Below are 71,711 nucleotides of genomic sequence, written 5' to 3'. Positions count from 1 at the left end.
AGGAATGATGATTTCTCTGCTCTGGAGACTTCGGTTCCTCTGCTCTGGAGACCAGAACACCTAGAAAACGCCAAATTCATCCAAAATTCTCCAAAACTGCATTCTTCTATCTCGAAAGCCTAAATCTCCTGCAAAGCATAAAATACACCATAAACGCACCAATTTCCACAAGATTATCTTAAAACATGCACATACAAACCCTTAAAAATAGAGTAAATTAAGCATAAATCAGGTAGTTGTCCAAAAATGGAAAGAAAGAAAGATGAACTTATTTGGGGGACGTCCCAAAAAAGAAAAAATGAAACTTATTTCAGGGACGGAGGGAGTATAACTTACTTTATATTTTAGATCGTCCCATTAAAGATGACTCATTTCAATAAAATGTACTCCCTCCGTTCACGAAAAGTATGACACTTTTGCCATTTTGGGTGTCTACGAAAAGTACAACACTTTCCATTTTAAGACATGATTCCACTACTCTTTCTTATCTTTTATCTTTACAAACACCATTTATTTACAAAAAAAACCATCATTAATTCAATCTCAACCACTCATTTCAAATTTGGGTGGGACCATTTCTCCACTACATAAAAATCACCACCAATTTTCTTAAAACTTGTGCCCACCAAAAGTGTCATACTTTTGGTGGACGGAGGGAGTAATATTTAACTCTTAAAAAGTTGTAGGCCTTATAACTTTTATTCAATTTAATTATACTTTCTCGTTAATCTTTGTGTCGAAAATGAGTGAGTCATATTTAGTAGGACATAAGAAATATAGTGTTTCGAGAAGTTAACTGAAAGGGTTAATTGTCTATCAATACACGAACTATACCTAAAATTTGGTTTTTAACCAAATCTATTTTTTTGGTCAAAAAATACATAAACTTTTAAGTTTTTGAAATTTGACCTGACTTCAAAAGTTCGTTGGCCAATAACCTGATTATCTGATTTTTGATGTGCAATTCAAAGATACTGTTGGAAACATCTCAATGATAGCTTTATAATGATACCTATATTATTGAGTTTTTGGTCACCAGAATAGTCGAAAAATAGAAAAAATGCAGGGTTTCATAACATCATGTTCATGTCAATTTTCGATCACTTACAATGATCAAAACCCAAAAATATAAGTATTATTAGAAAGACAATGTCAAGAGCATTCTAACGGTACATCCGGATTGTCCATCGAACTTCAAACAATCAAGTTATTAACCAACAAACTTTGAGCTCAGGCCAAATTCCAAAAAATTAAAAGTTCATGTATTTTTTGACCAAAAAAATAAATTTGGTTAAAAACCAAAATTTGTTTATAGTTCGTGTATTTATAGGTAATTAATCCTAACTGAAATAATGATTTCTAGGTAAATAGTTTGTGTATTGTGAGGGTTATAATTGAAAGAATAACATTTAACGTTCAAGAAAAGTTCTCAAGGGCGTTCAGCAACCAGTGTATCTTTTGTGTCGCGGGATCGAGGATCTTGATTGGTTGAGATTGCTTCACGAATTTTTCATGTTCCTTACTTCAGTATTCACATTGTGAAAGGAATTGTGTCATTCATGAGCCTTTTCTATGGTGAGAGCATCTTCGAGTAATGCTTGAGCTGTTTTAGCTTTGTGATAGACTTAATTTGCAGTACTTATCAACCAACTTCTTCAAACTCTTTTTCTTATTTATGTTGATTTTATCGCCAAGTTCGATATTGTACTTCAGTTCGGAGTTATCTTCCTTGAGCTCTTTAATTTTCTCAGCATGACAAGCTTTTAGCTTGATGAAGCCTATTCGTTAGACAACTTATCTCATGCTGGGCTTTTTTAAGAATATCGAGCATCTTGTCTTTTGCATCACTGATTTGCTCGATTATCCCTTTTCAGGGGATGTTACCCCTGAATCAGCATTCTATTAATAAATAATAATAGTTTTAGATAATTCGAAAATTTGATTACTGCAGGTTACCTCTGGTTCATATAGCATGTGATCAAGATCAGTGAAGCTCCTGTCTTGATTGTTATTTCGTTCATGATTGGCTCTTGTGGCAAGAAAGAGGTTGCCTTCATCATCTGTGGGATGATTTTTATAGATCTTGAGCTTTGATTCCATCATTTCAAGTCATTTGACCATGATATAGTAAATCTCAGTCGGTGTATCAGCAGGTTCCTTGGACGACAGCTTGTCCATGATGCTTCGGTTTAGCAAAACTGTCGGAAATCCTCCAAGTTTTCTTCTTCAGCAATCAATTTGAAAATTGAAAGAATTAATCAGTGTATCTATCTTTCAAATGAAGGAGATCGACTTTATTTCCTGCAAGGTAAGGGTGAGTTTACAATAACAATTTTATGCACTTTTAAACTATTTTTGACGAAAATTTTGAACTCAAAATTTTAAAGCACAAGGCACAACCTAAGTCCATAAACACAGAAAATATTTTCTGAACTCGGTTCAAGTAAACCTAATATACATCAACATAAACTTTTTGAGAATCTCTACATTGATATCCAAATTGCTATCAGAAATCTAAAGTGATTTTCTGATAATAGTTCAACAAGAAAACAAAAGACCAGGTTTTCAGAAGCATAGGTCTGTATAACAACCTGCTCTGATATCAATTGTTGGTCCCGAAGTGAGTATGAACTAGTGTATGAGCGAGGGGAGAGTACACCAATAAACAACTTTTGCTCGTATTCTCGTTTAATCAGAGTATTGAACAACTTTCTGATTATGAGTCAGCAAGTGAAAGATATTCCAACTGACTGATAGGTACCTTACTGATGCATCAAGTAAGTGAGTTGTCAGCTGTCAGACAAAGGCCAAGATTCCTGTTCAATCAAACATGCAGAATTCAGTGGACAACGAGATTCGCTAAAGTGAAAATATTTTGTGTAAACTTCATAGCATTGACCTGAGTCCAACTAATATGGTTTTGAAAAACAGTTTGTGATGCATGAGGTCAGCTTGCTAAAAGATTTAACAAATATAACAAGACTGAGCCTAGTACAGATTATAAAAACACAATCAGTTTTCTTTTGCTTTGGTTTGAACACAGTGAGTAAAGCAAGGTAAGTTCACAAACAACAAAGCACGAAAAAAAAACATAAGGTACAATACACAAACATTTTAACGTGGTTCGAAGAAACTTCTCCGACATCCACGATCCTGACACCCAGGGTAATCCCTTAACCTTGACTTAGCAATTTTCGTAGTTGCATTCTCGTTAGCAATTTTCACGGTTGCAATCTCGTACTTGGCAATTTTTGCGGTTGTGATCTCTTTGGCAATTTACGCGCTTGCAATACCATACTTGGTAACTTACGCTATTGCAATCTTGTTGCTTTGCCTACTTTCAAACTTCTCACTTGAAACTTACTCGTCAACTTCTCTATACTTCTTCACTTCGTCTTTACAACTTTGTGAGAGGTTACAAAGGGAAAATGGGGTTTCCAACTAAGTGCACACACTATTACAATGAAGAACAGTTTGTAAGGATCAGCGTGTTCCATTCTAGGCTTTGGATGTTTACATTGAAAACACCTAATTTAGGAACTACAAATGTATTCACAAGTTATGAACTTGAAATTTACAAAGAAACTCTAGTTCATATTCATGATAGTTGCTTGTTTCTAAGGCCATGTTTGGTATATCAGAATAGATATGGCTAGATATATTACGTCTGGCTACGTTTCGTGGATTAAAAGAGATTACTACCCATTTTTTGTGTTTGATACATTAGTTAGTCACATAAAATTCTGGTTTGGTAGGCAATAATAAACATCAGATAAGTAGATAAAATAACACATTTGCCCCTTTATTAATTGATTTGGACCAGCGTACCCTCTTGCTTAACCCACGCATATACGAGAAAATTATTTATATCAGCGATTCATTCTTGCACCAAAAACTAGGGCTTCATAGTTCAGATCGTCTTTGCTGGTGAATGAGCATATTTGCGAAGAATTGAGAGTGTTGGATCATGAGTTCTGCGACTCAAGGTGGGTTATCTTTTAAATTCCAGAAACTGTCGTAGATTATGCTTGGATTGGTGATTGATTCTTATGGCTTTCCTGACAATGAAACTCGTTTCGCCGATTAGAAATCATTATGTGTTGCTGTATGTTATTTGTGACCAATGAATATTGATGTCCAAAACCCCACGCCGCAAATGCAGTAATGTTCTCCATTTTAATTCTCGAGTATTATATGTTGAATGCGTGAAATCTATAAGTTTTTTTTTTTATTTTTGTAAAAGTTGACTGCGGCATTCATGTGATTTGTTGGATTGATTGCATAACTTGTGGAATATGTGTTTGGGAACTTCTTATTTTTTGGAATGGTTTTTGAGAACTCCTTACGAGCAGTGTAATCCGTTCAATATTATAGAATAATTGTTTTGAAACTTCAAAAGAAATATAAATTTGACCCATTATGAAGAAGGTAAAATCGAACATAAAAAAAAACAAAGTATATGTAGCATGAATTAGATAATTCACAACCTTATCAATTCCTATGTCACAACAACAACTCGATAGATATGAATCTTCAATAAAAAATTCTATGTAATCGAAAGTGCAATGCGGTGCAGACTAAAATTTTTTATATGAACCGAAACAAATTCGCTTTCTATTGAAAAACAGGATTCACATTTAATTCATGTCCATAGGCATTTAAATGTTCGGAAGATTTATACGCTTTAGGGGCTGACTTTTCTTCGAGCTTGTTGACCTTAGTGCTGACGTGGCGTGTGTGAGTCTGAGCACGATTCAGTTGTTGTCCTTCAATCAGTTGCTTAGATTAAATTGATGCTTACATCAGCTTAGTGTTGAGAGCAGCAAAGTCTTCGTGCTTTGTGGCTGGGCACGAACTACGATTAGCTCAGCTGCATTGTTGACCCTTCTGGCTGGAATTTTTCCTTTAGCCTGGGACTCCAGCTGGATCTTCTACTGGGATCTTGTCTCAACTTGATCCTTAGTTGGTGTCTAGCAGCAGCCTTGGACTTCTTCAGTAAATTACAACAACTTAGAATACTTGTGATATTCTTAAGCTATGTTTTGGTCATAAACAACGTTCCATCATTGGGCTTTGACATTCCATCAAAACATTGAATTCTCCCAACAACTCATAAGTTATGTCTCAAACTTCAAGTACGAAAAGTTGTTAACTGATGTATCCCCCATACATCATAATATACTTGATGAGACCAATAGAACTTATTTTTGAATTATTGTAGAAGCTATAGATAATTATTATGGCATAATTGTCATATTTAATTCATTTAGAATTTATTATAGGAGAAAAACATATGGTTCTAGGTTTGAATCCATTAACCCTTTGAATCTTATGGGTCTGGACCTGGATCTCATTTTTTTAGATCTAGTGAATCTAGACCGCATCCAACTAAAAAAAATTGAATCTAGGGGAGGGAGGGGGTGTTGGGTCCCGGAGGGTCGCTGAACAGGTGTATGGGGAAAGGGGGAAATACACTTGTAGGCTATTTTTCGAAAATCTTTTGATGTTAACTGAAATAATATCAACTGATACTGAAAGAGTTTGACAGAGAAGAGCAGTTAAACAATTTCAGTTAAACAACAGAACTTTGACTGATATCCAAAAAGGGACTTCAGTCAGGTTTTGAAACAGATGAGTGTTATGAATCTTACTGATTATCCAAAGATTTATCAGTTAGACTAATAACACTGGCAGCAGAAAAACGTAAACTTAAGAAATAGCCTTTGTGATTAGCACGTTGTCAGGAGTTTGGTTTCACTTTGCAATTAATCAGTTTCAGTTAAAAAGAAGTTTGTGCACAAATAACAAAGTAAAACTGAAAGAGAAAAACAACAAAGGATTTTTACGTGGTTCGGAACAAGTTCGTACATCCACGGTCAGTTAAACACACTGACAATCACTCTGGGCTTGTGCTTACGGGTGCACAGCAAACCTTAGACTGAAAACACAATTTCCAGTACCAACACTCTGGGTTGGATTTATCGCTCACTCTTAGCACGCTAAGACACAAGTGCCTTTTCTAGCGGGTGGCTAAAATCTCTTGGAGTCAGAACACTGGTCTGAACTCCTTATAACTCAAACTCTCAATTCGGTCAGTTGAAAAAATGTTAGAAAACTTGCCAACTAGATTACAAAGAACAAGTTCTCTGCAATCAGTTATACCTAGGCTTTGGATATACAATATTTGCCTAAGTTCTAAGAGAATGTATGTAATCAGCAGTGACTGATTTTTTACTTTGTGATTCTCTTCTTCCATTCAAACTTTGGAATGGCTTTGAATGTTGAGTGACGAATTCGGCAGCGTTTCAGCTTATGTAGTTGAATCGGTGAAGATTGAAGTGATCCTCGAGCTCTATTTACAGGAGACGTCTTGAATAGATCCGTTGGGTGAAATGGTCTTGAAGAATTCTTCCGTTAGAGAGTAATTTCAACTTGGATTGAGGCTTCAATTTTCGAGGTTCCTTTATTTGGTGAGAACGGCTACTTTGAGAGCAGGAGATACGACGTCTCTGAAAAGGTAATCACCAAAAAAAGGGTCTCTGCAGAGAAAGGACGATCCTTGAAATCTCTGCATTTAATGTGGTTGTACTTCTGAAGTGTGTGGCTTCCTTTAAGCTTTGGAGCTTCACTCCGAGAAAGAATGTTTAACTGATACTTGACTTTAGTATCAGTCCGCTGAATCCCGTGGCTCGCATTAAGTAATCAGTCGTAACTGATTCTTGGACTGGTTAGTCAAATATCAGTATTTGACTCTACCTTAAATCGTCAACAGTCGGCAACTTCAGTCTTCAGTCCTCCGGCTTCAGTCTTCAGTCTTCAGAACAGCAACTAAACTAGAGAAAAGAACTCTAACACTTGAGTTCGAACAATTCTAGTCTATTACAAGGAAGGCCTACTGATTTTGGTATCATCAAAATAAGGAATAGGATATTTCATTAATTTTCCAACATTGTGAAATATCCAATTAGCTCATTCTTCAGGAGTTATCTTCAAAAAACCATCTTTTTTTATTTGGTGTCAAGCAAGTCAAAAGCTTTGATATGAATACCTTCATCCAAATTTAAGATCTTTTTGATAGCATCTGAAGTATTATAAGCTCTCTCTATCTTTCTCTTTTCTCTAGTATGTTATAAACTCCTTCAAAAGTGGTTGTTACTTTCTTAATTTCTTCCATAATGCCATTTTGAGGAATATTTTCAGTGGAGCTAGAATTTGCATCATATTGAGCTCTACTTCTTTTGTCTTGGCTTCTTATTTGATTGGGGACCTCAGACACTTCAGGGGATCCTAAACGGATTGTGGAATCAAATGGTAGATCATTTTGGGTTTTTCCTACAAACATCTCATTTTCAGCATCATAACTGAAATCTTCTATGCGTGCATCTCTATTTTCACCATCTCCTAATGTCCTTGCATCAATTTCACTACCCAACCGAATAGAGCTTTTTACCCTATAGCAACACCATTTCCTACAACGATTTCCAAATCCTCATAATCAAGACATCCCCATAACGCAAGTTCGCATCTTTTGAGTGAGCCTAGCAAAAAGAAAGAAAATTTTGATTTTTTAAAACTATTGTTTCACTAAATCCTCAAAATAAAATATTTTTATAATATTTAATATAGGGTTAAGGTGTAAATGCACCCCTGAATGAAAGAGGCCCTTAGAGCATATACCCCCCATTCTCGACCTTGGATCAAATACCATCCCCACAGTCCAAAAAAAGATGCAATTAAACCTGAGCCTCCAACAACTGTTAAGCGTCCGTTATAGGCATGGGTTTAATTGCACCATTTTTTTTGGACTATGAGGAGGTATTTGATCCAAGGTTGAGAATGGGAGGTATACGCTCTAGGGACCTCTACTTCAGGGAAGCATTTGCACCTTAACCATTTTTTTTTTCTAGAATGGGACCCACCTATATGTTTTTACTATTAGCTTCTCCACCGGAATTCAACAACTTAATCGTATGAGGAATCACGCCGAAAAATTTATTGTGGTACTAATAAACCACACTCGAATTTTTAAGTAAGAACTATCCGTGCGGGATTTAGCCAATCATTTCATTCATAGACAAATTCAAATGCTGAAGGCTCAACAAATTCGCGAAGCTCTGTGGCAGCGCGCCGATGACATTCGCCTCCGTCATCCAGAGACACTCAAGCTTCATCAAATTCCTGAATTTGGTGGTATTTCCGCCGGCGAGAGGTAGTCATTGTAAGCTGTTGCTCATGAGATTCGATAATTTGGAAATCTCCTTAGGGTAACTTCCGTTGAATAAATTTATGTGAAAATTCAGAGTGATCAGCTCATCCAATTCGCCGATGGTGGAAGGGATATCTCCGGTGAAGTTGTTGCCGCTGAGATTGAGGTATCGCAGCTATTTTAGCTGGCTGAATTCCACCAGAATTTCCCTTCGAACAGATTCTGCGATAGGTCTAGATACCAAAGATTTGAGCAATTCAAAATTGTTTTTGGAAAATCTTTGAATAAATTATTGTGGGAAAGATCGAAAATAGTTAGATTTCGGAGGAAGGAGATGGATTCTAAAACGCTGCCATTGAGATCATAGCCAATGAGGATAATCCGGTGACGGCACCGCCGTAGGACTGGATTTTTGGCCAGTCGCAGGGAGATGAGTTGGAGAAGCTGATAGTGAAGACATATAGATGGGCCCATTCTAGAATTTAAAAAAAAATAAAGCTAACGGACGCTTAACGGCGTTAGAGGCCTGGGTTTAATTGCACCCTTTTTTTGGACTATGGGGTATTATTTGATCCAATGTCGAGAATGAGGGGGGGTATACGCTCCGATGCCTCTACTTCTGGGGTGCATCTGCACCTTAACCCAATAATATAATATAATGTTAAGGAAGTTACCACTAGATACTCATCCCATACTTCATCTGGAGATGTAAACCTTATGGTAGTATAGTCATATCCAAAACTAGAGCTAAATCGCAATAGGTTTGAATAAGATAACCAACGATTTTTAAACCATTTCAACTGGCTTTGGTAATTGTTGTAAGTCTTATTACACCCAAGGCTTAAGTTAAGAACATGAAGTATTCTTTATTCTAACTATTGTCAAGTCATCGCTGAGCCGCAGCATCAACCATGAGTTCTAACGGTAAGACATTTTGAATCAAAGCTTGCTTGATCTAATGGCTTCAGATTTTCTTTTGGAAATGGCACAACCCTCCTCTCTCGAGTGCCCATGTCTTTGCCACCTACACCGCTAGGTTATCGCCGGAACTGTGCTTCGACCGGCCGAATATTCTGGCCGGCACCATGGTTTCTTTCTCTCCCATAAATTTTTCGCTGATCGATCCCAGCTCTACACCGAAACAACCGACGTCTGGCCATGTCCGTGATTCCCTCGTTCTGCCTTTCGCTGGCGATTCCCTTGCCGCCAATCTCAGCCCGGTCATGGAGGGGCTCTTTTTTCCCGAAATCACTGCTCTTGGCTACCAACCGCTGGCGGCTAGGGTTTCTATAGTTGAGTCGCATGTTAGGGTTCCGCCATCTCTTTCTTCGTCCGATCGACAACCATCCGACCATGGCAGCATCGCCGTCAGGAGTGTTGCCGGCTTATCCCTGTCGTTGAATTCTTCTCAGCCGCTGCCTGCGTCTGATCTACACGGATATGAGGGTGCTAAGGTTTCAACGACTTACGCTGCTCTAGGCGAACTTCAGCCTGCCGCTTTCGCCGGCGACCTCGAACTTATGCGCTGCCACCTTGTGGTTCAGACGGACCTCCTCCGTAGACCATTGTTGCTAATGGATTTGGGGGGGGGTGGTTCTGCATGATGATCAGCCCCATACCAAGTCGGTTGGCGTTTTGTTCCTAGAAACGACAGTCCTTTCGCCGTTTGGTTCCACTATACATGGACCTTCTCCACCTCGGTCTAACGCCAAATCTTTTGCGGCCACTCTCAAATCAAAGGTGGGCCGACCCGCTGACATTTCGGCGCATGATTTTGTTGTTCTCAAGCCTACGATTGAGGAGGATAGACCGTGTCTCATTCTTTCGACTATTTTTCATCAAAGGCAGGTCCGTGATTTCCAACATGCCATACATGGCCATCTTTTTCTTTCCAAAGGTGACACCCCGAGGTTTGCGGCTGACCTCCATAGTGAACTCTACAGCTTATGGAAACCTTCATTGCCTTGGGAGGTTATTCCACTTGGCAAAGGCTATTTCACTTTAAAGTTCTCCTCTTATGAGGATTATATGATTGCGTTTTCTAAGGCTTCCTAGCGCCTGCACACTGGAATTCTCCATCTCCAAGCTTGGGTCCCTAAATTCAGTCTTAATAAGGTCGTGTCTACTATGGCTCAGGTTTGGCTTTGTAGTTTCAATCTTCCGCATGATTATTGGCATCCTGAGGTTCTTACTGGCATTGCCCGACATGTTGGTACGCCAATTATTATTGATGGTTGTTCTGCTGAGCCTCTGTTGGTTATTTCACTAGGGTTCTTATTGATATGAATGTTGCTGCTGCGCCTCCTGAGTTTTTGGATGTTAAATGTGGTGATGATGTTTTTGAGATTGAATTTAGCTATCAGAATGTTAAGAACATATGCCAATCTTGGCTTCAACAATGATGCACGAACAAGAAATTCAAAACCTATCAATCTATGAACTCAAGAGTTTACGTGGTTCGACAATTGTCTACGTCCACGGCAGAGTCACTTTCTATTAGATTGAATCACTCGAAGAAGTTTACAAGAACACTCAGCGAAGATGAACAAAAGTAAAAACAATCCTCTCCAGATCTTTCCTCTCACAAATGAACTCTTCTCTCCAGTGTATTCTCCTAATTCGAAATCACATCAAAACCTTATACAAAACTCTCTAAACATATTTAATGGTGAACGAATTTAAGTCTGTTATAACGGCTCTATCTTCACTTTGCAAACTGCTCCCCAAACAAAATGTGTTTTGCTCATAAGTCCTTCATGCACACGTGGAAATACTACACCATATTACAACAATCTCCACCTTGGTGTAAATTTCCAACACCAGAATCAAACTAACAGATCAAGTTCCTTTGCAAACTTGCCCCATTACAGGGCCACAACAAACTTCAGTTGAAAAACCTCACACTTACTAACTCTAAGCAATACTTAAACTTAGAGCTAGGCAGTGATTTGGTTAACATATCTGCTGCATTCTCAGCTGTGGAAACCTTGACAACTTTAACTTCACCTTTGTTTACAATATCCTTCACGAAATGATATCTAACATCTATATGCTTTGACCTTTCGTGAAAAACCTGGTGTTTCACAAGGTGAATGGCGCTCTGACTATCACAGTTAACTTCCACAACAGCTTGCTCAACTCCCAATTCAGACAACATTCCCTTCAACCATAGGGCTTCCTTGACAGTTTCTGTCAAGGCCATGTATTCAGCTTCAGTGGTAGATAAAGCTACCACTAGTTGCAACAATGATCTCCAACAAATAGTAGATCCATAGAGAGTAAATATGTATCCGGTTTGAGACTTCCTTGTGTCCAAATTAGCTGCAAAATCAGAGTCCACATATCTCTTCAATGGCTTCTCTTCACACTGATCCTTTTTCTTGAACAAAATACCACAATCTGCTGCTCCCTTGAGATATCTAAACATCCACTTCACAGCCTCCCAGTGATATTTGCCCGGATTTGCCATATATCTGCTTATGACACTCATGCCATGAGACAAATCTGGTCTTGTGCAAACCATAGCATACATCATGCTACCCACAGCATTAGCATAATGAACATTCTGCATTTCTCTTATTTCCTGTTCACTTTGTGGCATCTGATCTTTTTCCAACTTCAAATGTTGACCAATTGGTATGGAGACTGCCTTTGATTCATGCATTCTGAACTTCTTGAGAACTTTCATCAGGTAATCTGTTTGCAATAACCACAGTTCTCCCTTCTTCCTGTTTCTTATAATGTCCATACCAAGTATTCTTCTAGCATTCTCCATCATTTTCATCTCAAATCTGGATTGAAGTTCCTTCTTGATCAGATTGATTTCCTCCTGTGAATTGCTAGCAATCAACATGTCATCCACATATAAAAGTAAGTATGAGATAACAGCATCCTTATTCCTTTTAACATACACACAGTTGTCATGTAGAGATTTTCCATATCCTATCTCCAACATCTCTGCATCGAACCTCTTATACCATTGTCTGGAACTCTGTCTTAATCCATATAGAGATTTCTTTAAAAGACAGACTTTATCAGAATCTCCATGAGCTATGAAACCCTCCGGCTGTGTCATGTAAATGGTCTCATCTAGGTTTCCATGTAGGAAAGCCGTTTTAACATCCAACTGTTCCAAAATCATATCATTCTGAACCACCAGTGACAGCAAGATTCTTATGGAGCAATGCTTTACAACAGGTGAAAAATTTTCATTGAAATCCACTCCCTCCTTTTGAGTAAAGCCCCTTGCAACCAATCTTGCTTTAAACCTAACTTGTTCCTGTTCTCCAACCATTTCCACCTTCCTCTTAAAGATCCATTTACAACTAACAAGTTTTTGATTCTTGAGTTTGTCCACCAGAATCCATGTTTCATTTCTCTGTAATGATTCCAATTCCTCAATCATGGCCTGTATCCAATGTTCCCTATCATTACTTTCAATAGCTTCTTTGTAGCTATTTGGCTCATGATATTCAGTATCTTCTGCAACTGACAAAGCATATGCTAAGAGATCAGTTTGACTATACCTTGCAGGGGGGTGTATCTCCCTTCCAGTCCTGTCTCTTGCCAACATGTAGTGCCTTTGATCATCTCCCTGATCATCTTCTTCAGATGATGCTCCACATTCACTAAAATACTGAAGATCTTCCTGATTATCTGACTTCCTCATGTTGGTATGCTCCACCTCAAATTCAGTATTCTCATGGCTTTGCATTTGATTCTTCCTCTGAGTTTCTTTACCAGCTGCTATGAATGGCATAACATCCTCTTTAAAAGTTACATCTCTACTTATTAGGATCTTTCGCATGCCTTCTTCATTACACCACAGCCTATATCCCTTTGTTCCTTCCTCATAGCCCATTAAGATGCATTTTAATGCTCTAGCCTCCAGTTTGTCTTGTTTGTAGTGCATATAGGCTAAGCACCCAAAAACCTTTAACTTTGAGTAACTAGGGCAGTGTCCACTCCACACCTGCTCTGGAATTTTAAAATCAATAGCTGAGCTGGGACATCTGTTTATCAGTTTTGCTGCTGTTGTAACAGCCTCTCCCCAAAACTTCTTAGGGGCTCCTGAACTCAATAACATGCATCTGACTCGTTCCAATAGAGTTCTATTCATACGCTCTATTACACCATTTTGCTGAGGTGTCCCTGGCACTGTTTTATGCCTCTCAATGCCCCTTTCTTTACAAAAGTCACTGAATTCCTTTGAAAGGAATTCTAGTCCATTGTCAGTGCGCAAACACTTAAGTGTGGTACCCTTTTGAACTTCCACCATCTTACACCATTCTTTGAATTTTGATAGTGCATCACTTTTGTTTTTGATGATGTATACCCACACCTTTCTTGAGCTATCATCCATTATAGATAGGAAGTATCTGCCCCCTCCTAAACTATCAACTATGGCTGGTCCCCATAAATCAGCATAAGCATAATCCAATGGTGCCTTTGACAGATGTTGTCCTGTTCCAAACGGTTGCCTTTTGCTTTTTCCCAGAATGCAATGCTCACAGGCACCCTCTTTCAATCTGCCAGTGCATCCTATAATTTGTTGCTTAGCTAACTCATTTAAGGCCCTCTCTCCAGCATGGCCCAATCTCTTGTGCCATGTGATATATTCTTCTTTCACCACAGCTTCACATTCACCAATGAGTGTTTCTGCTTCAAGGTAGTATAGGCTGGATCTTCTAATGCCTTTCATTATTACTGCCATATCCTTCATAACATATAGCTCTCCAATTTCTGATTTCCAGCTAAAACCCTTCGATTCTAAAGTTCCCAGAGATATTAAATTCCTTTTAAGCTTAGGAATATACCTCACATTTGATAGGAGCTTCACAGAACCATCGTGCAATCTGAGCTTTATAACTCCAATTCCCTTCACAGGACATACTTCATTGTTTCCAAGCATAACTGAACCTGCATTTTGGAGCTTTAATTCTGAAAACCATTCCTTAATTGGGCACATATGGAAACTGCAACCCGAATCCAATATCCAATGTTGATCAATCTTCTTTTCAACAATATTGAGGGCTTCTGCTGTATCATATTCTTCAGCTGAGCTAGTGGCATTAGTGCTGGGGTTTTTATCAGATTGTTGTTTCTTCTTGAAAGAGTAACAATCCTTCTTTAAATGCACCGGTTTCTTACAGAAATGACACTTGCGAGTCTCCTTATTTTCTGCCTCTTTCTCCTTTTCTTTTCCCTTCTTCTTCCAATCTGCAGATCCTTTCTTTTCCTTGCCTTTCTTGAACTTCTTGATGTTTAGAGCTTCACTTCCAGATTCGTGCTTTCCCTCATTTGCCTTCTGCAACTCTTTAGCCCTCAAAGCATTTTGAACCTCCTCCAAAGTGATAGAGTTTTCTCTCCCAAATAACATAGCATCCTTGAGGTGTTCAAAACTTTTAGGCAATGCATTTAGCAACAGGATCGCTTTATCTTCATCATCGATTTTAACATCAATGTTCTCCAAATCATCAATCGATTTATTGAATTCATCTAGCTGATCTTCAATTCCTTTATCTTCAAGAAACTTATATGAATATAATCTTTGCTTTATATATAAGCGATTAGCCAAAGATTTTACCATATACAACGAATCCAACTTCTTCCAAACCGCAGCGGCAGTCTGCTCTCTCGCGATTTCTCGAAGAACTTTGTCAGCAAGGCAGAGGATTATGGCGCTATGCGCTTTCTGCATCTTGTCATCCCTCTCAGCTTTCTTGATATCTTCTGGAAAACCTTCTTCTCATTCGAGCGCTCCAGCTAATCCCTGCTGAACTAGCATCGCCCGCATTTTGATTTTCCATAGGGCGAAGTCGTTTTTCCCATTGAATTTCTCCGCGTCGAATTTCAGTGAACTCATCGTCGTCGTGAGTTCGATTCCGGCAGACGGCGCCAATCTGTTAAGAACAGATGCCAATCTTGGCTTCAGCAATGATGCACAAACAATAAATTCAATACCTATCAATCTATGAACTCAAGAGTTTACGTGGTTCGACAATTGTCTACGTCCACGGCAGAGTCACTTTCTATTAGATTGAATCACTCGAAGAAGTTTACAAGAACACTCAGCGAAGATGAACAAAAGTAAAAACAATCCTCTCCAGATCCTTCCTCTCACAAATGAACTCTTCTCTCCAGTGTATTCTCCTAATTCGAAATCACATCAAAACCTTATACAAAACTCTCTAAACATATTTATACAGAGTAAGTAAAGAAAAGAGAATAATGAGCTGCAATAATGGTGAACGAATTTGAGTCTGTTATAACGGCTATATCTTCACTTTGCAAACTGCTCCCCAAACAAAATGTGTTTTGCTCATAAGTCATTCATGCACACGTGGAAATACTACACCATATTACAACACAGAATATCCCATATTTCTGTTGGATTTGTTCTGCGGTTGGTCATGCTCCTGACGATTGCAGAAAAATCATACTGATATGGAACCTTCTTCTCCGGTCGCCGATCAGGGCAAGCAGAATCACAAAAGGAAGAATGGAGGGGGGGCAGGAAGCCTAGGGGCCGCTCGATTGTTTGGCGTGAAATTCTCCCCAAAAATTTTGTTGATGTCGTGCACCTTGACACTAGCATTACCAAAGACACTACCGAGGAGGGGGAGCCCAAATTCCCTAATAGTTTGCATTCGGCTCCGGTTGGTGGCGCTGTGACTTCTAATCCCTTCGCCATTCTGGCGACTGAGGGAGAGGATAGGGATATTGTCACGCCACGTTCTCCGTTATCTACTCATGTCGCCGCGGGTGCTTTGCATCAGGTCCCGCAATCGGCGGCTGCTTCTGAGTCGAGTCGACATGAGTCATCGGATGGGACGCCCCCTTCGGCGATTGATCATCCAGCTTCAGACTTGGCTTCTAATGTGCCTGGTATGTAGATTGATAACGAGGTTGTTTTCATTCTGATTCACTGTAGCAGACATGATATAGCTTTGAATGTGATGCCAGGAAATGCGGTGATTGATGATCCTTCTATAACTCGCGGCCGAAGGCATCCGAAGGGCGCTACCAAGAAGGGGATGGTTTATGATTCCTCTATAAAGCACTGGCTCCGGCATATGATCAAGAATGGTATGTCTTGGGATATGAGTAAGATCCAAAAAGCAACGGGTCTTGCTGCTGGGGTTGTTTTGCAGGGCGCAGTTCTTGACACTTCGTTGCCGGTGGAGTTTTTGAATAAAGTACAACAGGCTCAGGCTGGAGGGGCGATTCTGCAAAATTCTGTGATTCATTCTTCTTCCGACGCAGTTCGATCTATGTCGACTGTGGTTTCTAAAATATTGGACGATATGTTGGACGACGAAGATTCTTTGGACGAGGATGACCCTCTAAATATTTCCTCATAGTCTTGGTTTTGTTTGTTTTTTGGTTACCCGTGGTTTCTTGCTGGTGTTTTTCGTCTGATTTTGTTTTGCCTTTAGATGGATCCTTTGCGACCCAGCCCTTATGCGTCTGTGCTCTCATGGGTTTATAGGCCCTGTTTCTTTCTTTTTTCCTTTTTTTAATAAAATTTCTATTTCAGTTAACAGTAAGTCGCTTTGTTCCTTAGTCCATTGCTCATAAGATGCTTTCTTTTTGATATCTTGTTGTGAATCTCCAATAATAATTTTACTATAGCAAACACCTTAGTAGTAAGATTTTACTACATAATAATAAACTTAAAAAAAAAGAAAAAAAAAGTGGTATTCGGGCATATAAGCAATGGATGTGAGAAATCCCGACAATCTTAATAATTTATCTTGCTTCAGTCTAGAAACCTCATATAACTCTAGTCGGCTTTTCTATATAGGGTTAAGGTGCAGATGCACCCCTGAAGTATAGGACCCTAGAGCGTATACCCCCTCATTCTCGACCTTGGATCAAATACCTCCCTATAGTCCCGAAAAAGGGTGCAATTAAACCCAGACCTTTAATGTCGTTAAGCGTCCTTAACTTTAATTTTTTAATTCTGGAATGGGGCCCACCCATATGTCTTCACCATCAGCTTCTCCAGCTCATCTCCCTGCGACTGGCCAGAAATCCAGTGCTGCGGCGACGCTGTCACCGGAATCATGCTCAGTGGCTACGATCTCAACGGCATCGTTCCAGAATCCATCTCCTTCCTCTGGAATCTAACCATTCTCGACCTTTCCCACAATAATTTATTAGAAGATTTTCCAAAAAAAAAATTGAATTGCTCAAATCTTTGGTATCTAGTCCTGTCGCGAAATCTGTTCGAAGGGAAAATTTAGCTGAAACAGTTTCGATACCTCGACCTCAGCGGTAACAACTTCGCCGGAGATATCCTTCCCGCCATCAGTGAATTGGACGAGCTGATCACTCTGAATCTTCACATCATGAATTTATTCAACGGTAGTTACCGCAAGGAGATTTCCAAATTATCGAATCTCGTGAGTCAACGGCTAGCTTACAATGACTACCTCTCGCCGGTGAAAATACTGCTGAAATTGGGAATTTGACGAAGCTGGAGTATCTCTGGATGACGAGGAGAATGTGATCGGCGCGCAGAGCTTCGCGAATCTGTCGAGCCTTCAGCATTTGAATTTGTCTGTGATTGAAATGAGAGGAGAAATCCCACGCGGATTGTTCTTGCTCAAGAATTTAAGTGTGGTTTACTTGTACCACAACAAATTTTCCAGCATGATTCCTCAGACGATCGAGTCGTTGAATTCCGGTGGAAAAGCTACTGATAACGACATATAGCTGGGCTCCATTCCAGAATTTAAAAAAAAAAAGAAAAAGAAAAAAAGGTTAAGGTGCAGATGCACCCCTGAAGTAGAGGTCCCTAGAGTGTATACCCCCCTCCCCCCATTCTCGACCTTGGATCAAATACATCCCCATAGTCCAAAAAAAGGGTACAATTAAACCCAGGCCTCTAACGGCCGCTTAGCGTCCGTTAGAGGCCTGAGTTTAAATGCATCTTTTTTTTTGGACTATGGGGATGTATTTGATCTAAGATCGAGAATGGGGGGTATAAGTTCTAGGGACCTCTACTTCAGGGGTGCATCTGCTCCTTAACCCTTCTATATATTATACGCGATCATAATACATCCAAGAGAAGAAATAAAAAAAATCAAGAGAAAAAAAAAATGGAAAATAGTTAAAAATTTTCACATACCTGGTATCTATTTCTTGTTCACGTCCGATGGAGAGAGAAAGACAGAATATATCAAAATCTCTTACGTAGAGGTGAGATTTCCGGAGGGGCTTTGTATTTATATTATGGCATTAAGAATCCTATAAAGTCCATGATATATTTAAATTCTACAAATTTTCAATATCACCATGTTTCGATGGATATTTAAGAGTCATAATTGAATATCAACAGATTTTTAAAGATTTTTTAAAGGGTTAAGGTACAGATCCACCCCTAAAGTGGAGGCCCCTAGGGCGTATACCTCTCATCCCCAATTCTCGACCTTGGCCAAAATACACCCCCAGAGTCAATAAAAAGGGTGGATTTAAACCCAGCAAGAAAACGGCCGTTTCTCGCCGTTTACTTGTATTTTTTTTAGTACTGAGTGGGACCCACCACCTACCACTTACGCGAGTTAGCATCAAGTCCGATCCAAACCTTCTCTACGTTTACGACCACACTTTCAATGGATTCAATGTGTCCTTGTCCAAAGATAAAAGTGAAATCACTAAAGAAGTCCCAGGATTCGTGTCGGTTTACGCGGACACTACCTACACTCCCGACTTCCTGTCCCTCAACACAGCTTCTGGGCTATGTCTGCCTCTAAGTATGGTAAGGATGTCATCATCAAAATGATCGACATCGAAATCTAGCAGGAGAGCCCGAGCTTCAAGGACCACGGTATAACTCTGGTTCCCGCAAGGTAGAAGGGAAGTTGCATCGGCGGTGAAGAATTAAATTCATCGTTATGCAACAGGAAAATCATCGGAGCCAGATACTTCAATGAAGGCCAGAGAGTAGGGGACTCCACTACTCCATTGCCCAACACTGCAAGGGACGATGATGGTCACGACAGCCACGTCTCCTCCATTGCCACCGGAAACTTCGTAGACGACGCTTCCTTCTTCGGCTACGCCCCTGGGACTACGAGAGGGGTGGCCCTGCGTACTAGGCTGGCCGTCTAGAAGGGCCCTCTGGGGCGGAGGCGGCGGCATCTCGTCTGATATACTAGCGGCGATAGATCAGGCTGTGGCTGATGGGGTCGATATACTCTCGATTTCTTTGGGTGTTCAACAAATTAATCTGTATGTAAGCCATCTCTCAATAGCTAGCTTCGGAGCCAGGAAGAAAGGAATCGTGGTGTGTGTATGTCGGCCGAAAATCGCGGGCCGAGTGTTACGACGATAAGATCAAGAATTCCGTGTAAATGGTAGGTGGTGGGTCCCACTCGGGAATAATAAAAAAAATTAAGTAAACGGCGAGAAACAGTCGTTTTCTCACTGGGTTTAAATGCACCTTTTGTATGGACTATGGGATTGTATTTGGACCAAGGTCAAGAATGGGGGGTATACGCTCTAGGAGCCTCCACTTCAGGGGTGGATTTGCACCTTAACCCTTTTTTAAAATGTGAATTGGATAACTGTGGACTTTTGAAAAAAAAAATTAAAAATCTTAATTGGATAGACCACCCTAAATTTTGGCATAGCAAGATTTGGTTCATTACCATCCCTAATGACAGCCACATCTATTCTGAATTGGGTAGTAAAAAATATGAATTTAGTACTATCTGATTTTTATTTTATTTTAAACCTAAACTTGGGATGAATGTATTAGAGCATGCAAAACCCAAAGCTTCTTAAGGGACTGTCTTAAGTGGTCCCCACTTCTAGAGAGTCTCTACTCCACATTGGGAGCTCTTAAATCAGATTCTCTACTTCTCATTTCTATTTTCTTTTTTTTAAATTAAATGCATTGTAGATTAAATTAAAAATTGAATTTAACAATAAAAATTTCATTAAAATTAAATTACAACCTTACATTAATTTAAAAAATTATATTAATTAAAATAAAATAAAATTACAGTAAACAGAAAATTATAAATTCCATCGCCTTTTTAAAATTTTTGGAACCAAATTGTTGTGAAAAGTTAATGTAGTCGAGTACATTCTCGACCTAACTCATCATTTGGGAGTCAACAAGGTCGCGTTGTGCTTGGTAGAAACTTTTTCATGGAATTTACTCTATCCATGGTCTTGACGTATTTTTCATTTTCCCTTTCACCGACGACTCGACTTGTTTCCCCTTCCCCTTATCTTGCTTGGCTGCCTTTTGGCCTATATGCGTCGTCGTGCTGCTCGGGTCAGTGGATGTCGTCGTGTACCCCATCGGACTCCTTCAAATGCTTCAAAAATTGGACTTCGTCGTCGGTAGTTGCGAATCTTTGAAATTCGTTGAGAATACGCCAAGCCTCGGGATATCTGAATTGGCCCCCCAGTTCGGTTTGGTAAATTTCTTCAGCCGCTTGAGTGATTTGGTCATCAGTCATGCCGCTCCCCTAATTTCATTGGCATTTTTCGTAGATGGCCTCCCAAACCTCAACGTTCTTTTGGACACACTGGAAGTGCGATTTGATTTGCTTGTTGTCACGTGGAATAGTGTTGGGAGGTCGTTCATCATTGTATTTCTTCGTGATTTATCCCCAATACACGAGGGCCTTTTGATAAGCTCCATTGATGGCGTTGAGAGTCGCCTCGGCCCACAGTTGGAAAATAAGCTCGGTCTCCGCTGGCGTGTAGCTGCTGCATTGCTTGATCGTCTTTGGAAGGGCAGGTATTTCGGCCACTTCATCATCTTGAACAAATTGATTTTTGTTCAAATTGATATCCTAAAGCGTTGGATTCTTGAGAAATGGCGAAAATGCACCAGGAGAATAATTTGAGATCCCCGGCGACAGCACTTGATTTGGTTGGTTTCCATTTACGGTCCATTTTTTTAGATGTAAAAAATATGAAGTATGGTATAAAAATATAAAGAATAATAGAAGATGAAGAGAGAAATAATAGAATTATAGTGTATAATGAATAAGGTGTATATAGAAAAATTGAAAATAAAGAAAATTAAAAAATAAATGTTCAAGATGACCGTTTGATGAGCTAACGACTCTTATATATCAAATTATATTAAATTAAAAAAATGGAAAAAAGCATCAAATTAAGAATTGTTAATTGAATTTTAGATTTTTTTTTAATTGGTGCACGCATGGGGCCAACGCGCCTTCTCTCTCCTCTCCGCACCTGGAATAAGATTCAGTGTACCATATTTTATGTCACACTTTGTGTCCCACTTTCAATTTTATTTATTTTCTTATATATTTTTTCTTCAATTTCAACTTTATATGCTTTAGTTTAATTTTGTGATTATTAACTAGGGTTTATTCCATCAATTTATGGTATATAATTATTTTTTATAATTTAATTTCACTTTTATTAGTTAATAATAGGTTAATAAATTCAAAGTCATGTATATACTTTTTAAAAATTTTAATTTTTTTAAATAAAAATTAAATATAATTCATAGTATCATAATAAATTTTATTTTTATAATTTTTTTTTAAAATAAAAAATATAAGAATGGGACACAGTGTCACACATAAAATTGTGGGACACTGGATCTCATCCCCACCGCACCCAACTCGAGCTCCCCCCTCACGCGACAGTGCATGGGGCCTCACGCCGGCCAGTCGAACCCCAGTGTGCATGCTTTTAACTAAATAAATTTTAAATAGCACTCACATTTTATGATTTCTTTTCTATATAAATTTTATTTTACTAATTTCTAAAAAACTTGTGATTCAGCCACATTTTACAACTAAGGTTGTCACAAAACAATATCGAGAAACAACATGAAAGATTGCACAACAAAGAATTCGAGAAGACAAATTGAAGACTAGGGCAAACCACTTTACAAAAGTAGCTACAAACATCGTACATACAAAGAAACAAACTTATTCATATCTATAACACACACACACACACACTCGTCTTACTCTTCTTTCTCCGACTCAAACACTTAATCAAACATATAAAAATAACAAACAAACATGTTTTTCTTTGTTTATCCTGTTAATTATCACAAACAGTAATATAATTAATTAAGGAATCCCGATTATGGGGATAAATGGGACGTAATAGCTAGATGGTGCTAGGCCCCACTCTCTTGGCAAAGGCACATCGACAGTCTTGGAAGAAGCAAATCCCATGTCTTTGCCACCACACCTCCCCTTTGCAGGGCATGATTTGTAGAAGGTGAGAGGTGTGGAGGTAGTGAAATGGCCTGCACCCTTTTCCTTGGCATTAGCAATTTTGACGACGGAATCCTTTCCCGAGATGTATAACTGCTGGGGCCCGCCCATGATCTTCGCCATGCAGTTGGAGGGAGCCGCCGCCGCCGCCGCGTCGCCGTCTGATGGAAGCGCCGTCGTGAAGCTGCCGTCTTCTTCGGTGTAGGCCATGGCCAGCTTCTTCACTTTGTCACATTTCACCAAAACTTGAAGTCCTAATTAAGAAAAGGGAAATTAACAACGTTAGTTAACACAATTTGGTGTGTGTGTGTGTGTGTTTATGATATATGTTAACGTTTTAAAGGCCGTCTTTGTGTATGCACTTTTTTGGATAATGATAGGAATTACGACTAATATGCCTCATGATCGAGACTTATGCTTATAATGAATTTTCAACCACTCTCAACTTTACCACTTCTCTAAAAAAAAGAAGAAAAAAAAAGACAATCCATTCACAAGTGAAGCATATAAACTAAGTAAAATAGAAAAAATATTAAAATAAACCTGAGAGATCAGAGCCTCGAGGGCAGTCGAGGCAATTGACCGATCCCTCGAGGACTTGGCTCGTGTAGAGCTCATGTTCCGCGTTCACGAGAGCCAAAACGAGGACGGATGCCAGTAGAAAAACTTGAGTTATGATCGCCATTTGAATAAGTGAACAAGTTTTGTATAATGAGAAAACATGAGAGCAAATGGGTTGATATAAATATTGCAAGAGATTATTGAAAGCACAGTAAATGAAGGGCCCAAGTGCATGAGTAGGTTGTTGGTATCAATAAAGATGTGTACAATACAATGAGTCATACCCTTTTCTCCAATTTATTGTAGCATCACAATTTTCAAGTTTCCTGTGCATATCATGTGTTGCTGTTGCCTTTTCTTTCTCACAACCAACGCCTTCAATTTGTCTTCAATTACACTTATTTTTTCATACTCATACAAGGTGAAATTAGAATTTTATCTCTAATCTCGAATTGAATCTTAATATGATTGAAGCCAGCCGGTTTGATCTTTAAAAAATTGAAATTGCTTGCCTCCAGGCTCCAATCAATCATTATTAATATTAATTTCATATGTATATTTTATGAGGTTACTTATTTGAAAAAATATGTGTATTTTCGTCGATATTTATACGCATGTTCTAAACAGCTTGATTTAAAATTCGGCGTAAGCCTTCAATGTTTCGTATTGTAAAGTTTATTTAATATATGTGAGCTGGTAATGTGTACATATATGACATTATTATTATGTGATCTTATCTAATATTGGCTGGTTTTTGATGAGTTTTAATTCATATTGCACTATTCCAACATGACGTTATTTGAATCCAACAGGTTACAAAGCCATGGAACAAGAAAACGTTATATTGATTACTCACTTTTATTGGGTTTTAATGAATATTTATCTCAATTTTTATTATTTGCAGTACTGTTTGAACAACAAAAAATTTATTTTGCAGTATTGTCCTATTTGTATTTATTACCAACCGTAACTACTTGTAGTTGTAAGTGCATGCGCAGCGCACACGGTTCGCTTGGCTTCCAGCGAGCTGGCTGCCGTTGCCGGACCCAAGGGCAAGGGCTTGAGGCCCAATTCTTTCCTTCGTGTTAAGTTTTTATACATGGCGCGTCCTATATTTTAAAAAAGGGTTAATTGCATCAAAATACCTGACCTTTTCCCAAAATTTGGTTTTTTGACAAAAATTTTAATCGTAGCAAAAAATTTAGCTACGTTTCAATTTATTGCAATGTCCGTCCCGCGTATTATTTCCGGCCAAATCCATTCATTTCCGGCCAATTTATTTTAGCTACGTTTCAATTTATTGCAATGGATTTGAGACGACAATGTTTCATTACCCGGCACGACATGCCACCTAAGCTTTACGGAGGTCCACCTCAGCATGGATTTGGCCGAAAATATACGCGGGACGGACATTGCAATAAATTGAAACGTAGCTAAAATTTTTGCTACAATTAAAAAGTTTGTCAAAAAACTAAATTTTGGAAAAAGATCAGGTATTTTGATGCAATTAACTCTTTAAAAAAATAGAAAATTTGGATTTTAATGCTACAACTGCTATTATACTGTTTTTCCATTAGTTTCTTTTTTTAAAAAAATTTATATTACAATATACATTCCCTTCATTTCTTCTTCTTTTTCATTATTCTGCAACTTCTTTATTTCATTTACCTGTTGAAAAAATGGATAGTGATTTGTAAATTGATGGAACAACCAACCAAATTCGTTGAGAATCCCAATTTTTTCTCCGATGGGCATTTCGTCATTCTCTCAAGAATCCAACTCCTTCAACGCGGCGGATCTTGAGATATCAACTTAAACGACATTCAAGAAGATGAAGTAGCGGACGTTCCTTCTCAGGAAAAATATCAAACCAATAATAGGGGTCCATTTAAATAATTCGGGGTGTTGCGTGTTCTCCGCGAATCTCAACTATTTGCATCCACTGGTGACGTCGACATGAAAAATATCAAACCAATAATAGGGGTCCATTTTGAAATTTAACATGACCTTTGTTTTTAGCCTACAAATATACGAACTTAGAATTTTTTCTGATTTTTGACGTCGACATGAAAAAACTCTATTTATTGTTGAGGTGGAGGCCGAAATACATGACGTGAACTACCAAATATGCACTTGAATAGAGTAATTTGATTCATTATTTTGATTAGAGAGTGAATTACATGGTATATCGGCCTTCACGTTAATAGTAAATTAGAATTTTTTCTTGTCGATGTCAAAAATCAGAAAAAATGCTAAGTTCGTGTATTTGTAGACTAAAAATAAAAGTCATGTTAAATTTGAGAAAATATAAAAAGTTCGTGTATTTACAGGCTAATAACCCTATTTTTTTACATTTATTTGAATTAATAATTAATTATTTGGGTTCATTAATTCAAAGTTAGGGTATATAATTTTATAAAAATTTCAATTTTTAGTGATAAATATTAATTAGAATTTATAATATAATAATATATTTTATTTTTATAAAAAATAATTATAAAATAAATAAATTAATAATGGTACACGATGGTATACACAAAATAGTGGGACAGAGCCTGTAGCGGATGTTGAAAAGTGAAACCACACATGGACCCACACAAGTCGACAAATCACAATATATCAAGCAAAAACCAAATCTTTTCCATATTAAATTCAAATCTGATTCGTCTTCAGTCATTTTCGATGCTTCACTAAATTAAACATATAAAATGCAACATAGTTACCTATTTTATTAGGCGTACTTAATGTGCCGAAATTAGCAGTAACTCAATATAGCAACCAAAAACAAGAAAAAGGATATAAATTTTTCGCGTAAGAATTGTAGTCTATTTGGTTAAATTGATAAATTAATATGATGATCCAATTTTTTTTTTTTTAAGTAAAATGAAATTCTCATTTCTTTAATCGTTCTTCCTTCTACCACGGTGTCTTCTAGAGAGATGCAGGGGTTCGGGTTCTCCTCCTCCTACCCCAGACAGCTTCGAGGTTCCCATCGATCGATGATCGATTACAAAAAGTGCCGATGGTACTTAAAAATAAGTGACAATACAGTTTAGATGAATTTTCAAGCTTAAAAAATAACAAAATAGAAAGAAATTAAAGATTTGCAGGAATTAAAGTTCTAATTGTGAAAAGAGAAACATAAAAAGAAAACGAATAATATCATTTCATTTATTGTTATGGGCAATACTTGATACTTTTCATAATCCTTTTGATAACTGATTTTATATTCCTAAGATTATGTCGTCTCTCGCTGCCAAATCCTCTATAGTGTACATTGACAAATGAGACCATAGATTTTCTTTTTTCTTTAATTGTGGTCACAATTCAAGATTTCTTCAAAATATTTAAATTTACTGCATAAATTAATTGACAATCAAGCCGATTACATATCTTCATCCATACCAATAGTGCTTCAACACAAGTCAAAAGAAGGTGAGCGATCGATTGAAATTGAAATTGACACATAGTATATCGAAAAGTAAGAGTCGAGAGCAAAAATTAAATGACAAACTAAAATTGAAACATAATACCTCGAACGGTAAGAGTCGGGATTATAAATTATTTAATTTAGTGATTATCGATCTAAAAGTGGATGACAGACACCAAAACATAGTACTTCATCCGTCCCACGAATCTTGATATGTATTTTTTTTTGCCGTCCCAAGAATCTTGACACATTTCCAAATAAGGTAATAATTATTATCTCTCTCTCTCCTACTTTATCATTTTTATTACATTCTCTCTCCTATTTTATCACTTTTATACTTTATTAATTACACATTTAAAACACTAATCAACAACTCCTTAATTCTCGTGTCGAAATCAAACGTGTCAAGATTAATGAAACAGAAGGAGTAATACACTATTCCAAGTTTTAGACCGTCACCTAAATTCCGTACCTCATTGATTTCTACAATTCAAATTATCAAAAGTAGAAGAAAGTAGCATCAATCGATGAAAATTAAAGTCAACCTAATAAACCCAACGCCCACACCCTATCCATTACGCCACATTATTAGTTTTTCTACAATTTGGCGCCTTTTTTTTTGCCTTTGTCTTCGTAACCTTTTTTTTAACTAGTACAAAGGGCTTGTATTCGCACCTAAAAAAAATTATTTTAATAAATAATTTTGGGATAATTGCATAGAATATCACCAACTTTGAAGAAAATTCATATTCCCCATCATCTTTAAAAAATCCACAAAATATCAAATACTTTCAAGGTTGTCCATTCTCCCCACATTCATCTTCATGATAATTATAAATCTACCCAACATTCAGACAAATTATAAAAAAGACCCCCACATCAACTAAGCATCAACAAGGACACCCAACATGCTACCTTTCAAGGCAAAATTATCCAAAATTATAATGCAATTAAAAAGGGTCCAACATGCTTCCGTAACACTTCAAAATAATTCAAAACATAAATCAACAGTATACCTTTCGACGAATGGTCACCTTCAGGATTCAGTTCACGTCGCGTTTTACGGACCTTCTGCCCTCCAGGCACTCGTCCAACCACGCACTCGCAAGAGATGGTTGCAACCTTCCTCCTTCACTGTGTTTCGTCGTCAAATATTTTTGTTGATAAATGAAAAGAAAATATTTTTACTCAACCGGAATATTGGGCAAAACAAAACCTTAAAAGAGGAATTATAATATACTTAATTTATTTCATAATAATCTCCTTAAGGGAGGAGACTAACTTGTTTAGCTACTAATTGGTAGCTAATACTTGTATACATAAAATAAAAAGAAACTAAAACTAGAATTAAAAAACTTTGAAAAACAAGATTTAAAAAAATTACAAAGATAATTATCTAGAGAGAGAGTGTTGTGTGAAATGGTTGTGAATTTTTCGATGATCTCTTCTCTCCAGAGCTCGGGTTTATATAGAGGTTTGAGTCCCTCTATAATTGCTCGGTAGTTGGCCTTGGATTCTTTCTTCGTGGCCAGCTAACTTGGATGGTGACAGCCACCTACTTTTGTCGGCCATTATTGCCGACACGAGTTAGTGCCTTTACATAGAGTTGAACCTTCCTTTATCCTTTTGTGATAATGGTTGGTGAGGTCCAGCTACTTTTCCCTCCACTCAGCCTTGCTTTCGGTGAGTGGTGCTTTTCTGGTCCCATACTCCATTGTCCAGCTGATAATGTTGTGAGGGGCCAGCAACTTTTCCACCTTCATTTGTCTTCTTTTGATGAGTGGAACTCCTGTAGAATTACCCACTTTGGTCAGTGGGCAGTTGTTCTGCATTATTATCCACCCACTTTCGTCGTTTCTCCTTTAGTGGGTGGTCCTCCTGTCTTGAGTCACATGACTCCCTTTTCTTTGTCGGGCATCTCACTTTTTTGGTGCCCGAGGTAGTCGTCCATGTAGAGTTTTGTGCTCCTCATACTCGTCAGACCGAAATTTCTTCTTGTTAGGCTTTGGAAAAAAGCCTTTGCCAAACTCCGGTTCCTTCTGCGTCGGACACTCCGTGCAGATATGATCTACCCAATGGCCTAAATGAGCCATGTTACAGAACTTGTGACGGATTTCTTTGCTTCCAGAGAGTCTGCCTTTTTTCTTCGAAAGCCTTCTCTGCGAAGTTCGTGGTTTTTCCTGTCATAGAATTTAACAAGAAAGATCCAAGTCCTGCATTATGCGAGAACTTGAATTGGTACTTTACTTTGTCCATCTCCGTGAGACAGACCCATAGTCCCCATGCACGTCTTGTGGAGATTTGATCCTCCGTAAAAGTGGTGACAATGGAGATCTGGTGATCTGGTGCCTTAATTCTGTTTAAGGCCTCCGTGTCGGGTCTCCGAAGCTTGATGAAATGGAAAGCTTCATGATTCCCTTTGCCTGCTGGTTCTGGAGCTGCACTGAGAAAGTATAACTTCAGGACGTCTCCCCTATTAAGAGACGGATTGTTTGACCAAGCATCATAGACCGTTTCTTGGATCCACCTTGGTGAACCCTTGATCTCGCTAAATGCTGGCAATATGGTATAAACTGAGGCTAATGCCCCAAATTCATACCACTCCTTGACCTCCTGAGGATTGGCTCTGGTGGTCATCCATATACGAGGATATTTTCCTCTGACATCAACCCGACAATAATTCGGATTAAATCCCTTTCTGGTATTAAGTTTCTCCCACCTGGATTGGTACATCTGCCAAATAGGAGAAATTTCAATAATGTTAGTATCAATCTTAGATTTGCCCGTCAATGGCCTAAGACTGATCTCTCCCTCTTTTTCCCCAGAGGTGGAGGGTTGACATGTTGGTTCGGGCGGTGAAGCCTTAGCAACATCTTCTTCTTGAGGATCCGGTTTTGACACCTTAGCCTCAGAACTTGTGGTAGGGGTATTTGAATCCCCTGCTACAGGTAATCCGGCCTGTACGGTAATGCCTGCTTCGATCATGGGAGCCATGATCCCGCGCAGGAGCGGCTTGTGGGTTGCCTCATTAAGACTTAACATCTTCTTGAGACATTCTCGTATACGGTTGGACACTTTGGATTCATCATCCGTTTGTATCCTTCCTGCTTGTTTGGCATGGAGTAAGCACTCTTGCCATTCTTGTTGTAGCATCTCCAGGTCGTCCAGGAGCTGCCTCTGGTTTTCCATGATGGTGTCAACCTCAGTTGGCTCCATCCCTTGTTAAGAAATCTGCAAGAACGTTTTCATCATATTTCAAAATGACAATATTAAAATCATAATATTGGCACTCTGCTTGCCATCTTAGTAATCTAGCCTTTTCAGGCTTAGATTCTATTTTCTTGGTTAAGAAAGCTTTGACATTAGTGTTATCAACTTTCAAAGTGAATTTCTTTGCGAGTAGAAACATCAGCCATTTTTTAAATGCCTTTTCTAACTGCATAGAATTCTTTCTCGTTAATGTGCCATCGCACAGCTTCGTTGTCGGAAAAGAGACCGCTACAGTATCTGCAAGGTTCTTCTCCATACGGGGTGATCTTTGTGAGCACGACCGCCCACCAGAAATCACTCGCGTCAATGTAGAGGACCAAGTCATCCTCGTCTTGTGGTATTGAAAGTTTTGGGAGATTTTTGCAAATTTCCTTCAACTTTTTCATACCCTCTCGATGCTCCTCTTTCCATATGAATGGAACATCCTTCTTCAGCTGTGAACTGAAGACTTTTCTGTGTTCTGCAAGGTTCTTGATAAACATCCCTGCAAAATTAACAACTCCGAGAAAGCTTTGGAGCTGCTTCTTTTCCTTGAGATCCTCCGGGAAATTCTGGACTTTTTCCACAATATGATCTTGTAGAATTATTCCAGATTCATCGATCTCAATCCCCAGAAACTCCATCTTCTGGGTAGCTACGATTGCCTTCTTTTCAGACAGCACTAGTCCTTCTTGTTGACAAACATCTGCGAAGATCTCCAGATGCCTGACATGTTCATGAATGTTCTTTGATGCAATAAGAATATCATCAATATAGACAAACATGAATGAAGAATAATCCTTGAAGAGATTATCCATCTTCCTTTGAAATATCTGAGGCGCGTTGGCTAACCCCATTGGCATGACATTCCAGACATAATGTCCTTGTGGAGTTGAGAAGGCTGTGAACTTCTTACTCCCTTCCTCCATGCGAATCTGGTAAAATCCTGATTTGCAATCGAACTTTGAGAATACCTTTGCACTTCTGATGCAGTTGATAAGGTGTTCTCTGCTTGGGATAAAATACCCGTCAAACTCAAGAATATCATTAATTTCTTTGTAATTAATGACCAATCTTGGCTTTCCTCGCTTGATCTCCCCATGATTTCTCACTAGAAATCCAGGACTGCTGTAAGGCGAGTTCCCTGGTTCGATCAGCTTCAAATCAAGGTGTTCCTTGATTATACTCCTCATATCCTATTAATCTTGAGTGTTCATCAGGATAGGTCTGAATCTTACGAACTCATGCTCCTTTCCAGTTTTTACTTTCAAGGTAGCTTTGGGCTGGTTCTTGTCCCACCATGCCAAAGGATTCTCGTGGTAACACTTTTGGATTCTCCTTTTGACGTCGGCTATGGACACTTGTTCTTCTTCCTTGATATCTTTGTGTGATATCAGGGAGACTTTGAGGATTTGAGTTTCTTCCTTAGAGAGATCTGGGAATCCCTCGATTCTGCATTTGAGTAGAACATCTCTGAATCTCCGTTGATCCTTCATTTGTGGTCTCCGGAGTCTGCCATCATCACCACGCTTGCTGCGGAATTTTAATGGCATCGAGCGATTAAAAGCTCCTTCGAGCCTTTGCATAATGATCTTGTGATCACAATTCATTGTGAACACCAGCCTCCTGGCTTCATTGTCCTGAGTATATCGCTTGAAGTTTTGCAGAAAATTATTGCCGAATAATATATCTGCTCCGGTATCATGGAAATATATCGGTGGAGTTTTGACCTTGTACCAAGGTGTTTGACATGCACCGCCGATCAATATTTCCGTCTGTTTTACTCCATTTGATAGGAGCAAAATCTTTTTGGAGAAATCCCTTCCCGCAATTCGAGGCAGTTCTTCTTCAACTTCTGCTGGAAAGACTCCTCGTTTTGCTGTACAGATTCCTGCTCCTGAATCCACATATGCAGCAAAATATTCTGCTTTAAATTTCTCGTATAACATCCCTACAGAGATGTATATCGAAAATGGACTTGTCATTGGATCATCAATCTTTTGCGTCCGATTGTGATCTCCATTCCACCTGCTTTCCATGACCATGGCTGATATTTGTCAAGGAAATCACGTCCTAAAATCAGGACGTCAGCTTCTTGTCCGGCTTGTCCTTCGACTTGGATTTCAAAGCCTCCGACCTCCAGAATTCCGATATATCGGTTACTTTCTGGATTTGCCAAGTAATACAACGTGTCCCAAGGAAACTGATTTTTCCTTTCGGTTGTATCAAATCTCGCGGAAACCCTTCTCCATCCTTCAGGACATTTGAGTTTTACCCTCATGTCTGGAACTGGTGCTTCCTGAATCGCCCTTCTCTCATAGGAATGAGAGAAACTTCTGGTTATAGGCCTTGAAGTTAGCCTATTTCCTTGGAATGATAGCCTTGGTGCTCCCAATCTGAGACTCTGATTGTGGTTTAGCACCTGCTTGTCTCCTACTTCGATATCGATTTCCCTGATTTGGGGAATCTCTACTCGGTTTGGATTGACCGCCTTGGCTACTTCTTTGAATATTTCTGGAACCTCAATAAATTCTTTTCCCAGAAATAACTCTGTGTGATGGGAATTTGATAGGGCATATGATACTTGATATGTCAGCGAGTATGGCCTATTTCCTCCCGTCATAAGATCCTTCCTCTTGTAATCCTGATAAAGTGTCAGGGCTCGGCTGAAGGATGAATCCTGTAGATTATAAGCGATTTGCGGGTAGAGCTCGGTTATAAACTTCTTGGCATAGAGATTGCCTGAGAAAGCTCCAAGAACTAAATCTTTGGCATCCCTAATCCTTTTGTCGCAGAGTGCAACATCAATCGGTTGATCTGTCCCGGGTGAGAGGGCAGATTTGATTACCAACTGAATTGCTCCAATATGAATCCATTTCATCGTACTAGCGACTTCTGGCTTCATTCTTTTGAGATCCCGCCGAATATCTTCGGCTGGAACAAGTTGGATCTCCACCTGGTTGCTTGTTATCTCGATTGGAAGCGCCAATTCTCGACTGGTAACGCCGAAATAAACATGATGCCTCCTTTTGAATGGACTCAAGCTAGATAAAACTTGATTCATTCTTCCACTAGAAAACCCTTGGTAAGTTTGTACCTCCTCGGTTTCCTTCTTGAGTTTTTTCACGAGCTTTTTCACAACCTCTTCTTGTGGAATCAGAAAATGGCTGGTAAATCCTTTCTGATCCTCTGTCTGAGTGTGGAAAACCTCGTTCTCTTCTTTAGTCTGACTTGACCCCGGTTGATCCATTGGTCCAATCTGAATCTGAATCTTCAGAGCTAAAGACTTCTTCTTGTTCGTATATACTCTCGTCAGAGGATATATCTTCGAACTGATATACGGGTATCAATTCCTGATGGTAGAGAGCATCTTCGATATCCGGTGTGGATTCGAATCTCCTCATCCCCTCATTTTTAGGGCAATTGGTAGAAATATGCCCCTTTGCACCACACGTCCAGCAGTTGCAATCCTTGAAACTTTCATTTGTTTTGGCTTGGGTACGCCTGAAAGTTTTTCTTGTCGGGATTCGCTTTTGGGATGAAAACCGGCTCCTCGATGGTCCGCTCCTTTGGCCTGATTTGTAGGAGCGTGCCTTCTGTCTTGTCCACATAGTTCTTGGCTTCCAAGAACTCCTCCTTGATCTTTTTTCATAGGGTTGGTACCTATGTTTCTTTCTGTTCTTCCGTGGATACAGCAACTCGGCTCCAATCTCTGTTGGAAGATCGATGTTGTCGCACATCAATGGAGATTTCTTGTTGAGTCTCCTCAATTTCTTGAGATTCCTCTGATCTGCTACCTTCTGGCACTATTCGGACAGCTTCCTGTGGACATATGACATCCTCCTTGACCATTTTTGGCGAGCGTGGGTATGCATATGTTATAATTAGGGTAATTTGATAAAAAGTTCCAAAAGTGGGGTTGTTGTGCAATTTATTTTGTGATGGGGTCACTTTTACATTTTCAAGAAAAACAGGGGTATAATTTAAAATAGTCAAGAATAAAAACATGGGCAAATTGAACAAAAAACAAAGTATTTGATATAATTTGGATTTTTAGAAGTTCATGGGGAAAATGGATTTTGGACATAGTTGGTGATATTATACGCAATTATCCCAATAATTTTTTATAAGTATAAAATTATGGTTCATTTGATGCGTAACATCTATTATTTTAATATATTTTTAATTAGTTATTGGATAATTTTTTAAAAGTGTAATGTTATAAAACTCATAAAATTGAAAAAAAAAATGATCTAAATTTAGTATAAAAAATTAATAAAAATGTTTAGTAATCCTTTGTTTTTTAATTCTAAATGATTAAATTTACATAAAAAAGAATAATAACTTATGTGGATGAAGAGTCCTAATAGATACTACAACTTAAATAAATATTAAAATATAAAGCATAAATTATACTATTTTTAGATTTATTATATGTATTGAATTACACAATTGACCTTAAATTAAGTACATATGAGGGAGATAATAGGCAAATCAATTTTTATAAAGGAAGACTCTTTTATAATAGGTATAGATTATTCGGAGCTGGATGCAAAAAAAAAAAATCTTGATTGGAGCAACATTTTTAAAATATCAAATTTGAGATTTTGATAAGACAATTTCCTTACATTTCAATTTGGTAATGGAGCTTTCACAACGCGTAACACAAAATACTCATGATTTTATTAGAATTTAAAAAAAAAGCTCCAAAGCCCCTGCGGCCAGAGACGGAGCCAGGGGGGCTAGAGCCCCCTCTCAAATTTTGAGTTTTTTTTTTAATTTTAAAATATATATAGATATATGTTTATACTTATTATAAAATAATTTTGTTTTATAAAAGAGTATTTAGTTATTATATTATCTCATATATATACTTAATTTAAGGATAATTCCGTTATTTAAAACTATATAATCTATGAAATATTGTTTGTTATTATTACTATTATACTTGTCTTTTGATAAAAAATGTCTAATATGTATGAAATGCTAAAAAAAATTATAATGTATTGAAACTAATTTGTAATATATAGAAAATATATAATCTATGAACATGTTGTTTGTTATTATTATTATTATGCTTGCCTTTTAATAAAAAATGTCTTAAATATACAGAATGTCCAAAAAAAGTTTTGTGGTATATTGAAACTATATAATCTATGAAAATATTGTTCGTTATTATTAGTATTATGCTCATATTTTAATAAAAAAAAATACCTTAAATATACAGAATGCCCAAAAAAAAAATTCTTGGGGGCGGTACCCCGAACTTAATTCCTGGCTCCGTCCCTGCCTGCGGCACACTTTTTTATTTGGCCTTTAAAGTTTTCACATCGGTGGTGACTTATCGCCGACTCGAATTGATTTGGGTGATGAGCCACCCGATGCAAACTGGGGGACTCAGCTCGCGGCCCATCGCATGTTTAAGGCGTGTCCGTGTAACACACACGCTAATTTTTTTTATTTTTTTTAAAGGAAAATACATACCTAAAAGATGGAGAAGATGGTGGAACGGCTTTTGAAGAGAGATAAATTAGGACTTTGAAGAAAGAGAAACTAATGGGCTTTTATTGATTTAATTTTCAATATAGGCAAATTCAAAAAAAATCAATTTAGGCTTTTAAAAATTAGTTTGGGTTTTTGCTAAACTTTAAAATAATTCATTTGATTTTAATTATTTTAATTTTCAATTTTCTTAATTACTTTAATTTTAATAATTTAAATTAATGCAATTTAAATTCAAGTAATTGTGTTATTTCAATTTGTGCCATTTAAATTAAATAAAATGTCTAAAATTAAAACTAATTCATATGAGTCTGGCCCTTGACTCATAAGTGATCCAAGGGCATGAATGAGTCAGTAACTTACTCAACCAATGTGGATGCCCTTATCTATAAGATGCGATTACTTTACATAATTGATAAAATCCACGATTGAGTATTTTTATCCTCAATATTAGAATTTCTTCAATCTCATCATTTCAATTAAATATGAATCAAGCAAAACTATCTTAAATGATATAAATAATCAAAAGTCTTGAGATATCCAAATTTCAATTCATCTAATTAAACAAGGGTTTAGCCTTATTATTTTTTATCTATCAAAGCTAATCATTCAAATTAAACGTCCCCTAACAATATAAGCGTCTTCAATTTCAAAATATTAATATAGATAAGCATCAAATTACTCACTACAAACTAGAATAAATACTTTTTTAACTCGATAATAATTCTCGCGATCAACCTTGGCATATTAGATTCGATTCATTCACGTAACTACCTTGCAGAAGACTCGTTTAATAGTGTGTACGTGCGTTAGTCTAATGATAAAGTGATTAATATTGAGATCAAAAGTCTTAAATTTGAATTCACTGTTGCACAAATTTTAGAAATTTATCTCTTCGAATCCACTTGATGGCATTAAAGAGAGTATCTGGTAAAACATATAATGTGTAAAAAATATGGACCATGAGATTTCCAACAACCTAGATGGTTCAAGAGTAAATGTTTCATCAGAGATCCTTCAAAATCCAGTATGGCATTAAATTTTGTGGTAGTTGGCCAACCTATTTTATCTTCAAAGACAACATTCATTTCATCTTATTGTCTTAGCCACGAGAAGGGGGAAAAAAAGGGCAAGTAACAGTACAACATAATTCGATATAGAAATTAAATCCGTGTGAGAAATGAATGTCATTTCCTACACATGAATGTTTGCAACATAGTACTTGCATCATCTCAAAACAGGAAGGGTGTCATTATTTGTCTCATAATAATTCTCTGTATTAAACCTCCTATTGTACAATACACTCACTGTCTCGGAAACTTAGTGTGGGGTGCATTCCACACGGTCCATTTTCAAACACGAACGCGACACGAACCTGATCAGCAATGAGGAGAAAAGTGATATTGATACAAAGTTCAATACTTACCTGCATTTTCTGACGGAGGGAAAGCGTCACGTCACGTCACGTCCAGAAAGGATGTCTCTAGTTCATACTGGAGCAATTTAAATGCCAATAATCTTTGATATATGTTGCCTTCAAGCTTGCAAACTAAATTTAAGGGCCAGTTTTTATAGCTGAAACTTCTATCTTGATAATTGGTGCTTCCAAACTCACCAAAATTAGCTTTTTCTAATACTACATCTTTAAAGTAAATGGGATCAACAGAATGAAAGTTAATTTTACGTTCAGTTAAAAAAAAGTCTAGTGTGTTAAAAATAGACCTATTGTGCTCTGTTGAGTGAAGGGGCAACCTGAAATAGTGAAGTTCCAGCACCAGTCAAATTTTCAGCTTCAATCAGGTAAGAGTTGTAGATGACCATTTTTAAACAAACCAACACTACCTCTACTTATTATGAAAGAAAGCATGATAGGGTGTGCGTGTGTTCGCCAAGCGGTAAAGGGGTAATGCCTAAGGCTAAAGGTCTTAAGTTCGAGTTCTCTGTGGCGCGGCCTTTAAATTTTTTTATTTAATTATGTTAATTTATCGAAAAAGAAAAGAAAAGAAAGAAATCATGATTGTAATTTGTAAGTGAGCAGTAAAAATCAAGATTAGGGCCGCCTCCTGCTAAGACAGTGATTCAAATCAAACATACCAAGCCACATTGAAAACCCTGATTTGGATAAGATCTTAACAGTGATCAAATCAAACATACCAAGCCACATTGAAAACCCTGATTTGGACAAGATCTTGCAATACATTTATTGCGATTTAAACTCAAACCAAAGATTATGGCTCCTTTAATACTAGATGTTAACAGGTAAATCGTACAGGGAGTAGCAAGCAAAGATACAATTCCCAGCCTAACAATGAGAAAGACTTGTCAGTTAAGTACGAAGAGTCAAAGATCTGTCATATTGTACCATTCAAGAACATTTGTCAAGCAAAAGACTTACCACGTAACCAATATATCTCAAGTTTTAGTTATTGGATTGATTTTTTTTTTTTTAAATTAAAAGGTCGTGCCAAAGGGGACTTGAACCCAAGACCTTTGACCTTAGGCATTAACCCCTTACCGTTTGGTCAACACACGCACACTTAGTTATTGGATTGATAATATACCAACAGGAACAAGTCTTCCAAGATATGAGATATCTGATATCAATCAGCAAGTTCTAAGAAGTCAGTGTTGTTCTGCTAACTTTATACAGATTATCCTTTTAAGACTGTTGAGAGATCTGATAAATCTGTCTCATTGATATCCAATAAAAGCCAAGACAGCAGCATGTCAGGTATGGTTACTTACTTTTTAATGAAAAAAAAAAAGAAAAAGATTGCTGATCAGGCCAATTTGGTATTTTTAAGCTCAAGGCAAAAGTATAGGCATCATCAGTAGCAAAAATCTTATCCTTTCCTTGATGCTGTCGCCTGTGGGTACTAGTGGACAAGTTGCCTTGTATTAAAAAACAAAACAAAAACGCATATATAACCCGGATATAACTAACCGCAACTAGTCCACAAAGTGGCTACTGATATCACCAACTTCTTAACGCAAATTAAGACAGGTCTATTATTCTGGTTGCCTACCTAATAAATCATCAATGAATTGGCATTATCTCTACAGACTACAGTGTTTACAGATTAGACAACCAGATCTGTTGCACTTCTTCTCCTAATTGTATAGACAAGAAAGTTATTAGTTATTACCAGAAATGGTTAAAAAACATGTTCCAAGGCATGCATTAGAACAAATAGATAATGAAATATGGTAGAAGAGTTCATGATGGCAAAACACCACTTCTGCAGAGTTTCTGCTCAAGCAAGCATGACTAGAGTTGCACCTGCAGCTCGATAAGAATGACAAACTGTTTCAAAGCAGAATCAGTCCAACAGAAACCCATGCTCTGACATAAATACATTGTTCAGCCATTTGGCATCCAAACTAGACACATGAAGAGGGTGGGTGCCCTTAAAAAATACCGACACCATCAGAATTTTTCTCTTTTAGTTTGACAGATAATCAAGATTGTAGAACGCCTCAAACCTTAGCAAGGCCGAGTAATGCATGGCCAGTCACTTACTAATCTCAGGCAAAATCAACTTCTCCTATAGGCACATAACAGCAGAACAGAACTGGGAAAATTTAATCTAATAATCAATTGAAACAACCTTATCTCTTGATCAAATAAAGAAGTTTCAAATGAATTAATTCTGTTTCAAGCAAAACATGCAGCGATTCAATAAGTAAACATATAGCTGACTGCAGATTTCATCCTAAGCATTATCTGTTTCGAACAAGAAAAACAAGAACACCCTGCAAGCATCTCATGTGGCTGATAAGACAGTATAGTACAAGAATTAAATTAACAAAAACATCATTTCCCCACAAGAACGGATATATAAACCTAAAACGATATGTGGATAACCGACTAATTGGCTATCAGTTCTATGATGGTTATGTACAATTAAGCCCTAATTATATAAAATGGAATCACATTATGTGGTCATCCAGTCTCAACTAAGACCTATCTGTATGTAAACGCATGAACCAATCAATCAATGAAACCAGTCTTTCGCCAAATAGCGTTGCGCACCTGCCGGAGATCCCTCCCTTTCAAGGTCCGTCCAGCCCCCTCCAGCACCGAGCACGCAAGCAACGGCGACTGCCTAGAATCCACCACCTCGTGCGGCGGCAACCTCACTCCATCATCCTCCTCCTGCTCTCCTTCAGAAACGGCGTCGTCCTGCTCCATCGCCCTCCTCCGCAGCGCCCGCGGCATCACCGGAATGTTCACCGGCGCCGATTGATGGTAAACCCGCACCCTATCTGCTCGCGGCCGCGGCGGCCGCGGAATCAGCATCCGAGACGACGAGAGAGGCGTGGCGGGAGAGGCCGAGGCCGACGAGGAGGAGGAGATTGACGCTGCGATTGAGGCCTTGTGGTTGAACACGGGCTGGATGCCGTGTTCGGATCCGGATCGGCTCCCGATGCTGCCGTTCAGAGCCGCCAGGATGCCGTAGTGATTGCGGTGGTCGCTACGGACGGCGGAGGCGGTGGAATTGAGATTCCGGTGAGTTGGCGGAGGAGGCGAGGAACAGCCCGACGGAGTGCTGAAGATGTCGTCTTCGGAGAGCTCGATAGGCGGTGCGGTGGAGGGGGATTGAGGCTGCAGCACCCCGAGGAATCTCTCAGCGGGCTTGTGGTGGTGCTGGCGGCGGAAACGTGTGGCGGCCGCGGCGCCGCCAATTTGCTCCATTGCAGCGGTTGGGGAATTGGGTAATTTGTGCGGGAGTGGGGGGCAGGCAAGTGTAATTATGCTCCCGTGAGGGAGGAATCTGGTGTGTCAGAGCTCACGAGAATGTTCCGTACGGGCGGTATTTATTGGCCGGCAGGCCGGGTCCGGGTAAAGTCAAGGAAATGAATAATTCTATGAGCTATATTTGGTGAAGTTTTTCCTTTTTCTTTTCGTTTGATGAATAATGTCACATTGTAATTTGTGGAATTATGTTAAACTAACTTACTTTGTAAATTAAGGTACTCAAAGTATTCACATTCTAAAATTATTATGCTACATATTCTTTTTTTTCATATTTTATTAACAATCAATTTATGCAGTCATATTGTGCTATTCATAAATTAATTAAAGGGTTAAGGTACAAATGCATCTCTAAACAAGACACCCCTAGAACGTATTTCTCATCATTCTCGATGTTGGCCCAAATAAATCCCCAGAGTCAATAAAAAGGGTACACTTAAACCTAGCAAGTTAACGGCCGTCTAACGTCGTTAACTTAATTTTTTTTTAAAATTTTCTCGTGGAGCCCACCTTTTAAGCAACAGTCGCTGCCTTCTTCCGATTCCCGTCGCCGCCGCGTTCGGTGCCACGCCAGAGAATGATTGTGACGTTTCCAGACATCACGCTTCCTCGCCGGTCGTTTTCCGTTCACGGACACTCCGTCTCCCAACGTCGGTGCGGTGGGACAAGGCAAATGACACTCCGACATCCAAGCCCACCACCAAAAACACGAGAATCATCTGTCCTCCCACGCCGAACTCCACGAAGAAGGTTCAACGCAACCCAGCAAGAAGAACAACCAATTTCAAAATCAGATTTCCAATTTCATCCTCTGCCTGCCAGGAACCAGCTTCCCGAGCTCCTGCGTCTTCACTGTAATCTTCCACCTCCTCTGCCTGGCCGCGATGCTCTGCGCGGATAAGCTGCCACTCGCTTCTTTCTTAGCGCTTTCACAGCTTCCTGTGCTGAAATCCACCGCAGGGAAGTCCATTGGCATAAGTAAGGTCATCGCAGAGAAGAGAAGGGAAGGGCGGTGTGCAGGGCGGTGCCGGAGGTTTTTGCGGAGAGGGTGAAGGGTATACCCCCCATTCTCGACCTTGGCCCATATACACCCCCAGAGTCCATAAAAAAGTGCATTTAAACCCAGCAACTTAACGGCATTAGACGGCCGTTAACTTGCTGGGTTTAAATGTACCCCTTTTATTGACTCTCGGGGTTTATTTGAGCCAACATCGAGAATGGGGAGGGATACGCTCTAGGGGTGTCTTGTTTAAGGGGGCATTTGTACCTTAACCCTTAATTAAATAAAAAATATTAATTTATTTTTAAAATAAAAAAATAATTTAGAATTTAGTTATATTGTCTACATTGTAACTTCTTTTTTTAAAAAAAATTTTTAGTTTTGGCTTTTCAAAATAAAAAAATCATAAAAAATTACTTCAATATGAACAATACAGTAAAATAACTAATTTTTTATTTGAAAAATTAAATTAAATAAATCAAAATTTTCTCAATTTAACTAATTTGTGGTTAGTCATATATGTAATTGTTTAGCACCACTCTTTTATTTATTATAAATAAGCACAATAGTCACTTGTAAACTTCTCATATCGAAAAAAGTCTAGATCAGAAGAGACCTCTCAGTTGAAAGCTTATGGAAAAAAAAGTCTCCATCAGAAGGAGCTCTCCACGGAGGAATCCCCCTTGTAATTTTGAATATATATTCTTACAAACTAGGATACTAAAGCACATCCACCTTGTAATTTTGTAACATTTAGAGCATTCACATTGGTCCGGCTCATCGCTCAGCTCGAGTAGATTTTGAGATGAGTCGACCAATGCAAACTGTGGAGGTTTGAGTCCTTGCTCATCTGGATGAGCTTGGCTCATCTTCAATTTTTTATAGCGTGTATATTACACGCGCGAATTTAAAAAAACATTGAATTTTGAATTGCAACGGCTATTGCCGAATTTCAAACTTTTTTTGTATTTTTGTTTTTCCTTTTTCCTTCACAACGGTCAACTTTTTTTTAAAAAAAACTTTACCCAAGGGCATTATTGCCTTTTTTCCTTTGTTTATTTTTTATTTATTTTCTTCTCCTATAAATACCCCATCTAACCTCAATCAAATTCATTCCAGGTACACTACTCTTCTTATCTCCTATCTCTCTCAATTTCTCTCTAAATTTCAAATGGATCCCAATGACCCTAATATCTCGACTATTTTTCGCCTAATTGGATCGGTGATCTTTTCGGTCCATACTACTATCCCGACCTTTCGGTGGATAATTTGGACGATGAGAATTAAGCTTATGTAATTTTAAGCTAGTTTTAAGTTTATGTTATTTTAAATTATGTCTTTTAATTTAGGTATTTTTAATTTTATGTAATTTTAATTTTCAGTATTTTAAATTAATAAAATTTTAAGTTTAACAATTATGCTATTTAAAATTGTCGTTTAAATTGATGTCATTTAAATTAAATAAAAAAAAATCAAAATCAAAACAAATGAATACATGAACCAGCATAATGAGTCAGATCAGACCTTGATTCATAAGTGATCCCGAAGCATGGATGAGTCAATAACTGAGTCAACCAATATAGATGCTCTTATATCTAATATATACATTATGACCGTAATTTTTCTTATCATGTACACTTATAATAATCGACATTTTTATTTAAAACGATTGTAAATTTCTGTCATGATTTATATCCCGAAAAATTGTCAAATAATCTCAATGATCATCAATATTCTCGAGAACATAAATAATGACAACCTTGATTTTGAGAGTAGATTGTGGAGATGATGCACCTCGGCCAGTTATGCTTGTAAGAGAATTAGGCATATTTGATGTTATTCCTATTCTTTGTCTTGTTTGATTTCGTATGTTCTTTCTGTCTCACGAGCTACAAAACAAGATTTGCAGACTTCTTCTGATTGAATGTATAGTACGTTGTCACAATCGTTTGCTCTATTAGTTAAATGGTACTTGTAATTTATGTAAATGTTAATGTAATTTAAATAATATGGATACCTAAAAAATAGGGAGCTTTAGAGTATGCATAGTGGGATACTTATCCCACTCACTCGAGTAAGCTAGGGATCGAGTAGCCCACTGCAGCCGCTGCTTACTCGAGGCCTACCCGATTTTTCGGATAAGGCCTGATCTCATGTAATCCCAACGCGTGCACACACGCGCCCATTAAAAAAATTAAATTTTAAATTTCAAACTCAACGGCTATATAGCCGATTTTGTTTAACTTATTTTTTGTTTGTTTCCAACGACTCTTAGCCGTTTTCTTCAAAAAAAAAATCCTTCCTATAAATACCTCACATTTCTCATTCATTCACACATCCAAAAAATTTTCTCCTTCAATCTTTCTCTCTTTCTCTACTAAATTTTTATATTCTCTTCCTCCAAAAATGGTCGAATGGTTCAATGATACTTCGTCGTCTTCGTCCGACGAGGTTGCGCAAGAAATCATCGATGAGATCAATAAGCAGAAGTAATTGATTGCTCAGATGTTCTCCCAACCGGAGCCGGAACGTGTTATTTACCATCTGTCTTACGTCTACCGTGATTGTGAGGCTGCCCATTTACGTCTTATGCAAGACTACTTCAACGACAATCCGACGTACGGGCCTACATTTTTCCGACGGCGTTTTCGAATACATAAGGAGTTGTTTTTGCGCATCGTCGATGCTGTGCAAGGTGAAGATGGTTACTTTCGGATGAGCCATGATGTTGTGGGCCGGGACTCTCTCACGCCTTTGCAGAAATGCACGGCGGCTATCCGCCAATTAGCCACCGACGTCAATGTGGATACTTTCGACGAGTATCTCAAGATCGCCGACACGGCGGGGCGTATATGCCTAAAGAAATTTTGCAAAGCTGTCATCTGGGCATACGGTGCCGAGTATCTTCAACGTCCTACGGTGGCGGACGTCCAACGCCTTTTTCAGATGCATGAGGCGCGACACGAATTTCCCGGGATGCTCGGGAGTCTTGATTGTATGCATTAGGCGTGGAAGAATTGCCCAAATGTGTGGCATGGCGCATACACACGCGGTGATCAAGGGGAGCCTACCTTGATCTTGGAGGCCGTTGCATCCCACGATTTGTGGATTTGGCATGCTTTCTTCCGTGTCACCGGTTCGAACAACGACATCAACGTTCTCAACCAGTCGCTTCTGTTCTCCGACGTCTTGGAAGGAATGTCGGCACCGGTGATCTTTGAGGCCAACCGCCGATAGTATCAGATGGGCTACTACTTGTGCAATGACATATATCCGGAGTAGTGTTGCTTCGTCAAGAGTCCACCGATGGCGACCAATCCAAAGAAGGCGAGGTTCAAGAAGATGCAAGAATCGGCACGGAAGGATGTCGAACGTGCATTTGGAGTGCTTCAAGCTCGATGGGGAATTATTCGAAGTCCGGTGCGGAGTTGGTACTTCGAGCATCTCAAGGATATCATGATGTGTTGCATCGTTCTCCACAACATGATTGTGGAGAACGAAGGTGAAGGAGCTACCCATTGAAGAGATGACGACGCAGGGCACGGGACGTCTAGCGCGCAATGACTCGACGGAGAGTGCTCGAGCAACCCCGCTTTATTTCGAGGAATATGTGCAAAGAGATGCAGTTCTCCGAGACTAAATTTGTTTGAAGATTACGCTGGTATTAAGATGGGGCTTAGGTGCACAAAACTCAATAACACACACAATATTAATTATGTTTTCAATTGATGACTTCAAGAAATGAGATTGAGGATGAATAAATTTAGTTAAAAGCAACTTACATTACACTTCTTTGTACAGACGATGCACTCTTCTATGCACTTTCAAGAATATTGTTTAAAAATATAAATGGATTCTATTCAAGAATATTATTTAAAAATACAAATGGATATAGAACGTAGGATTTTGAAAATTTGAGTATATAATACTTAGATAGTTTCAGAAAGGTGAATAGTTCTATATAATACCACTAAAAAAATATACTACAAGTTTGGTCACAATTTTGAAACATTTTATAAAATAGAAAATAATTCTTATCTTATATTCCCTCCATCCTCGAATTTCATGCTTGTTTTGCTATTTCAGTGTGTTCCCCAATTTCATATCATTTTTCATTTTAAAAAAAATTACCCCGAACTTCAAAAAAGAGTAGGACTATATTACTCTATTTTAATCACTTTAACACTCTAATAAAGGTTGATTTTTTTACCTAAAAAAAAGGTGAAATTTTTATTCCACTCACAACACACTCAACTATTTTATTAAAACTCGTATCATTCTCAAAAGAGCATGCAATTTAAGTATGGAGTTACTAAATTATTCTTAGTTAGAAATTAAAACGAGTAATAATACTATAATTACGTTACGTTTACTTTTAAGAATTGACTTAGATTATAAAAATAATAAGACTAATTCATTGTTTACTAAGATGAATTGGAACTTTGGAATTAATTTTGATAATTAATTTCAAGACCTTAGATAATTTTGATAACTTCTATTATTTGAACTAATTTTTGCTTAATTCATATCCCATTAAAATTATGAAATTAAAAATATTCTAATAATTAATGAGGATAAAGATACTCAATCATGGATTTTATCAATTATGAGATGTAAATGCCCCTAAGTATATTAAAATTTAAAAGAATACAAACTTTATAATTACAGAGAGATATGAATGTAGATTACGTATTCAAGATTTGAGAAACAAACAAGAAGTGAAAAATAAAAATAGGAATTGTGGGTTATTGTCTCAAATTCCCTCATTTGGAAGGAGACTACATTAATCAGATAGGGATATAGCAGTTGAGACTTGAGAATGTTTTGTGATGATCAGAACCTAGGACTTTTGTCCTAAATGTCAACGCTAAGGTTAAAAATGATAATTCTTTTTATAAATTATATAAGTAAATAAAAAAATTCAAAAATAGTGCGGCGAATGACTTGAACCCAGGACCTCAGGTCTTAAACATTAACCTTCTAGCTCTAGTAGGTTAAACAAAAGCCAATTACACAATATCAAACAAAACAAGTCAAACAAAAGCCCAGACATGGCACAAGATCAAGAGGCAATGAATTTCTTGGTCAATTTGCAGAATCCCTCTATGCCAAAATGACTAATTCCATATAGTAAGGGCTGTCAACAGTTATTGAATTCTAGTAGAGGAGAGTTGAATACGAACAGGGTGGTCAAAGCTAAGCCCTGGTCACGACTCGGGGATCGCTTTTTAATTACTATATTTGGATTGTATTTTGTAGTATTATTTTAGTGTTATATGTAAAATAATGTAGTGACCCGCTCTTTTATATATTTTAAATCCAGTAATGAGTGTTTATTTTTGTTCATCAGTAAATGAAAACGGTTATTATCCTGATATGAATTCAGCTTATGATCCTGAATTCATATTATTAAAGCAGTCAATGATATTATTTCAGAGTTATAACTGACTTAGCAAAGTCACGTTAATTAATTAAGCGAGATGAGACTATCGATTCTATTATTTATAATTACTTAAGTCGTGGATTATTTCCGGTTTGTGAGGAGAATTAAATCTACGGATTTAATTTAGATTTAATTTACAGTCCATCGATGCTAGCAAGCAAGAAATCAAATATCGTGCGAGTATATATATATACGCTACATTAGTAAGAATTCAAGATTAGTATTTCATTAAGCGCGTTACTGTACTACAAGTTTATAATTCCCAAGAGGCAAGAGCTGTACTTCAGCCATATCCCACATTACTACACATCAAATGCAACACCATTCCTTGTTTAATACCATCATCCGACAAGGAATCAATAAAGGAAAATCATTAAAGCAATAAAGGAAAATCATTAGAGTTAGTGGAAAGAAATAAGTGTGCTGCCACCATCCTTTATTCCCCACCTCTTCAACCACCAAAAGCCATGCTTTCCTCCCTTTACAGCCACCAACTTCACTCCTTATTATATCACCCACCAAATTCTTCTCTCTTTAAGCATCAATAGCTTGAGAGAATTGTCTAGCTGCTGCAAAACTTCGAAGAGGTAAGATTGGCTTAGCCTTATCCATTTTTTTTTCTTTTCTTAGTTCTCCCTGCATTGTTAAAGAAAAACAAGATATGTGATTTTTTTCAGCTATCTTCTCATTAAATTCAAACAGAGCAACAGACAGCCAAAAGGACAAAACAATCAAGGTATTACCATCTCAAGTTAATCTATATGTTTGCATATTTCACACCCCAACATAGCATGCTTAGATCAATCAAAAATTCAGATATAGAATAGCTCAATCAGTTTTATTCACAAGACAAAGGCATAAATAGCAATACATCAGACTAGAATTTTTATGCGAGATAAGTACGTTTCAACATTTTAGCTTCTAAACCAAGTACTCAAGATAACAATAACATTTATGAGATTCATAGAGTATTAGATACCACAAGAATTTCTTTTACACAACAATTGGGAATCGAACTTAGCTTTAGGAAATGAGGCTGACTGCCCTGCTCAGTGAATCGAGGACGCGACGGCAGAACTTTCACCGGCGTCGGAGGGGCGCAAGCACAGACCTCAGCGGTTCTGCTCGCCGGTTACTCAGTCACGGCACGGCGGCAAAGGCGCTGCCTTTTTCCTCTTCCTACCAACGAAAGAGAGAGGAGGAATTAGATTTTCAGATTCTTTATTTTGAAAGGAAGAGAAGGGAGATTTGGGGGTTTACCTGTGCGAGGCGGTGCGAGGTTCCTCGCCGGAAGGAGCCGCGGCCGCGCGGCTTATAGCTGTCGTTCGCCGGAGTTCCAAAAAGGAGGCGGTGAAACTTCGAGAGGAGAGAGAGCGAGAGGATCAGTCGAGTGTTGATTGTCGGAGATGGACGTGAGGGAGGAGGTTCAACCGCCGTTCGCTGGATTTACAGAGACGACGACAGCGGTTTCAGGCGAAGAAGCTCGCCTTCATGTTCTGCGATTCCAGAAATCGAGAGGGTGAGAGAGACCGACGCAGGAGGTCGAGCGAGACCCGGCTGTTCGCCGGATGTTGCAGCGGCGACAGAGGCGATTTCAATGTCAGGGAGAAATTGGGCTCGTCCTTCTCGCCTCGGACGAACAGATCGAGAAAGAAAGAGGAAGGGGCTGAGCTCGACTGATCTTGAGGGAGAACTCGGCTGAAGAGGAAGATGGAGAGAGGCGTGAGTGATTTTTGAGAGAGAGAACTCGGCTGAGCTCGACTGATTTTGAGCGAGATGGAGAGAGGCGTGAGTGAGGAGAGATAGCAGATATGTGTTTCCTTTGAGAGAGAGAGAGATGGATTTTGAGCAAGAGGAAGTGAAACAAAGCATGGCCGACAATTTTGAGAGAAGAAAAAAAGAGATAGCGGTTTCTTGAAGGGAGAGAGAGAGCTCGACTTTTTGGAATAAAGAGAGAAAGAAACGAGAGTGTTATGCTGAGAGAGAGAGAACCGAGATGTTTGGGGGAGAAGGATTTGGGCTTTATTTATTTTAGTATTTGGGCTGTGATTGGGCCTTTTCATTTAATTCTTTGGGCTTGATTAATTTTAATTGTTTGGGCTTTCCTCTAATTTATGTGGGCCGAAATTTTGAGCTTATTTTTAATGAAATTGGGCTTCCAATTTTAATTGCTTGGGCTTTCATATTTAAATTCGAATTGGGCCAGTCTTTTATTTAATTGGCTCTTCTCATTATTTTTATTGAGCATGAATTAATTTAAGGAATTGGGCTTTGTCTTTTAATTCTTTGGGCTGCTGTATCATATCAACTGAGCCGAGTTTTATTTAATTTTAAGCTCAGAATAATTCATTCTATTCTTGGGCTAATTTTAAATTATGGATTGAAATTTTATTTAGTTGGGCCTTACATGATTTATTTAATTGAGCCCAACTATTCATTATTTAATCATTTGGGCCAAGATTTATTTAATTACTAAGCCCAATGAATTATTTCAATTGGACCTTTCATTTTAGCTATCCGGGCCATTTCTACTTAATTAATTATTGGGCTACCTGATGTTGAACCTTTTAATTATTCGAACTCATAACATTTCAAATTCTCATTATTAAGCCCGGTTGATTATGAGTTATAAAGCGAATAAGCTGAAGTATTTAATTATTTTCTATCGATTACGAGGAGCGGGATTTATTTAATCGGCGGATTAGAACATCCTGAAGAGAATAGATTAATTTTAATTAATTATCCGGTTTCATGAGACGAGACTTACTTTTGTTTAAATCCGATAGCCTGGATTAACAATAGAAATTCCCTGATTATTATTTCAGAATAATAATTCATGCATAAGGATCATGCATAGTTAAATATACATTCTCATTTGAGGATTTTTATTCGAGCAAATATCTTATATATGTACATATATTCTTGTAATAAAGGTCAAGGGCGAGATTGATAATCTGTTGAGGAGCTTTCGTATCACAGAAAATCACTATCAGGTGGGTTACTTTCATATATATCAAATGAGTTTAATGTTATGTTTGAACAGTTATTTCATTGCAAAATCTTTGAACTGAAAATTATTTCAACTATTGTCTTGCCATAAATGTTTCAATGTTTGGTATGATATCTATCTGATGTGGCTTTGCCAGTTATTATGAAATCGAATTCGGGTCCTGAGCAGTTGATAGCTATCCTGCCAGGGCTAGTGTACACCAGTGACCGTGAGTCATCTAGCGGGTTGGCCGGTCAAGTGTCCGTGAGAGGTGGCCACCTCTCCGGCACACAGTTCCAGATATGATAGATTACAAGAGAACTTAGTCTGCAGACGAACTTTAAGAATCACAAATGAATTTAGTAAGCTTGGGCCTTTTTAGCGAAAAACTCCCTTGCTGTACTGTTTATGATGGCATGACAATTTACAACTTTATGAAGCATGTTATATTTCATAGTAGGCATATGTGCCCACTGAGTACTTTTGTACTCAGCCCTGCATATATTTCTAAATGTGCAGGTTGAGCAGCTGCCGATGGTGATGAAGTGACGAGCGGGATTCTTTTGTCTTATTATGCATTAATGAACTCTAGGGTTACATGTCTTCATACATGTAATCAGAACCTTATTCCGCTGCGTACTCAGAAGTTTTATGTTATTTTGGATAAGTCGGAGTTATCCGAACTTACTAGTTATTTGAGTCTATACGACTAAACTTCTGTTATATTATAAATATTCCTTCTGTTAAATGATGAAATGTGATCCTTTCTTGTTTGATTATTCCCCAATCTACCCCGCTTCTAATCTCCCTCCATTAGTCACGGTTTCCCCGGCTTAATTATCCTTAATTAGGGCCGGTCGTGACAAATAATTTCGTCCGTTTAAATTTATTCTTAAATATTATAAGAATATAATTTCACCCATCCGTTTTAATATTCTACCTCTGTCCATGAATGCAAAATTTCTCGCATCTATTATTAAATCTCGTATCTTATTTCATTCATATGGTCTCCGTATACCAATAGGGCTTTTATAAGAAATCATCAAATGTATACAACAGAGACAATGCAACAGATCTGCAATCCAATTATTCGACAAAGAAATGAAGAAACACACACACAACACACACTATCTCTATCCCTTCAAGCCAGCTTTGAGCTTCTGAATGGTGCCAACATCAGTCTTGAACGACAGAGCCAAAACAGTGTCATCAATGGTGGAGTTAAACAGCGTGTTGGGCAACGAAACAGTCCCCGCATTGGCGCTCCCGAAGGCGGACATGGCGACGGCCGGATTCTTGGCGTCGGCGTTGTACTGGAAGTGCACCAGCCCTTTGGGAAACACGAAAACGTCGCCTTGCTGGAGGCTCTGGGTGAAGAGCTTGTTGGTGGTGTCGACGAACCCAACCTCGAGGGTCCCCTGCACGAGGAAGAGGAGCTCGGCCGACCGCGGGTGCGTGTGGACCGGGTTCACCGTGCCCGAGGGGTACATCAGGACGGCGTAGGAGACGCTCTGCCCGTTCAGGGCGGGGAACTGCTCCATGCCGGCCTTGAACACCTTGAATGTTGAAGGGAACGGGGACGAGACGAGGGCCCGCATCCCGGTGAAGGTGAAGAACCCCCCATCCACCGGGGCCGGGGTGTTGGGCGGGATGACGTAGTCGGTCAGGATGTCCGGGTCCCCGGCCCGGGTGGTCTGGATGAGGGCGAGGGCGACGGCGGCTACGACGAGGAGTAGCTGTTTCTTCATTGTTTGTTTGTTTATTTGTTTTGCCTTTCGAGATTTTTGATTCTAATGTGTATTGGTGAAACGAAACACGAGATTTTATACATCTAATATGTAATGGTTGAGGGGTGGAAACTTTGAGGTATCCGCCGGGAAGATGATGTGACAAACCTTAGTTTTGAGATTATTACAATGTGAATGTCATTGCCTCAAGGCCGGTTAATTTATTGTGTTTCTAAGAGATTAATTTTGGCATATGCTTTTAAATTATTCTTGAATTTGTTAGTTTTTGATTTGTTGTTGTCGTCCTAACGGTTTGTTTTGACATGACTTAACCCGTAGATCATTACGCAGTCCCGAAGATTTTCAAGCAAGATATTTAGGATAACTAGCACAAAAAGGAATGAGATCCGCAAAAAAAAGCATACATTGTAAATCTAACTAATGTTATTTTATTTGATAAAAAAAATATAAATATAATATTAATTATATTCAATATTTGTATTACCAATTTAGTCTATTTAATTTTACAGCTATAGTAAAATATTTCTAAAATAATACTCAATAAATTAATAAACTTTATAAACTAATGTATTTCTCTGGTCGGACTTGAGTCAATTTAAAAAATCATCAATTTTAATAAATTATAAAATAAGTTATTTAGAGGATCTTTTATAAATATATAGGTCGTACCATTAATACTATAAATTAAAAAATTACAATTGGACTTGAGTCAGTTTAAAAAATCATCAATTTTAATAAATTATAAAATAAGTTATTTAGAGGATCTTTTCTAAATGGGAAAAGGTGCAGATTGGCCCCCGAAGTAGTAGCCCCTATAGCGTATAACCCCTCTTACTCACTGTGTGTGTAACTAAACCCCTGAACTCCGAGAAAATGGTGCAAATTCCCCCCTCTGACTAACGGTTGTTAACGACGTTAGGTCAGAGGGGGGAATTTGCACCCTTTTCTCGGAGTTCAGGGGTTTAGTTGCACACACAGTGACTAAGGGGGGTTTTACGCTACAGGGGCTACTACTTCAAGAGCTAATCTGCACATTTTCCTTTTTTTTTTTTAAATTATCTCTCATCTCTCTTTTCTCTCAAAAAGTCACGCACAAAAAAACAGGGAGCCCTCCTCCTCCAAAATCTGATCGCCACCGCCGCTGATTTAAGCTCCGGCAAGGCTGGCCGAGGGTGCTGCCCCTTTCCCTCTCTCCTGGGCCCTAAACCCCAGAGCTCTCTCGGCTGCACACGCTCAACGTCAAGGGCGAGCCCTAATTCCCCCCTTCCGTCCGAAATCGCCGCCGCGATATCCGGCAAACCGGCCGCCTACTGCCAATGACACCCACCACATGCTCTCTATCTCAATCTGTGACAGTTCGCGAACCCTAGCTTTTCTCAATGAGGAGTCGCCTCTTGCTCTCAAATACGGCGAAATCGCCGCCACCGCTGCTAAAAGGCCGGCAAGCAGCCAATCCATGGCTCCAGTGCAGCCGCACCCAGCCGGAGAGCCGTCTCCTGCTCGATTCTCCTCTGAAGAGGACGAAGGATTGAACCTTAGCACCGGCCTGCCTCCACCGCTCGAATTTCGAACGAAGAGCGTCGCACACGCTCTCCATCACCACTGGCTACTCTCTAGCAAACTTGCGGTCGTCCTCTGTGCTTTGCTTCAACAAAAGACAGCGCGAAGGTCGCCCCCAAATCACGCCGCAGAAGCAAGCTTGCCGCCTCGAAGCTTCACGAGTTTGTGATGTTTGGCAAGGCGTCGGCGCCATCACCAAATTTGACGCCTCTCACAATGTAACGATCTTAACCTCCTCATTTTCGCTATTTCTATATAATGTCGATTTGATGGATTAATCGTTTGTGTTGCTGATAAAAGATGATCCTACAACTTGGTGATTCAACCACCGTTAGCGGCGGTGTAGTGGCCGAGAGAGAAAGAGGGCTGAGTGAGAGAGATGAGAGTTAATTAAAAAAGGGAAAAGATGCATATTAGCCCCTGAAGTAGTAGCCCCTATAGCGTAAAACCCCCTTTAGTCACTGTGTGTGCAACTAAACCCCTGAACTCCGATAAAAGGGTGCAAAATCCCCCCTCTGACCTAACGTCGTTAACAGCCGTTAGTCAGAGGGGGGAATTTGCACCCTTTTCTCGGAGTTCAGGGGTTTAGTTGCACACACAGTGAGTAAGAGGGGTTATACGCTATAGGGACTACTGCTTCGGGGGCCAATTTGCACATTTTCCCTTTCTAAATATATAGGCACCATTAATATATAAATTAAAAAATTACAATTATGAATACTATAGTAACATATTAAAATATGAATTTATTTTTGAATCATCTTTAGCTTGATCATGATTAGGTTATCTATATCAACCACAATTAATTGGAGTAGTAGATATATGTATTTATTTAATCTAAATATTACTCTCTCATGTATTTTTTATGTCTAATATTCTGTTTCGAGAAATACACATATGCTGATATTCGTGAAGTTCAATATTTTTATATAAATTAATATATTTTTTTTAAATATACAATATGCAATTTACATAATTATTTTTAAAATTAAATAATGTAATAATTAAGCTCAAGACACTTTTTATATTAGTATATAGATATTATTCCGTACATCTTCAATATCAAAACAAGTTTGTATATATAGAAGCCAATCATGATCATACATAGTAAAAGAAACACACAAAGTAGAAATCTCAAAGAATGAGGTAAGAATTAATGGAAGCGAAATGTCATAAGTGAAAGTGATGAAAAGGAATTAAGAAGCGTGGTGTAGCTAGGGCTTGTTGATTGCGCGGCAGGAGCGCCTGATCTGGCCCTGTTTGCCGGTGAGGACTTGAACGGCGCCCAATTTGATCATGGCTTCCCCAAATCTGGCGTTGAAGTCGAATCCACTAGCAATGGCTGCAACGGTTGATCTTGAAAGTGGATCAAGGGCCAAGTCTTGATCGATCTGCAGAATCCCTCTCTTCTTAACTATTTGCTTGTAGTAGGAGTTGTCAACAACCATTGAGCTCAAGGGGTTCTGGTCCAGGTTCACCGTGTTGTCTACCATAGTAGCATTCTGAGGGCATCGCGCTCTCAGTGCCGCCACCAGCGCCGCGTCCATGTTTGGATCCGCCTGCCCGGTGCCTCCGAAGTTGTAGAGCCGGCTCCGGATGAGGGAGCAATGAGTCACCCCCACAGTGTGGCCGCCTACAATCGTCGCCATTTTTAGAGCTTAAGGGTGCGTTTACTTTGATGCATGGATAAATTTATCATGTGAAAATGAGGGATAATAAAAATTTATGTCTTTAAATACCTCCTTTCTTTTCTCATATTTTATACAAAAGAAAAGTTCATCATTTTTCCTAATATTATCCCTCCAAAAATTACGTAATGATCTTCGTTAGATGTAATTAAGTACCTAGAAGATAGATCATGTCTGTGGCAGTGAGTCCTTTCTTTGCAAATGCTTGGATGGAATCGGAGACAGAAACTGAAGGAATTGGGAGATCCACATTCTTGGCTAGGGATATTGTCCCGTCCCTCCGCCCCGTCTGCACCATGTATCGTCCTCCTTCGCTCTGTATATATATATTTATGATGTCATCTAATATACATTATTTTGCATGATTAAATAATCGAGTATTTTTATATTTTAGTCTCACCTTTTTAATATATCCCAAAGTTTCAATTCATATTTAAATAATTATTTTTAATATATCCCAAAGTTTCAATTCATATTTAAATAATTAAAGAAGAGTCTTACTATTTTTATCTATGAAACATAACTTGAAAATATATATAATTAATAAAAGAAAAAAAACGTACTAGGGCGACGGCATCTCGTGTTGCCATGACGATGATGTCAGCACATGAGACGACGCCGGGGCAGGCGGCCTCCACCACAGCTTTTACGGCATCGATGAGTTCATAGCCTCGGACGCTCAGATTGGGGATTGCTGCTTTCTCTGTATTATTTCCCCCATCCAATAGAATTGATGCATCGCACCCCTTCAAACAACAAATTTGTATGAAATTAGACTATAATGCAATTTACTTTTTTATCTTTTTTTATATTAATACCTAATATATAGCTATTTTATCACTCCACTTTTTTACTATATATATTGCCAAGTGATAAATATGCGATTTCATCTTATACTTTGGTGTTAATTATATTTCGTGACGTCCAATTACATTATTATATTGAAATGAGACATGACATATAACGACATGAAATTAAAATGTAAGAGAGAAACGAAGATGTTTAATTATATTAGCTCACATTGACAAAGCAGTCATGAAACTGCATGCGTAGAAGAGCAGCTGCGATGGTGTTATCCTTGGTGGCGAACCACGCTCTAACGACGCCGTATACGACGGCCTCGACGTCGGCGGAGCCGCATTTTCCTTTATAGAACCCTACTTGAAGAGGGGCGGCGGCGCCCTGGCTCTGGCCGCACAAGGCGGCCAAGACTAAGGCTGTTGTTACCATCAAGCTTAAGCTCGAACTTGACATTTTTAAAATTAGAAATTAAAGATTTATACTATTTTATGTATTATTGGAAGGAGTGGTTGATATTTGGATTTGCCATTTCTGGACTATTTATAGGAATGAAAATGTGCATCGTTTGCACGTTGGAGGGGTGTTATCTCCATCAAAACGTGCAGTCCAGTAATGACGATTTTTTTATTTCTTAGAATTCATGAAACCTGCTCAAGTTAAATGTATGTATCTAAACTCGATAAGTTACGAAATATATATAAATATATTTTATTTATTTTTTACTAGCTAAGTGTTTGGACTTTGACGTACGTTTTCGGAATAAATAGTTCGGTTTGCATTGATTAATTCTGTTGGGAGGTCAACGAAGAAACTCAGCAGATCCAGTCACAATCAAGAGGGGAGTTTAGAATTTTATTAATAATATATTTTGACAATCAATACATTAATTAATCACTTCGATGTTCAGAGAAGTCAAGTATTCTTTTATTAGGTGAGAATTAAGATTAATTTGAATAACTTTGATTATTTCCTTCTCACCTGTATAGCCTGTATTTTGGCTACCCTTTCTTTTTCTTTTTTACCCTTGTTAGAGGGGCTATAAATAGGTTTTTTTTTATCTCTTTTTTCTTTGAGGTGCAGGCTAATTAATTACTACTACCTCTCCATCCATCAAAAGTAAACTATTTTGACTTTGATAAGAATTTTAATAAAATGATTGGTATATATATAGAAGATAGAGAGTTTCACCATGTAGTAATGAGTGGTTGTGCTCGAATTGAGTGTGGATCGTGTAAAAATGAATGATTGTAATTAAAAAGAGAAAATGTGATCATGTTCAAAAGAGAAAATTGGTCATATATCTTTATTTGGATGTCCATTAATTCAATAGCATGTTATTTCCATAAATGAAAAATCAATATATAATAAATAAGGGTTAATGCCAAAAAATACATGAACTTTGAAAAAAGTTACAATTTTCACCTGAACTTTCAATTAAGCCTCAAAATACATGAATTTATATTTTTGTTGCAATTTTCACCTAAGTTTAACTTTCAACGAAATTAGAGCTTAATTGACATTCAAAATTAAGTCAGATATATTAATTTTTGCTTTCGTAGGCCCCCGAGCTTCTAAATACTCATCATCACTAGAAGTTAGACCAACATCAAGTGAATTTCCGACTGTCAATTAATCTCTAATTTCGTTGAAAGTCAAACTTAGGTGAAAATTGCAACAAAAATATAAATTCATGTATTTTGGGGCTTAATTAAAAGTTCACGTGAAAATTGCAACTTTTTTCAAAGTTCGTGTATTTTTTTGCCATAACCCCTAAAAAATATCCTCACATAATTCATTATTTATACCAAATATCATTGTGGCCCATATATAATTATCTCATTTTTCATTTTAAAAGTAATTTCTCTTTCCTAGTTTTTATCAAATATATCCAAAAAAAATTACTATCTATAAGATAATGAATAAAAAAAATGAGAAAATAATAAGAAAAAAAATTACTATCAAATGTAGTTGTAAATTTTTTATTGAAAAATAATGAATAAAAAAATGAGAAAATAATACTCCCTCCGTCCATCAAAGATATGTCACTTTACTTTTGGCACGCGTTTTAATAAAATGTGAGTGAAATTGATAATGGAGTAAGGGCCCCACTTTAAATGTGAGTGAAATGGTGTGGACCCTACTACTAAAAATGGATGTGACATATTTTTTGTGGACGGACGAAAAAAGAAATTGTGGTATATCTTTGATGGACGGATGGAGTATCTTTTTTTTTTATCATATGTTTAATAGAGATGAAAAGATGAAAAAATGTTGAATTTTTTTTTTCACACCCCTACCCTAGGATATTATATATTCAATATTGGAGAAAAAAAATGAGTACAAATGAGCTATCCGATCGAGAAAATATTCCACCATATTCGAAGAAAAAATTTCATCATAATAAACATGTTGTGAAAAATGAATGAAAATATATTTGTTCTCTCATTTTCCATCAAAGTAAACGCACGCTAAAAAAAAGTAAGCCCATCTTGTGGACTCTATAATGCTAATGCAAAAACACATAGCTTAGCTAGACGAGATCCACTTTAAATCTTTTTATTTTATAATTATTTGTTGTAAAAACAAAAATTATTATATAGTAGTAATAAATTAATTAACCCATATAATATTGATTACTTAAACAAAGTATCACTGACAGAGGGAGTATATCTTAATTTTGAATTAATTAACCCATATAATACATTATTAATTCAAATAAATATAAAAAATTAATTATAAATCCTAATTGGATGAGTGAACCTTTGTTAATTATCTTTAAATCATATTAAAACATAATATATTAATATTGAAGTAAAAGTAGTTAAAATTTATAACAAATAAAAAATGGGAGATACATAATAAATTATGGGACAGAGGATCTAATCTATAGCTTAGCCTAAAAGCAACATATATTTGTTATCTATTCTTTGTTTTATCTGGCTAACTTTATTGATGCACATCATATTTAGGTGTAATATCAATACTTCTAACAATTTATTTTTTAAAATTTATTACACCCCAATTTATTTAAAAAAAAAACCTTACATTCTAGCCTTCTAGGTCACTTCTAACAAAATTTAATCGCCTTTTTTAATTGTTATATTCACCCTGTCCCAATTATTCAATAGGCCACATTTTCTTATTTGGACGTAGGTTATTTCTTAAAATGAAAAATCAATATATAACAAATAACCTTATATAACACATTATTTACAACATATGTCATTGTGGTCTACACATAATTATCTTATTTCTCATTTAAAAAATATCTTCATTTCTCTTTGCTACTATATATATATATATATATATATATATATATATATATATATATCATCAAACAAAATTATTTTATATCTTCTATTTTATAAATTATTCGTTTATTAATATTCATGTCCAAATCTTGTGACCTATTGAATTGGAACGGAGGAAGTACTCTAGAAGATTCCATCTGTCAAAATCCAGACACCACTTTTTGGGATGTGTATCATGATTAGGGATGTCAATCGGGTCAACCTACCGGGTTTCGGGCCAGCCCTATCGGGTTCCGGGCTAATCGGGTGTGGGCTAATCGGGCTGGGGATTTTTTCGGGTTATAAATCTTCAACCTTAACCCTAAACGTTCGGGTTTCGGGCTAGTCCATCGGGCTAATCGGCTTAAAGGCGTAAAAATAAAATAATCATTTGTATTTTGTTATTTTTAATGATCTAATGTATAATGTATAAAATATAGTACATAGAAATTAAAGATATAAATTATATAGCAAGCATTAAATGCAAAAATATGAGATATTGTAAAAAACATCAAGATTACATAACATATAAAATAAGTTGGTAACAATAAAATGTTCAATTTTGTTAAAGAAAAAATAATAAAATATCCAACAATAGTTTGAACTCATAGAACCAAAGCATCTCAAAAATACAGAAAAGTGAAATGATGAGATTTTATAATATTTTATCATTTTTTTTATTTTATATCTAAATATTCTATGTCAAGTACTCGGGTTTCGGGCTAGCCCATCGGGTTCGGGTCGACCCTATCGGGTCCCGGGCTAATCGGGTTGGAACTTTTATTGGGTTGAAAATATTCAACCCTAATCCTCTCGGACGATGGGTTAATCGGGCCAGCCCACGGGTTTTGGGCTAGATTGACATCCCTAATCATGATATTTAGGTGGCTAATCATCCACCAAAAATATGATATTTTTGATGGTGAGCACATGTTTTAAGAAAATTGATGATGATTTTTATGTAATGGAGAAATATTTCATCAAAATTTGAAATGAGAGGTTGAGATTGAATTAAAGATAAAAAAAAAATTGTAAATAAGGGGTTTTTGTAAATTGTAAGGATAAAAGATAAGAAAAAGTAGTGGAATCATATCTTGAAATGGAAAGTATCATAATTTTTATGGACACCGAAAATGGTAAAAGTGCTATATTTTTTGTGGCCGAGGGAGTAATTTTTTTTCTTCTTACAGCCATCTAGATATTTTTGTGATGGAACTAATTAAATATATCAAGATTTGATGAAAAATCTAATGACATCATCTACCGTAAAAAATAGTACACTGAAAAAATGGGAAAAAATACTAATGAACTTTGTCACTATTTGAACTTGATTATCTGAAGGGTTGATTATTTTTTCATGGAGAAAGAAAAGATAAAAAAACCTACAAAAAGAGAAAGCAAAATATCTACATTCATATGATTAGTGCGGTGTCTTATCTTGTGATGGAATAGATGCACATCACCTGCTTGCGAAAAGTGGGTGAATTCCCCATCCACTTGGAAGATGAATGGCCTCACAATTTCAGCCCTCACTGAATCAATTATCTAAAAGGAAAAAGGCATTTTATCCCTCTATCTCTTGTCCCATGGAATATATATGCATCATTAGATTTTGTGAGATTTTGAAAATGATATTGATCAATAACAATTGGATGTCTTGCCTTGCTTGCTAAAGGTAGCCTATAATTGTTCCAATATTCTGTGCTTCGACCTAATCATGGGATCTGGTCCACTTCAATTGCTCCAACATTTTTTTGTAGAGCAAAATTACCCATAGAGTTAGTGATTTTACGGGAAAAAGATAAAAATAAAAATAAATTGAGTTTTGTAAAGAGTAATGCTAAACAGCCACATTGTGGCTGCCCACAATTTATTTAAGTAGAAAATAATTTAATTTATTTAACATATTTTTTAAAATAAAAATAAGATTTAGTCATTTTATCATATTCTCTACATTATAGTAATTTTTTTGCAATTTTTTGGTAACTTTTTTATTTTTATTAAAAAATAAATTAAAATAAAAAATGCAAAAAAAAAATTAAAAAAATAAGTACAATATAGAGAATATAATAAAATAACTAAATCCTATTTTTATTTAAAAAAATAAATTAAATAAATCAAAATTATTCTTATTATATTAGTGTGTGGGTGGCCACAATGTGGCTGCATAGATTTATTGTTTTGTAAATGCTACACTTGATCTGTGTATGTCATACACTTTTTATAGCGTCTCTCGATAAATATTATCGATCGTCAAAGTTCGAATATCAAGAAAGTGTACAATTTTACTCTTTTCACCCTTACACCGAGTGAAGAGAAACAAAAAGAAAAATACAAAAATATGTTCTGGAAATAGGGTAAAATGAGAAGTTTAGCATCCTTTTGTCATGAAATTTTAAAAGAAACAATCCACCCAGATGGCCATAATGAGGAATGAAAATCAATTTTTGGCCCTTAATTTTAAAACATAAAATTTTGGCCATTAATTAGGTGGTATGCCTATTATACCTTTTTTACTTGTTTGACCTAGCCCACTTGATTCTGAAAAAACTCTCTCCAATTAGAGTTTAACGGCAGCGGTGGAACCCTCCGACCTCATCTTCCTCCTTCGCCGCATCAGTTCAGCGTCGCCTTCGCCGCCCTCCAGATCTGGAAAACCGCCATTTCAGACGACTCTGCTCCTTCAAAGGCGTCTTCTGCTCCGATTCCGCCGATTTCATGGGCAATTCCGCCGGCCAAGTGGTGGCGGCGATAGTTCTCAATCACGCCAATTTGCAAGGCACGCTGGTCAAAACAACAGCAACCGCTTCAGCGGCAGCATACCGCCGTTGTTCAGATACCTCGCCTCGCTCACCGAATTGACCTCAGCAAAAACCCCTTCTCCGGCGGTGGATCTGATCTGATGAGGCAGCGGCGGTGGATCTGATCTGATCGTTGCGCCACCTCCTCCATCGGCAGATCTGATCTCCGCCTCCTTCGATTTCAGCCATCGACAGATCTGATCTGATCTGTGCTGCACGTATGGCACTTATGGCACTATTAGTGCCATAAGTGCACACTTCCCCCTAGGGTTTATATATTCCATTTAGGGTTTAGATTATCCATTTGGGGTTTAGATGTTCCATTTAGGGTTTAGATGTTCCATTTAGGGTTTAAATGATGTTGTTGTTTCTATATTTGTGCTGCACGTATGGCACTTATGACACTAATAGTGCTATAAGTGCCAACGAAAATCCAAAATAAAACCAAGTAAAATAGTCATTTTGGCACTTATGGCCCTAATAGTGCCATAAGTGCCAACGGAAATCCAAAATAAAATCAAAGTAAAATCTTGGCACTTATGGCACTAATAGTGCCATAAGTGCCTAACCCAACCCGGCACGCGACCCGCGTGCCTGATCCTATCCGATCCGCCTCATTAAGGGTAAAAACGTCCAACCAATAAAAAATGGCCAAATTTTGTGTTTTTTCAATGTGTGGCCATAAATTGTGTTTTATGCTTCATTTTGGCTACTTCAAAATTTTACTCATTTTAAAATGTAACACTAATTCAGAATAAAAATTCCATATCCAAAGCTGAACTACGCACATTGATTTTAATTTGTGTGATTTTAATTTGTGTTTATTTATATTGTTGATTGATGCCAAGCAAGGAGGCACCTAGCGTCGCTAACGATTCGTCTAGACAATTTTCTTTACTATTATCATAAATACATAAATATAATACTACTTTTTAAAATCCTGATTCCATGTTAATTCTATATGTGATGACGTGTACCGAATCATGCATGTTTAATAATGGATTGTGGCCTTTCCAACTGTTTTAGGTTGATGCTCAGAAACCCTAGCTAGTTGTAATGGTTGAGTGTTAACATCTGGCAAAAAACTCAAAAAGAGTGCAGATCAACTTGAAATCATGCATGTCAACCAGTTGTCAGTCTTTCTAAATGCAGGAAAAGTTTAAACATATTTTGCTGATATTTTTATCTGGATAAATATCAAGTTAGATTTTTTTTAAATTGAATTTAAAACATAATATTCATTAGATTCGTGGCGAGCCATGGGTATAGAGATTAATGAAAAATCTAAAGTAAAGTAAGAGCAAAAGGCAAATTAAGCTAAAAATAGAAGACCCTATTTTTAGTACACCTCAATAAGCAGCTATTGGGTTCTCTTTGAATTATTATTTCAAGTCTTATGTCAGAGTGTTGGAGATCCGATGCCTCCAGATATGAAACATAAATTCGAATATAAGTATCATTTGAATTAATCAAATACAAATTTTGTGCTAGCTATTCAACCATATTATATCAAACTTAGATTTCAACACAAGTAGTATGGTATTTAATACAATCTTAATTTCATGTAAAATTATTAACATAGAAATGATTGTATATCGAGTTCAGTAGAGGATCCAATTTCAGGGGAGGCCCTCGTTCAAAATTAAATGCAAAATGCAAAAAGATCAGTCAAATTTCAATCTGTAGTGCATATTTTTAAGATTAATTATACACCATCTTCTTAATTTATTTAAAGAAAGTATACAGAGAAAAGAAAAAAGAAAATGAAATTTGTGTAGCTAGTTGCAATCGTCAACATCTTGGTGGTCGTCGGAGTGGACGAAGCGCAGCTGGAGGCGGCCGTCGTGGCGGCATGCATGCAAGAATTCCTGTGTGGGAATCCGAATTTCCTTGAGAATGAACCTCCCATCTTCCCTATACGCCTTGAAGCACACCCACGGCTTCCCGCTCCGCCCTATGCACGAAATCGGGGGCGGGAACTGCAACTGCAACGCCGCCTCCCTCGCCGAGCTCCGTTGATTCCTCGCAACAGCAGTCCTCTCTCCATCTCCGTCTCCATCTCCATGGCAGAGGCCCGACGATGTCTCCTCCACATCGTCGAAGCTCTCGAAGCCCAGCCCCTCCGTGCAGAGGGAGAGGCTGTCGGAGGAGCTGCGCTTTCTCTGGTAGTAGCCCTTGTCTCTCTCTAGACTGGATGCTGGTGAAGGAGAGAGACAAGGGTTGCTGTGATTTTCCTTGAAATGCAATTCGCCGAACATTTCTGTCAAGGAAGAGTCGTCATCGATGTTCAAGGCTTTCATGTGCTTCCATGGCGACAGGGCTTCTAGAAAGTTCGGAGCTTCCGACAATGGCTTCTCGAAGATGTGTTCTATGCCACCGCAGGCTGCCATATTTGGCCTTCAATTTCTCTCTCTGTTTTGCTATGATCAACAACTATACATACACGAGTGTGAGATTTGAGCAGTGAAATGTGCACGAGATTGCTGCTGATAAAGTGAGGGGAAAATGGGGGACTATTTATTGGGGGAAAGCTGCTTTCGACAGTGGAAATAGGATGGGTGGTTATTACGCCTTTTTCTGATTTTTTGGTGGTCTCAACTTATAAAATTCTTCATCCCCACCTTATCTTTTTTTCATCCTTCAGTAAAAATAAATTCGCCTTTAGAATCGATTAAGATCATCGATACTACTTAATTTATGAGACTATAACGTATTCATATGCACGTAAACGACTACTTTCTATAAACATAATGAATCACAAATTTCACGTCCATTCAATCTAATTTATTTAGTGGTTGCATTTGGTTCTTATTTCTTATGTAACCCAACCCTATATACATATAAACGTAACTAACCTCCCAACAATGATTCAAGAATTTGTTGAAAGTTGTCCTAATGGCATGAGGTTAGAAAGATGGTGATTGGCAGAGGAAGATAAGCCCTACACAACATTACCATCTGATGATGTTGCTGTAAAATTTCCAAGTTTGGCATGTTTTAAACTAAGCCTAAAGAGGGTCAGTTTCAGGTGAGGTGACCTCAAACTGCATCAAAATCTGCACAAGATTTGCATGTTCTGTGATGAAAAAAGATCTCTTCTTCTTGGAGAAAACATTGGGAATATTCGCGGATGATCCTTCTTGATTGTTCCATATATTTTTGGAAAATGATGGAACCAAACCCACTCAATATTCAATATTTGTCATGTTAAAGCAAATGGGAGATGTCGATTGCTCGCAAATCGACACCAATTACACACAGTCTGTAATTGTGGTCCTGCCATTGCCATACATCTCATTTGCAATTAAAACAAATCTTTTCTCTTCTAACAATACATACATGGCGCTTAGAATCAAGTGGAAACCAAAGGGCACAACAGTAAATAGATAAACACACACATAAACTCACAATCAGAAGCTAAGTGATGAAAGCGTGGACCTTTTTCGTTCAACGCCACGCTTCGCATCGCTCAGTCATCGAATTTATCCGGCTCAGGTTGCTCAGGTACTCGATTTTGGTGGCTGCAGCGTCTGCGGCTTGCTGCTGGACGTCCTGCCTTGATTCGGATGAGTTGCTTGTCTTCTTCTCCTCCAACAGGTTCTCAACGACGTTTGCTGCTCTTGCTTTGTGTTCTTGAGCAGGAGTTTCACAAGACTCGCTTCCATCGGATTCTTCAGTAGACGTCGAGTAGCTGAAATAGTCCTCATCGGTCGTGTTTCCGACTTGGTTTGATCCGTGACCGCTCTTTGTACGGGGATCCTCCGCAATAAAGGCCTGCCTCGTCTCTTCATATGGCTCGGGACGGTTTTCGTGGCGGACCTGTGAGCAGGTCCGATGGCCATCGTCGTCAGAAGGCTCCATGCGGAGCGTGGAGGCCTGCTGGATGATACGATCGCCTCTTTCTCGTAGAGTCTTCTCAATTAGAGTCTTGAGGAAGTTCATTACTTGTACAGCGTACATCAGTGCAGTCAATGGATCGGCCATCTGCTCGAGAAACACGAAGAATATTAGGATGACGAAGGACACAAACAAATCGGAAACAAAGGGAACTTCTATCAGACATGTACATGTACTACACTAATCCATCGATTTTGCAACATATGGCAGTATCAATGAGTTAGTGTAGTGTATATCCATATCCAAATACTATCAAACACCAATAATATTACAAATATGCCACCGGATATGAATTTAGACGAATCTTGACTCATCAGACACAAGTTCTTGTGCTAGTTGACATATCACGCGTATAAGAAAATCAGCATGAAGTCACCTGAGTCATGTTGGGAGCAAACACCATGGCGATGTTGCGTGCGTTCATCTTGTTCCGATGTTCCTCTTGGACGACGTCGGCCATTAGGTTGATCGCCCAATCCAACAGAGCAGCTTCGGTCGGGGGTAGAAGACTGACTAGTTCATCGCAGGCCTCTTCCGACTGGCATTGCATCACTTGCTCGGGAGAGAGAGAATCCAATACCCCACGGGGTAGTTCTCGAAACCAAGCCTACACGGATCGGAATAGACAAAGCATGTGCTAATAATATATGCGTACACGAGCCAGAAAGTAACATTTCATTCTACAACACGACAGTTTCATTATACTATGAGGGGGCGTTTACTTTGAAGGATTAGCCTTGATAGATAAAAATAGTAAGGCTAATCACTTGTATACTTTGTTGGATTGAAACTTTAGGATATCCTAAGGCCCTTGATTATTTTTATCATTTAAGCTAGTTTTGTTTGATTCTTATCTCATCAAAAGGGTGGGATTGAAGTAATCCTACTCTTGAGGATAAAAGTACTCAATCATTCATTTTATCAAAATGCAAAGTAAAAGCCCCGTGATATTATGATGAGAATTTTCAACATTTCTAGTTTTCTCATGCATTACTATTCATGAAAGATAATTCTTCTTCGCCAAACAACGAGAACTGAAGAAACAAAATCTATAAAGAGGCATCTTGTTCTAGGTGAAGTTAGTTACCTTGATCAGGCCAGCCAAACAGTGCACGTCGATGCCTTCGGGGATAACTCCTCGATTTAATTGGTCCCTAACATACTCCTCTTGGCTGTTTCCCGCCGTTATTCTGAAAATTCCTTCAGCCTGCAAATATGTACATCAAATTTGACCAGTAAGAAAGAAGGACAATCGTTTGCATAATAGATAGAACCATAAACCAAAACGCAACGACACACCTGCAAGCCACCTTGGGAATACATATGTCTCTGCAAAAGCAGGAGGATGGTCGGAATGCTGTTGCCTCGTGGATCATAAGACAGCTGCATTGATTCGGTAGAAACTCCAAAAACAGTGGCACTGTCCATGGATTTTTCCAAACAAGAAAATTCATTAAGCGTGGAGTTTCACAAAAGCAGTCGCTTGTCTAAAAGTGGAACTAAGATAAAGTACAACGACGACGACAACAACAACAACAACAACAATAACTGATTTTGTTCGGCTTTTCTTCTTTTTACATAGGCAGAGAAGTTCTCTAATATGTAGAAATGCAACAGAAGGCGACAGGAAGAATGACGAGAAGCTGTAATAGCGAGCGTGCAATGAGATCATAAATATCTCCAAACGCAGTTACATAGGTAGCTCAAATTCCATATTCTACAATAGTTAATGGCGCATGATACATCAAATCTAATTCATTATAAATTTGATATTATCTAATCTATTGCTGTAGGCACATTTATTGAGCTACATTATGAGGATTTATTCATATGAGAAATTTATCTGTTCCAACTACATTGTCCAATTCAACCATACTTATTGAGATGGAAACAGTCACACAACAGAATTGCCTTAAATAGGTCAAACCAATAATCTCATTAGGTAGTTTAGAAATAAATGAGATCTAATTGCTCGAACGTACAGTCATACCAGATCACATCAATAGTTCCAAGACTAGAAGAATACTACACGACAATACACTGATTTACCAAGGAAATCAATTAAATAAAATTTCATGAAATCACAACTCGGAACCCAAAACCAAACTCGTTGCAGAGAAGAAACAAATTCTCTTTTTCACCAATATTATAAACATAAGCCTACAAATACTAACATTCAATGTGTTCACTTTTTCACCAATATTACAACCACAAGCCTAAAATACTAGCATTCGATGTGGTCCAATTTTATGATACAATTTCACAGGAGAAATTCAACAAAGCAACCTCCCATCTAACATCCATGATAAACCAGAGATCAAGAACTAAAAGAACCTTATTGTATCATCGAACCAAACATCAAGATTCAAGATAGAGACGATTACCACAGCTCGACACAAAGCATAACTTGAAAATCCACATTATAGGATTCAAGAAAATGAAGAACCATCATCATATCATATAGAACCAAACATCCAGATTCGAGATAAGAGGCGATTATCACACCTTGGGACAAACAATAACTCGAACATCCACATTATAGGATTCAAGAAAACGAAGAACCCTATCATATCCTATCCATATAGCTAGTACCAAAACATCAGGATAAGAAAAGATCATCACACACACACCGACAAAACATAGCTGCAAAATCCACATTATTCAGATTCAAGAACACAAAGAACCCCATCATATCACATAGAACCCAAACATCAAGATAAGAAAAGATTATCCATATTTTCGATTTCAAGAAAATGAAGAATGTACCTAGCGCTAGGAGCCCTCCTTGGAACCTCAGGCTCAAACTCAACAGGCAAACCCAAGAACCCATCAAACCTATCAAATGTGACATGATTAACATGCTGCACATCGGTAGGCCAACCTATCTCCATAACCCCACCACCGCCGCTAGGAAAATTGTCTCTATCCGTCTTGCAAGCCAGCCGAAACCTCTTCCTAAAGAGGGTCAGCAAGAGTGCTAGAAGAGACAGTTGATCTCTCCTGTCTTTCTCTCTCTCCTCCCTCACTCTAATCTCTTCCACCTCTCTCTCTAACTCGTCAGCAAATCCCTCCTCATATGACTCAGTCTGGTGAAACAACGTGGCATTGTGGGTGGGCGTGGATATTGAAGTGGGGGAGGAGGAAGAGGGGGAGTGGAGCACCTCTGTCATTTGCAACAAGAGTTGAACGGATCAACCAAAAATGGGATCTTTCCACAAACCCTCTATTCTTTTCTTCTCGGGAAACTTTTTTATTCGAGAAATTGGGTGCTTGCGGTTCTTGGAGAATCTACAAGTGGTGGGATTGAATTAAAGAAAGATTTGGTCTTGGTTGGAATTGGGGCTGAGTTTGGAGGGAATTTTCAAGAATTATAATTTTATTTAATAATTTTGTGCTGAGTGGAGTGAGTGGAGTTGGATTGAAGGAATGGTAAAGAAAAAGGAAGAAGACGTGGGAATCATGAACTGATTTATTTATTCAGCTGGCTTGTTTTTGGTTACACTGTATTTTCTGCAGATGGTTCTTGGTTGTCAATTAGAACATTGAAGTGGAAAAAGTAAAGAGGGGAAATGGGATTGTGTCGTCACCCGGTGGTGGGTGGGGCCAAGCTTGTATGTATATGCTGTAAGTAAAGGTGTGTCGGGTGGTTGGTGGTACTTCATGTGGACGCATACCACCTACGGGCTAAGACTAGGGGTATAAACGAACCAAGCCGCTCGAGAACTATTCAAGGCTCGGTTCGAAAAAAACTCGTTCGAAATTCGTTCGTTTTCTAAACGAGTCGAACTCGAGCCCGAATCCGAGCTCGATAAAATTATCGAGCCGAACTCGAGCCTATGCATGTTCGGCTCGAACCTATTCGCGAGCCTATTCGCGAATAGGCTCGCGAATATGTTTGCGAATAGGTTCACGAATATGTTCGCGAATAGGCTCGCGAATAGGTTCATTAAATAATAATTTTATATATTTTATTTGTTAAATATTTTTTAAATAATGAAAATAATACTCATAATTAAAAAAAAATTACTACTAACTTGATAAATTATCTATTTGTTAAAAATAAATTATAAATTATGATTCATAAATAGTCTAGTAATATATGAACAAATATATATATATTTTTTTAATGAAACCTTAATATATAAATAATTCGAACTGAGCTCGAGATAAACGAATAATTAACGAGCCGAGCTCGAGCTCGAGATAAACGAATAATTAACGAGTCGAATTCGAACCAAACTCGAGCTTGGTATTATATAAGCGAGCCGAGCTCGAGCTCATTTTTAGGCTCGAATTCCAGCTCGAGCCGAACCAAATCTTCACGAACCGAGCCCGAGCCTGGAGGTATTCGGCTCGGCTCGGTTCGTATACAGCCCTAGCTAAGACCGATTTATATTCTAAAATCTGGGTCGACTTCTTAAAAATTTCTTGTATCCATGCGATATCAAAATTTATAAAATTTTATATATGTAGAAATCTAATTACAAACAAGTATAAAAAAAATATATTCATTAAGAAACTAAATATTCTCTTACTCTCTAAAAAAATATACATATTTTTGTCATTTTTCTCTAATAAAATCCTAATTTTATAATTAATTTGATTAATTTTTAGCCAACTCTCAATATCTTGGACAAGTTATTGCTGAAATTTGTTGTACAAAACACACCTCTCTTCATTTTTCTTTCTCAAACTCTCTCTCTCTCTCTCTCTTCTCTTTCTCTTCAACAACTTGCTCTTTCTTGGTCTACTTTTGCTCTCGTCATCACCATCGTCGCATCGTCTTCTTCGATTTTCTCTGTCGTCGCCATCCTCTTTTCCAATTCAATTGAACGTTGTCACTATCATCTTCTCTAGAATTTTGTGAATTACACCGCTGCTCTGTCGTCACCATATCTAGTTCCATATTTATGAGATCGAGTTCAAGATCTACGAGAATTATGAGATCAAGATTCAGATCTACGAAGATCAGGAACGAAATGATACGAATTATTTTTTTCGTGTCATTAGTCCAAAAGTTGTCGTGCCAAGTGGAGGAATTTATGATGCTAATGTGCTCATTAGCACAATTCATTTTGTTTGTACCAAGATCTGTCACGCTAAGTGCTGTCACGAATGGTGCGAATGGAGCCATTATCACTATACATGCTAGTCGTTCCAATAACTGTCGCACATATAAGAGGCACGAGTGGTACAAAAAAACTCATTTGTATCCGTCGTGCTAAGTGTTGGCGCAAAAGATCTTTAAATGAATGTTGTAATTAGGCCCTTTCGTTCCGTTCGTGCCAACACTTGGCGCGAAATATTTTGGAATGAATGGTGCGAATAGGCGTTTTCGTTCTATTAGTGCCAAACTTGGCGCGACATTCTTGGAAAGAAAGGTGCGAATAGACCCTTTCGTACCATTCACGCCAAGTGTTGGCGCGATAGACCTTGAAACGATAGCTGCGATTAACGTCGTACCAAATTTGAAATACAACTAAAAATTGGAGAAAATAAAAGAAGAACCAATGTCGCCAAATTTTAATTGAGAAGGTGACCGAAAAAATAAATATATATCGCCACAACGAAACATGAGGGAGAGATAGAGAGAAAGCATAGAGCACGTCAATAGAGAGAGAGAAAACAAGAGCTAATTTTGTACAAGTCAAATTAAGGGCAATTTAATTCCTTTAACTGAAAGTTGACTAAAAATTAGTCAAATTAAATTAATAAACAACTATTAAATTTTTTTAGCTTCGACGTATTATACTTAGTTGATAAATGAAAGAAAATATTTACTCAATCAGAAAGTTAAGCAAAACAAAACGTTTATTGAGAAATTATAAAATATTTAATATATAAGTAATATCTTAGGGAGAAGACGAACTTGGTTAGCTACTCATAAGTAGTAGTAACTAAATACATAAACTAGAAAAAACTAAACTTAGAAGACTTAAAATATTACAAAGATAGTTTTTGGAAAGAAAATGTGTTGTGTTTGAGGTGTGTGATTTTCGGATGTTCTTCTTCCTCTCCAAAGTCCTGCTTTTATAGAGGTTTGAACCCATCTATCAGTCTTGAATTATTGGCCTCAGATTCCTTTCATCGTGGCCAACTTTCATTGATTGTGATGCCACCTTTCTTTATCGGTCATTTCTGCCAACAACTTTTGATCCCTTCGCATGCCTCTGGGTCCCTCACTCCATATTCAGTTGATAATGTTGTGTAGGGGCTGGTGGTTGAAATAATGGACCATTATTGATAGTGGTCCTCCTGTAGCTGTACCCACTTCTGTCGTTTTTTTGTGGGTAATCCTCCTGTTGTGAGTTACATGACTCTCTTTTATTTGTCGGGCCCTTTACTTTTTTGATGGTGCCCGAGCTTCGTGTTCATCAGACCGAAATTTCTTTTTATCCAGTTTGGGAATGGTCCTTCAATTCCCAAATTCTAGTTCTTTCTAGGTGGGGCATTCTATACAGATATGATCCGTCCAATGGTCGGTATGAGCCATATTATAGAATTTGCAGTGAGTTTCTTTGCTCCCCGTGATTTTGATAAGCCATAACAGTAACCT

At 37.9% G+C, this 71,711-nt stretch overlaps 7 protein-coding genes and 1 long non-coding RNA gene across 8 annotated transcripts; 1 reads left to right on the top strand and 7 right to left on the bottom strand.

The window, feature by feature from the left end:
• Positions 1–22,064: 22,064 nt before the first annotated feature.
• LOC131021717 (uncharacterized) lies at positions 22,065–23,245 on the bottom strand. The gene is made up of 2 exons (XM_057951003.1): positions 22,984–23,245; positions 22,065–22,694 (listed from the first exon to the last, which is right to left on the bottom strand). The coding sequence occupies exons 1-2, from the start codon at positions 23,123–23,125 to the stop codon at positions 22,291–22,293; spliced, it is 546 nt and encodes a 181-aa protein (XP_057806986.1). The 5' UTR covers positions 23,126–23,245; the 3' UTR covers positions 22,065–22,290.
• A 15,928-nt stretch (positions 23,246–39,173) lies between these two features.
• LOC131006812 (protein S40-7-like) lies at positions 39,174–39,878 on the bottom strand. Its single transcript, XM_057933967.1, has one exon. The coding sequence runs from the start codon at positions 39,876–39,878 to the stop codon at positions 39,174–39,176; it is 705 nt and encodes a 234-aa protein (XP_057789950.1).
• A 3,565-nt stretch (positions 39,879–43,443) lies between these two features.
• LOC131006805 (uncharacterized) lies at positions 43,444–44,014 on the top strand. Its single transcript, XM_057933960.1, has 2 exons — positions 43,444–43,838; positions 43,945–44,014. Exons 1-2 carry the CDS (start codon positions 43,444–43,446, stop codon positions 44,012–44,014), a joined length of 465 nt encoding a protein of 154 aa, XP_057789943.1.
• Positions 44,015–46,581: 2,567 nt separating this feature from the next.
• Positions 46,582–48,130, bottom strand: LOC131021711 (uncharacterized). The gene is made up of 3 exons (XR_009101040.1): positions 47,642–48,130; positions 46,829–47,560; positions 46,582–46,708 (listed from the first exon to the last, which is right to left on the bottom strand). It is a non-coding gene; the product is annotated as an uncharacterized LOC131021711 (long non-coding RNA).
• A 2,225-nt stretch (positions 48,131–50,355) lies between these two features.
• LOC131021705 (germin-like protein 9-3) lies at positions 50,356–51,176 on the bottom strand. The gene has a single exon (XM_057950988.1). It carries the CDS (start codon positions 51,116–51,118, stop codon positions 50,504–50,506), a length of 615 nt encoding a protein of 204 aa, XP_057806971.1. The 5' UTR covers positions 51,119–51,176; the 3' UTR covers positions 50,356–50,503.
• Positions 51,177–53,674: 2,498 nt separating this feature from the next.
• Positions 53,675–55,681, bottom strand: LOC131021695 (peroxidase 60-like). The gene is made up of 4 exons (XM_057950976.1): positions 55,387–55,681; positions 54,930–55,112; positions 54,523–54,682; positions 53,675–54,311 (listed from the first exon to the last, which is right to left on the bottom strand). Exons 1-4 carry the CDS (start codon positions 55,618–55,620, stop codon positions 53,893–53,895), a joined length of 996 nt encoding a protein of 331 aa, XP_057806959.1. The 5' UTR covers positions 55,621–55,681; the 3' UTR covers positions 53,675–53,892.
• A 7,248-nt stretch (positions 55,682–62,929) lies between these two features.
• LOC131021693 (uncharacterized) lies at positions 62,930–64,534 on the bottom strand. Its single transcript, XM_057950962.1, has one exon. The coding sequence runs from the start codon at positions 63,646–63,648 to the stop codon at positions 63,037–63,039; it is 612 nt and encodes a 203-aa protein (XP_057806945.1). The 5' UTR covers positions 63,649–64,534; the 3' UTR covers positions 62,930–63,036.
• A 21-nt stretch (positions 64,535–64,555) lies between these two features.
• Positions 64,556–68,744, bottom strand: LOC131021690 (rho GTPase-activating protein 5-like). Its single transcript, XM_057950947.1, has 5 exons — positions 67,922–68,744; positions 66,455–66,575; positions 66,243–66,362; positions 65,532–65,762; positions 64,556–65,242 (listed from the first exon to the last, which is right to left on the bottom strand). Exons 1-5 carry the CDS (start codon positions 68,323–68,325, stop codon positions 64,706–64,708), a joined length of 1,413 nt encoding a protein of 470 aa, XP_057806930.1. The 5' UTR covers positions 68,326–68,744; the 3' UTR covers positions 64,556–64,705.
• Between the last annotated feature and the right edge of the window lie 2,967 nt (positions 68,745–71,711).

This window comes from Salvia miltiorrhiza, chromosome 1 (assembly GCF_028751815.1).
Source record: "Salvia miltiorrhiza cultivar Shanhuang (shh) chromosome 1, IMPLAD_Smil_shh, whole genome shotgun sequence".
Classification (NCBI taxonomy): Eukaryota; Viridiplantae; Streptophyta; class Magnoliopsida; order Lamiales; family Lamiaceae; genus Salvia; species Salvia miltiorrhiza.
Note: the sequence above shows the minus strand (reverse complement) of the source record. Positions and strands in the feature narration are given on the sequence as shown.

Coding starts and splice junctions, on each gene's coding strand:
- LOC131021693 (XM_057950962.1), bottom strand. CDS start 63,648: ATGGCAGCCTGCGGTGGCATAGAACACATCTTCGAGAAGCCATTGTCG.
- LOC131021695 (XM_057950976.1), bottom strand. CDS start 55,620: ATGTCAAGTTCGAGCTTAAGCTTGATGGTAACAACAGCCTTAGTCTTG. Junction 54,683..54,929: donor CACGAGATGCCGTCGCCCTA/GTACGTTTTTTT, acceptor ATATATATACAG/AGCGAAGGAGGACGATACAT. Junction 54,312..54,522: donor AGACATGATCTATCTTCTAG/GTACTTAATTAC, acceptor CGACGATTGTAG/GCGGCCACACTGTGGGGGTG.
- LOC131021717 (XM_057951003.1), bottom strand. CDS start 23,125: ATGGCGATCATAACTCAAGTTTTTCTACTGGCATCCGTCCTCGTTTTG. Junction 22,695..22,983: donor TCGAGGCTCTGATCTCTCAG/GTTTATTTTAAT, acceptor TTTCTTAATTAG/GACTTCAAGTTTTGGTGAAA.
- LOC131021690 (XM_057950947.1), bottom strand. CDS start 68,325: ATGACAGAGGTGCTCCACTCCCCCTCTTCCTCCTCCCCCACTTCAATA. Junction 65,763..66,242: donor GTTTGGCTGGCCTGATCAAG/GTAACTAACTTC, acceptor CGATCCGTGTAG/GCTTGGTTTCGAGAACTACC. Junction 65,243..65,531: donor TTGCTCCCAACATGACTCAG/GTGACTTCATGC, acceptor TTTCTCGAGCAG/ATGGCCGATCCATTGACTGC.
- LOC131021705 (XM_057950988.1), bottom strand. CDS start 51,118: ATGAAGAAACAGCTACTCCTCGTCGTAGCCGCCGTCGCCCTCGCCCTC.
- LOC131006805 (XM_057933960.1), top strand. CDS start 43,444: ATGTTCTCCCAACCGGAGCCGGAACGTGTTATTTACCATCTGTCTTAC. Junction 43,839..43,944: donor ATCTGGGCATACGGTGCCGA/GTATCTTCAACG, acceptor TGTATGCATTAG/GCGTGGAAGAATTGCCCAAA.
- LOC131006812 (XM_057933967.1), bottom strand. CDS start 39,878: ATGGAGCAAATTGGCGGCGCCGCGGCCGCCACACGTTTCCGCCGCCAG.